A 72,089-nucleotide genomic window follows, 5' to 3' on the forward strand; every position below is an offset into this window, starting at 1 on the left:
CTTATAAAGTTTAGTACCTTCACTTTTGTTGATATCAATCAAGGCTAATTTGCTTCATTTTATTCTTATTTTACTTCACTTCATAACTGCAACATAATCTTACGAGCTATTTGGCTTCTCCTGAGAGTGACTATATTATCTAAGGGGCATGTGCACTCTCCCAACTTCATCTATTTTTTCCTTTTCTTCTTTTGTATGAAATCTGGGGGAACATTTAGCGATTTGTTGAGATACAGGATAACCAACGATGCATAAATTTGAGTTTCACTTTGAGTTCTGGGAAAAAGGAAGCAGAATATTTTGTTCAGAAGGGCCATTGGCCCTGGAATTCTTCCTCTTGATTAGTTGCCAGAGGCTGGGCTGCTGATCTCAGAGTCACAGAGGAAGACCCATCTGTTTTCTCAGGCTTCTCTTCTTAAGGAGAGATGTGAAGGAAGCTCTGTGAAATCTCCAGGGACTGGCTGAAATTCTTGAGACAAGTTTATAGTTTAGCTCTGTGAAGAATCATCCATGACTGTTAAGATGAAACATTTTATTCTGCTCAAATATTCTTAGAGAACATTTTATTACTTCAGGAGTTAATTAAAAACAAACAAATAATGCAATAGTCTCTTGCTTTTTAATGTCAGTTCTATAATTCAGCTACAAATTTTACAGCAACACTTATTGCCAATAATAAAGGCTAGAAATTATTAACAAACACACGTTTACATATATTATTTTTATCTCAGATAACTTAAAAGGGATTTTTATATTATGGCTATCATTATATTAGTAATATACTCACTTTGCTGTGTAATTTATAAATTTTTCTATATATTAATATTTCTTTATCATTCACTATTAATAAAATAATACATTCAGGCATTATTTTTTAAAAAAATATATTTTAAACAATGAAGTTTATCTAATTGTATTTCATCCTGTACCACATCATAATCATGTTTCTATAATTTGCTCTTACCAGTTTTTTTTTTTTTTTTTTTTTTTTTTAAGATGGAGTTTCGCTCTTGTTGCCCAGGCTGGAGTGCAATGGCACTATGTCAGCTCACTGCAACCTCCGCCTCCCGGGTTCAAGCGATTCTCCTGCCTCAACCTCCTGAGTAGTTGGGATTACAGGCACTTGCCACCATGCCTGGCTAATTTTTGTATTTTTAGTAGAGACGGGGTTTTGCCATGTTGGTCAGGCTGGTCACAAATTCCTGACCTTAGGTGACCCATCTGCCATAGTCTCCCATCTTATCAGTTTTTAGAATCCATTCCCTCACCAGTTGAAACTCAAATTAAGTTATCCTGCTATCTTGTGGTTGCAACTTTAAATAGCAAATGTTGTATTTAGGAGTTAGAATTCAAACTTAGCTGTTGAGATAGAACAACAACAAAAAAATCAGATCCCTGAGAGAGAGCTAAAGTACCCTGAGAGAACACTTGCTCTTAATCAAGATTTCAATAGTGAGTGATCAAATAGCTTTCCCTCAGTGCCCATGTAGACACTGGGAAGAAGGTAGTCACACTGAAAGGCCACTAGAGATAGATTTGGAGCCAGAGAGTAGCTCAGCAGTAATGATTAAAATTATCCCTTAGTGGTCCTAAAGACTTAAAGCTCCTACTAATTTTTTTTCAAGAAAGTCAGACTCTGACAAATTGGGCCAAATGATTTTCTAATAGAAAATTAATTCACTGCAGATTTACTACATTTCCTTTTCTTTTTCTGACTCAATCCAGGGTTAGAGTCAAACTCTCAAGGAACTAGCCTTACAAGGATGATGGAACTCCAGTCTTGTGTCTGTTTTCCAATGCAGCTTTTTAATTTTGGGTTGCAGCAGTGATTCCTGTTAGAAAGAGAGAAATGTACAAATTTCAGTGTTTCCAGAAGTCTGCACTTTTGCTGGTTCCCTTGTCTTCATTCCCAATCTCAGTGAGACCATTCTTGGGGTAGCTTCCATATTCAGTCTGAGAAGACAAAGAGGACTTATCTTCACACCTCTGCTCTTCTCCAGTGACAGTGCCTTGTAAGAGCCTATGGGCCCACATCCTGTTGCTAATATAAATTCTTAAAGCAGTGAAATTCCCATTTTGTGGAGGAAGGATTGGCTTCTATTTATAGTCTTCATTTTCACCCTAAACCCCTAAATCCAAAAACTATGTATAGGAAATCTCATTTTATAGAAACTCCGAAGAATGTCCCAGTAGTTAATAAATAACTTGTAATTACACAGTGTTAACTGCAGAGTGAGTACTAGAACAAAGTCTTTCTGAGTTAAACTGAACGTCTTTAATTTCTTAGATACCTTGTGTTTGATCTACGTTGTTTATGCCTCAGCTTTAATTATTAAACCTTTGTTCACTAAATCCCACTGTAATGTAATCAGCAAATAGATGCACATCTGCTCAGTTCTACCACCACCGTTTAAAAACATTTTTTCCTTTACAAAGCCCTGTATTTCCTCTGACTGATGCTGAAAGTATTAATGGTGGCCAAGAGGCTTCTGTCACTTAACGAGTAGCAGGTGTGGTCAGAATAACTTATTATTTATCACTTCCTCACCCAGAATATTGTTCTAGGCTTGTAAGACATTCATGCACTTCTCCATCCATGGCCTCTTTATTTCTAAACGAGCGTTTTTGTGTCTGAAGTGAACATTACACTTCACACTAAACCTTGACATTCGCTACCTCAGAGACTACCTTCACCTACTGGGGACAGTGATGGAGGTCAGCTAGAGCAACTCTACTAATGTTTCCCAGATTCAGTGATTATTTGAGGTCATGGGGTAAGGTAGTTGGTGGAAAGGAGGGGGTAAGGAGGAAGGAGATGACTATATTTTGATATAGCTTTTATTTCTGGTCTTGATTGTGTGATTGGAAATCCTTCCCACAGTTTGACCACTCCAGATGAATTGGAGCTGATCCATTTGAATTGCTTTGGTTGATGTTCTGTTGTGAAATTAATGAGAAAAATACCTTTTTTGATGCATGATAGTTTTTCTTCTTAAGGCTGAATCCAAATGACGGCCATCTTAAAGATTCATTACATTGGTGGAACATGAATTCTTTGAGAGTAAAGATATTTTAGATTTTGCTGCTTACCTTCCTGGAATTAATCTCACACATTCCTCAGAGCTTCTTGGATTCGTGTTTGATTGAGTTCCTTTCATTTCTTCAGACTTTCTCAGGTCTCTGTTCTTCTGTCAGGATTGGTAGAAATATTTGCAACTGCCACAGACATAAATTTCCTGATTTCATTGTTAAAAGCATCTTGATATCATTCTGAATGAATGTAATCTTACTGTATGAAGGAAAGCTAAGTCTTGTGGCAAGCGTTTTCCTTAGTCTTGGTGGGCTTATTGTTCCTTAACAGTGTCTAGATTCATTTGCTTTTCCTTTGCTATGCCACTTGTCCATGGATAAACAACCAGATCTGCATAGATGGGTGTTGGATCTTGGGTTTTCTCTTCAGAAACTGCATATAAGTTGCCAGATATTTTTAAAAATGAGTTAACTGAAGGATGGGAGATTAAAAGTTTAATATATTTTTAAAATAAAATTATCAATCTTTATCAGGAACTATTATAATACAATGCTATATGTATTTATAATTATAGTTTAAATATTTATATGAATCTGCACACATTTTTAACAGCTAAAATCATTTTAGACTTTAGCATTTGTATGCTCTCTGGGTTGAAGAACCCTTGAGAATGAAGTTCAAAGTTTACTCACTATGTATTCTTGGGATTAGTCCAGTAAACATCCTTTTCTGGAAGTAAGCTAAGTTTTTATAGCCAAGGTGGTGTTATGTGAAGGAAATGGGAATTCAGCTGCAGTTTTCATTTTGTGAACACCTCAGTAGAACTTTCGAATATGTAAGAGTTGATTGGACTAGTATCTCCTGTATTTTGTTCTGACCATTTTAGTTCAACTTTCTAATTATTACGTACATATCTAACTTATATTTAAGAAGGAAGATGTCTGTAGAAACCATTTGATATCTAGGTAGTTATAAGCCCACTTAAGCCTTCTTTTCCTGAAAGCAGGAAGACACCATTTGCCAAATATAAACAAAACTGAGCACCACAGACCGGTTGCTTCTGTAACTGGGAACCCACAACTTCAAACGTTGCAAATTTAGCATTACATAGCTAGGGTGAAAAGAATTTGGTAAACACTTTACATTATTTGAAGAAACATTTATCGATTAAATCTAATATTCCGTATTTGTTACCTTATCTTCTGGTTACCTTTCGGCAAGAATCTACAAAGCATTTTAAGCTTTGAGGTTTCTAGCATTTTTTCCTTAATTTGAACAGACAATAAATCTCCTATTTAAAAGTTTCAGAAATTTAACACATTGTACACTAAAATTTATGGTCTTCTTTCTTTACTTTAAGAATATAATCCAGGATTATCTGCAACCAAATGGGACAGCAATAAACTGATCCAGTCTGTTAGAAATAGAGTAGAAATCATTTAATCCAAGTAGAAGAGAAAGAAGTCCCACCCATATTTTGGGGGTTCTGACATTTTTTTTTTTACTTGGATCAAATGAAAAAAGTTGAAATGTCAAAATCTAATTAAGGAGTTTTATGAGGAGAGAAACTTGTTCAATGACTCCCTTCTTCTCAAAGGGAACAGTAAGATAGCAAATGTAATGTGGTGTAGAGATGCTAATTCCTTAAGGAAGTTTATACTCCAAACAGATGAGAACAATCTCTCTTCCTTTAAGTATTCAATTCACCAATGGTTGTTCTCAGGTTGGGGTCCTAAGAGAGAATGATGGACCCTAGATACGATGGCTAGATCACCTTCTTGAAATTGACTCAGTAAATATCATGTTTTTTCTAGGGGGTAAAATACCAAGAATAGTGGAACTGGTGTGCCCCTGGAAGTGGGGACACACCTACATGAGTTTGAGCTTTGTAGAAAGGAAGTCTGCAGCAATGTCAGCAATGTCTCAGTATGTCCTTTTATAAGAATCTTTCCCAGTTGGCTCTCTTTCTATTAATGATCTCTTCCCACCGTTAGAGAACACAGAGAAGTTAGTCAGAATCCAGCCAAGTAGGCCATGTCCTATTAACCCAGACAATGAAGGTTTACCAATGAATGAAACTACAAATATTAAGAAATATTTCAGAATAAAATGGAGGTGAAAACTTTATAGTAGTAATGAAAAGACTCAGGTTTATCACTAACTTCTTGCTTGCTTTTGATGTGCTTCCCTTTTATAATGAATTATCTCAATGATGTGATGCTCCTGAAAACCAGACTAGTAGAAATCTCCGTGGTAGATATCAGAATGCAGTTTATCCAAATGCAGAACATGTCCTGTTCCTGTCAATTAGGGAGAGAATAAATTATTTCCTAAAGTCTTTATATTTATTTTGAGAGGCACAAATCATAGTTTTGTAATCCCTGAGAAGCCACCGATAACAGATATTTTGAATAAAAGCAGAGTATCAGCCACAGCAAAAACTAGATGCCAGACAAATTGAATTTTTATAAAATTTATGCTTTCTCCATTTGTTTTCACTTTGCTGCTAGGTAATTCAGACACTATCTTCTCCTTCAAATTATCTTTAGCAAAGGTCCAACTAATCTTCACTTATGTATTAACTGTGGAGGAATTTTACCTTGCACAAAAATAATCTGCTTTTCAATAAGGACCTCCTGACAGTCAAAGCATTCCAGCTTTAAAGTGAAATGAATGAATGCTGGCAATTCAGGGCCTTCAAAGAGAAAAAGTGATAATTCTCAGGACACTTTTGTGTTCTTTGAATGAGGATCCTGTGAATGGCCCCATATTCCATTGAGGCCATTCTGGTCCTATGTGTGCGGTGAAATAACTTCCTGCCTTGCCTCCGATCTGCCCCAAGCACTGTCAGCATTACAGGGCTGGGCGTGTAGAGTTTATATTTCTACTTGGAAGGGCCCTGAAAGATCCCTTAAGAGAGCTATTACAGTCTTTTGTACCTCTCATTTTTCTTGCAGAGTCTAGAGGGAATTAGGAATTGGGGAGCATTCTGTCTCTCCCCTAAGGGTGATTAAGAATCAAGTTTCTTGAGGGTGTAAAGCTATAACCTTCTTAATGGATAGAAACTTCATAAATCTAATCCTGACGGCTGTCGTATATTACTTCCAAAGCTTTTTTGTTTTGTTTTGTTTTTGAGATAGAGTCTCATTCTGTTGCCCAGGCTGGAGTGCAGTGGTGCCATCTTGGCTCACTGCAGCCTCCGCCTCCTGGATTCAAGCAATTCTCCTGCCTCAGCCTCCCAGGTAGTTGGGATTACAGGCATGTGCCACAACGCGTGATTTGTGTGTTTTTTTTTTTTGTATTTTTAGTAGAGTCGGGGTTTCCCCATGTTGGCCAGGCTGGTCTTGAACTCCTGACCTCAAGTGATCCACCAGCCTTGGCCTCCCACACTGCTGGGATTACAAGCATAAACCTCTGTGCCAGGCCTATTTCCAAAGTTTTCTGTGGGTGTCCTGTTATTTTAGAGAACTTGAATCTAGATGGGACTTTTGGATTTAATTCTGTTTGCTTATGTATCTGTTTTATTCAATTGCTATTGTTAGTGGAAGGAGTTAATGACATAATTCGTGAGGAAGAAAGCCTGGTGGAATTTTAACAATAGCAAGAAACAGTGGTGTGCTAATTTGGTCATTGTACATATCCCAGCTTGGTATCTCAATTTTAACAGTAGCTTATGTGCTAAGTCATGCATACAGATGTTGAAGATACTACCTCAGGAGATCTTTCAGGCTGCGAAGACTATTATACCTAGTGTAGTTTGTTACTGAGATGCTCACACCCTCTAGGGAGCAGCTAATTTGTGCAGCACACATGATCTTTTGCTTGTTGTCCAAGACTAGTAGAAGACATATGATTTCTAAGGCAAGCTTTTAACTCGCAGTGCTAGTCTCTGTATATAACTTAAGATATTTAAGAAGTCATAAAATGACAATTTTTGCTATTACATGAAAAATTTTTATCTCATATATAGTATGAAGAATTGGACATTCAGTTATGCATTTGAAATATGCAAGAATGAAGGCCACTTTAAAAAATTGGGTCTATTTTTAAAATATGAAAACAAACTAATAATCTATCTTAGTATGGTATATAATATTGCATACATTTGAAAATGGAATCATATTTTGCTGAGCTGGAAATTGCCCTGATGTTCAAAGTGTTTTGTATAAAAAGATTAAACAATATTGAGATTCATCTTTAAAAATAATTTTAAAACTCTCATTAGGGTATACTTTTCTAACATTAGGTTGACTTAAAAACCAAATCTTAGCTTGTGAGAATTAGGGTGTGATCATATAATTCTTGCTCTTTTTCTTTCAGTAAGAACATAGAATTCTATTGATTCCTTTATTAACTTAAATATTTATTTTATGTTATTCAAACTAATAAAATGTGAGAAGTATGGATTCCTAATAATGATACAAAAATAGGTCAGAAAGCGCCATCCTTCCGGCTTGTATCAGCTGATAGAAGAATGTTCTCTTCAGTTTCTGCAGATCCGTTGTGTGTTAAGGCGCGGGCAAGGGCTAAGGTAGGAGTTGCTTCCTACTCCTTGTACAAAATAGGATCTGCACATTATCAACAGGATGGAAATAACCAAACAGCAGTGATTATGAATGACTTTATCTGACCAATCTTATATTTCCAAGCTTAAGCAAGCTTTAAAAAATGGAAATCCTTATTAAGGCTTTGCTCCTTGCCATGATCTAAGGCAGAGCCCTCCAAAACAGTAACCTATAATTGGGGTCTATGAAATGGAGGACTTCCCACAATAAAGTAATTCTGCTTCCTGCATCTGCTGGGAAGTCTTTAGAGTAAATCTAACAAATGTTCACAAGGAACAGTTCCAGAAAATGTTACTTTCTCTTTAAAGGAGATGTGACTGTAATGAGTCTTTCTCTCTCTCTCTCTCTCTTTCTCTCTGTCTCTCTCTCATCTCTTACTGGTTTGCTAGAATTAGATGATACAGTAAAATGAGCTCCATGGCATGGAGGTTGGATTACTTATTTTTGTAAAATTAATTTGTTAATAATGTATACTTCTAGTCATGGAATTTCCTACTATGTTCTTTTTGGAACTTTTGTCATTAGTCTGAAGACCTACTGTACCTGTTCTTTCTTCTGGATATTTTTCAGTGATCTTTGACTAATCAAAACTAGCATTTTGGCCTGATCTAGCATTATGTAATAAAAATGAAACCCTTCTCCCCCTAGTAAGAGAGCAGTTGTAACTCTATATCTAATTGCCAAAAATAAATAATACTATTTATTTCTATAGAGAGAACTTGAAAATAGTAACACTTACAATTTTAAATTAGAGGTCCACATAGAATAGTATAACACAAAATGACATGGAATATTTTAGCACACCGGTGGAAACCAAGAGATCTGAGCTCTATTAGAGTAAATGACTAGTCAATGACTATAAGCCTTTCAACAATGAGGACTTCAGTTATTCTTATCTGTGAAGTTAAAAAATGGGGTTATAGATGTACTGAATTATTTTTATATTATAAAATTACATAATTTACTGTGAAATTTAAGTGGCACATCCCTTTTTGTGCTGTTCTGACTACTAAATAAGATAGTATATGGAGAGTCCTAATGTGGTGCCTGGGACTCGGGAAAGAATGGATAAATAGCAGTGATGTTCCCGATGGTTTTGTGAATTACGTTTTCACTTAAAACATGTTACTTTAGCAATAACCACAAGATGGCAGTATACATCTTCATAGTTAAGTTTTTTTTCTATAATTATGCTGCGGAAGGAACTGGATGTATTATTGTTTCAGCGACTTCCAAGTGGAACAAATGAAATAGTTTTCTCACTTGAAAGGAGAGCAGTTTTAAGATTTTATGTATACATATATGCACACATCAGTTTCCAACCTGCTGAAGATTACATACCTTGATACATTTTTCACCTAACCACGTGTCTTCTGAAAAACTCTGAATACATTTTGGTCCCCTTCTATGTGGACTGATGCTTCTTGGATAGTGGATTCTCCTTCAGCCTTCATGTCTATCTATGAGGATAAAAGAGAGAAATAAATTATAGTTCAAATTTTGCACTTTGGCTGGTGAATCCTGGGCATAATTTGAGTACTATGTGATACAACCTCAAAAATGAGGTGATTTTTTAAAATAACAATTTTCTTTTTAATGAAATGAAGGCTAGCTAGCTAGAAAACATAATCTTATTTTAAAGAGTCATGAAAAAGGAAATCTGTTAAAGAGTCATGAAAAAGGAAATCTGTTTAAAAGATTAAAGCCATTTGAAATCTATAAATGAGCATTGAGTAGGGGAAAATGTGTTTTCCTGTGATGGTACATATTGCACATATTTTATTCCAGTACGATTAGCATGGAAGTGTCAGTTCTTACTAAGAAGAGTTGGAACTCACACGTTCATCATCACCGTGTTCTTTAAATTGATTTTTTTTCCCTATGGTGGATTTCTTTTTGTTTGAAGGGTCCAATTTGGTTCAGAAGGAAACATTTGACAATGAAATATGTAGGAGCCACATGTATATATTATAATTATTTGGCTAGCATATGACATCAGTTAAGTTATACAGAAAGTCAAAATTAAAATTCTGATTCTTTCAAATGAAAAATGATCTCAATTTTTGTTTCCTGTGAAAGGTTATTTGTATAAATTGACCTGTATGGCACCAAAATAGTAAGATGTCTTACAATTAAGTTTGCTCATAGAAAACATTAAAGAAAATGATTTTTATTAAAATAAAGATACACATTTATGCACATTTTTTAAAAGCACTGCAAAAAAATAAAGGTTTGTAAATGAAGGAACTCTGGACTGACGCTTGCCCATATTGAGAACATAGAAACACCATTGATATATTTCTTCACATTTATAAAATTACACAAAAGTTATATACAGCGAATGGAGAATAAAACCATACCTCTGTTGTAGTATTCCAAGAGTATATAGTATAGTGTATATTTTATCTATAGATCCTCATTGCCCTCTTTTAATGAAGGTAAATGATAGACATTATTCTAAGTTGGAAGATGAATTAACTTAGAAAAATAAAAATTGTTTCAAAACTCTGTTAAATTGTTTTGATGCAACCAACTTACTTCTTCCTCCATCCCTCCTTTCCCTCCCTCCTTTCCCTCCCTCTTTCCCTCTTTCCCTCTTTCTCTCCTTCCTTCCTTCCTTCCTTCCTTCCTTCCTTCCTTCCTTCCCTCCCTCCCTCCCTCTTTCCTTCTTTCCTTCCTTCCTTCCTTCCTTCCTTCTTTCCTTCCTTCCTTCCTTCCTTCCTTCCTTCCTTCCTTCTTTCCTTCCTCCTTCCTTCCCTCCCTCCCTCCCTTCTTCTCCTCCTTCTCCTCCTCCTCCTCCTCCTCCTCCTCCTCCTTCTTCTTCTTCTTCTTCTTCTTCTTCTTCTTCTTCTTCTTCTTCTTCTTCTTCTTCTTCTTCTTCTTCTTCTTCTTCTTCTTCTTCCTTTCTCTCTTTCTTTGTAACTCTTTTTCCCTCCCTCCCTCCCTCCCTGCCTCCCTCCCTCCCTCCCTCCCTTCCTTCCTTCCTTCCTTCCTTCCTTCCTTCCTTCCTTCCTTCCTTCCTTCCTTCCTTCCTTCCTTCCTTCCTAAATCAGCCAGCATCATAAGAATTCTGAGAGCTTTCAAAATCTTTAGCTTAGCTCTAATACTAGCTCAACTACAATTATTGTAATTTAAAAAAAAAAAGAAAAAAAGAAAAAGGCAAAGCCACAGATTGAACTGTTGATAAAAAGAGCAGCTTGGATGGGGACATTTAGATGGGAAGAAAGTGGTAGTGGTCACCATCGAAGTAGGTCAAGAAATCTTATCTGATTTTCTGGTAGTATAAAAATGTAATTGGTGATACACTTCAGTAATGCCTTATTTGATATGATAAAGTATTTTAATTTAATTTGATTAAAGTCACTTTAACTCAGCATCCACTATGTAGAGGGTTATTCCCTCCAAAAATATATTTTTTTCTTCTTGTACTTGGCTGAAGTATAGTGACTAGATTCCTGGATAAAGAGCCTGGCATTTTGAGTTACTGTTCTGGCATTTACAAAGCCACTCAAACTCTTTGCTAAAGTCTTCAGTTTTTCATCTGTACAACAAACATCTTTTGCTAGAAAATCTCTGATGTCATGGTCAGGGCTCATGTTCTAGATCACCTAGACCAGTTTATTATCAAGACTTTGTTCTATATAATTTTAAGGTTTTCTCAGAAACATATAGGGGCTGCCTTTGCAGAAATTGGTAAATATACTGCTGGCCAAGTTTCAGCCAGAGCAACCTCACCTTTACCTTCACTCATGTGGATAAGAAGTAAGCTTTTATTTGAAGAAGCTCTCTACCTTAAAATGGTTGAGAGCCACTGTTCTGGTCTGGATTTTCCTCTCCCCTTATTTTATAGAGGAAAGACAAAGATCCAAACGGGTTAAGTGGTGGGTTTAGGTCACATGGTGTAAATAGAACTCCACCCACAACCCAGGTCCTGACCTCCAGGCTACAGCCCTGCACCTCCACTACCCTTCCCTATGCTTTGTTTCTGGTGGAGTTAGGCTGCTACCTCTCTGCATTTCAAGCATGAATCTCCCACTTCTTCAAGGAGTAGTTCAGCCTATTGAAGAATAATATCTTCTTTTCTCTATTGGCACCAGTATGATGGAAAACAGAAACTTACTCATTCTTCTCCACTCTGTTTTAATGTACTTAGTAACAAATGGCTTCAACAAATTCTGCTAGCTAATTGTTGTTACAGAGAATGGTTCAAAATAATATGTTTCGAAACCAAATTGCTATTTTCAGCACATGTCACCCAATATTTAATAGCATAAGACCATCCAACCCCATTCAGCAGATCCAATATTATATAGAGAGTACATTTTTGCAAACTAGAATAGAGCACAGTGGGAAGTTACATGACTCAAAGTAAGACTTGAATGGATGCTTTATTATGGCCATGCTCTAAAGCATAGAACTCCTAGGTCTTGATTGCATATTTGTCAGTGTGTTGGAGCAGACCCAGAGATGAGGTCTGAGGAAATTCTTTGCTCTGCCAATATGGGTTTATTGACCCACCTCTGTGTGGAGGTGTGCTGACCATTTATTCAGCAACAAGCCTTGATTAGGCAATTTAATTACTACAAGAAACTTATTCAGCTGATTGTCAAAGAATATGGATTTGCCCTTAATCAGCAGTTCAGAATATTTGCACTGCAAGTTCTAGCCAGAGAACATAATTTTGAATTCTTTGCTGTTCAATTCCTATCAAAATCTTGCTTTTGAGAAATTATAATCAAGGAGGATTGACTCAGACTACAAAAGTCATTGAATGTATTTTAAAATCTTTGTATTACACCATCAGAATGTTGCACACTTACACCATGTAGCCTCTTCTAAAATTGATTTAAATCAATTGTATTGCACATGTGACATTAACTCGTATGGACTAAACAAAGGAACCCTACTTAAAGTTCTTAAAGGGGTACCACTAAGGAAGTGGGTTGTTACATCTCATAGTATGATTTTAATGAAAATTTATGGATGAAGTTCTTTTCAGATATCTAGTATCAAGAAAGATATCTGTACCTAAGTTTAAAAAGAATTCTTATGAATACCATGAATGTTTTTACTGGTTTTATTTCATTCTTTGTTTTGATTGCTAGGAAGCACTGAGTTGAATCTGCAGCCCACCTCTATCATATATATTAATAGGTGCATTTATAAAATGCATTTTTAAAAAATTTGCTAAATTTTTTGTTTCCCTTTCATATGTTTTACCTTATTATTTGTATTATGAGAAGAAGTCATAGATTTATTTCTTTTCCAGAATAATAAATACATATGAACATAAATAATCAAATCTTGAGGTTAAGGATAATAAGTATAGGCACCTGAGTATTAATCTGGGTGTCTGTGCTATCTCTTGTCCTAGTCATTACCAAGACATACTACCTCTCAATCCTAGTCATTACCAAGACATATTACCTCTCCATCTCTATCTGTTTCTCTTTTTCCGCACTTCTAGTTCTACTTCTACTGGCAGTAGAGCTGCAATCAAAGAGAGAATTGACTGTGTTCTCTTGTGGTCAGTGAGAATAAATGTAAGCAGATCCCAAGAATCATGTCAAAGGTATATATGACAAAGGGAAAAAATGTTAAATTGATGCCTGGAAAGAAGGTAAATGAAGAGGAGAGGACCCAGGAAACTGTAAGACTGGATACTTCATTGGGGAGGGGGTAGGAAGGAAACTTTGGAACTATTTCCCTTAAGAAGCAGATATGAAATTTAAAGGACAAATTAGTTATCTGGGTGATGAGCATTGCACACCTCTGCTCTGTTTCCACTTGTAGTCACTAATAAATAATCTCAATGTTAATTATAGGAATGCATTTTTTTTGTGTGGAATTTGAGGGGATGGGTTTCCTGTCTGGGGCCATAGGGGCAGCAGAGAGGGAGAATGCAAGGTCATGGGAGCTCAGATGACCAGGTTAGTTTCTGATACTGAGAAACTATCATTCTCAGGGAGTGGCTTAAGCTTCCCAAAGTCAAGAAATTGTGTAGGAAGGAAGAAGATTCTAGTCAAATTTACTTAAATCTCTGAATGACAAAAGACCATACTGATATTTGTTAGAACAGGGTAATCACACAATTTATTATCCATACCAGGATACTTTTGAGGGTGTAGAGGGTGTTATTAATAAATATGCTGTAACAACAAGTGTATATCTGCATTGTCTCAGACACAATGGGACAAATGTCTGCTCCACATATAACACTTAATCGTTTTTCATTATATTGCACAATGACTTGAAATGCACTTTTAGGAAATACCTAGTTGCAATGAGTATTTACAAATAATCTTGAATATACACACTTAAATATTCAACCTAAGCTGAAGCTCACCCATGACGTATTTTCCAGTTTCCCCCACTCTTTGCTCTCCTTCTTTATGACCATAGACCAAGCCATTCTAGATTGACTTATCTTTCTCTTTGATCCCATGGACCCATTCCATGTCTGAATTCTCAGTTACAGGCCTAGGCTATATCACATAGTAGTTTTGTCTGTATTCTTCACTAAACCTTATTACTCATGGTTTATACTCCTATAACATATCATAATCCCTGGCACATAAAATATATCTAGTAATTGTTTATTAATTGAATGAATGAGTTGAAATATCCTTTGTAGTCAATGCCACACATCTTTTTAATTCATCATCTCTTATGCCAACATGCTCTGAAGCAGCAGGTTGAGTTTTATACACTTGTACCATGAAAGCGTACCGGCGCTTGGGTTAGACTGCTAGGTTGAAGGTAGGAGAGGAGCTGAGAGGTGTAATGGATAAGAATTGCTGTCAGTCAATTCCTGGGAGCATCTGAGCCTAAGTGTTGATCTTCGTGATGCCAACTTTTCTCTCAATACCTGCAGGGAATGCATTTCAACTTTGAGAGAATTACTGACTTTTGTTGGATTTTCTGATCTTATTAAACATGTTTTCTTCTAATGCACTGCCAACAAACCACAGATTTCTAAACATTTTGAGATCTATGATTTTTCGTATTTTGAAAGGCTGTGCACTGACAAAGCTATGTTGTGGGAGGTGTGAGAGCTGACATAATAGACTGCAACAGCTCTCTGAAAGGAGCATTAAAATCTGTCTCCTACAATAAATTTGTATTCCATTTAGAATCGGTCTGATTTTTTTTCCCCTGTGATACTGAAGATTGAGAAGATGTACATAATTTATTATTATCTGCTTTTTAGGAGGTGTACTGCTAAATTAATGTATGTTTGAAGTGTGTTCTGTTTCTTCCAACTTTTGAAAGTTAATAATTGCTCTTTCAAAATTGATTAACTTCAGCAATAATGAGGAAAATGATATTAAATATTTATCAGGTACATGCAACTCAGAAAAGTGAAAAGATACTTTTCCCAAGGTTATGTTTGTTGACATGTAAGGTAGTCTGACTTAATTCTTTCTTGGTCCTGTTCCATTTTACAGACCTTAAATGACTTCTGGATTTGATGTGCTGCCATGTTATCATTACCTTTCATCTCTTCAACATCTTCCTTCTTCAAAAACATTATGTACAGCAACTGTAATAGGCATCTGTTGTTGCCCTTATTGCCTGGCATCTAATTCCCCTCTTATTCAAAATTGTTGTTCAATTTTGTTTTGGGACACCAAATCTCTCCTGATGGCAGCTATGTGTTCTGAATAGTCTCTACCCTACTTTTAGTTACACCCTTGAGTCATCATCAACTAAACCCAGCCAACAATCCCATTCTTCTAGCTATTACAAACTTTAATCAGAGTCAATGAGACACAAGATATTTACTGATGTTTCTAGAACATGGATGTTTTCTCTCTTCTCATGGTTGATACGGTGTGAGCATGCAATATTTGGAACTGTAGTAACCATTGGTTATTACCAGGTCTATTACCAACCCAGAACTGTTGGTAGGCCCCTTTGGAGAGCTTGAGGACACAGTAAATACCATTGATAGAAAAGCAAAGGGACAGAGAAGAATGGAGTTTTTGTGACCGCTTTCAAACCACTGGATGAAGCCTCTCCTGGATTCAGATCTGCCTCTGGATTTGCAGTAAAATCAGCCAAGTATGTATTTCCTTTAGAAGTTTCAAGCTAATTTGAGTGGAGATTTCTATTCCTTACAACTAAAAACATTAACAAAGAAACACTTGATATGCAGGGATTTCTGAATAAATCAGAAATGTTTTGATTTATCACAGTTTTCAGATTAGAAAAGTGAGAGGGAAGAGTGGAAATTGAGATAGGAAGTTAGAATTGACTTGTGGGGGGTGGGACTTTTGATAACAGAAGAAGAATTGATTGCATCACCATTTTGGGGAATGGATAGGAGTTACCACTTCTAAACGAACAGTCTTTCCTACCAAAGATCCTTGAACTGAGAAGAGGTATCTTTCATGACTATAGTGGGTAGTGGAAACATTGGTTATAGAATGTCTGTAAGATCTAATATTGATTATGACTTGTTGAAAAGATGTGATAGGCAGTTTATATTGAGTGTACCGCTTTATAATTTCTAACTCAAATGAAATTTTTTTTTGGAATATTTTCTGAAAAAGCATAGGTAACATATAATATTTGCTACGTTACATGTTAACTGTTGCAATTTTTTTGGCATTATCTCAATCATGTACAGTATCTACTTCTTTAATCTACCTCATTATTCATTCTCTTTTTTCCATTTATTTTATATTCTTATACTATATTTTTCATTTTATTTTATTTATTTTAATTTATTAAACAATAGTGTCCTTGGATTGCAACCACAGGAGTTACCTAGTATTACTACTAGTACCAATCATTAAGAAATTTCACTCTCTATATAGCCCATGATCTTTTCGCTTTCTGAGAAACATATTTTCATATCTAAGGTCTATAAGCTATAGAACCTAGTGAAAACATAAATCACCAAAAACATACACGGCCTTAGACTTATCTTTCATAAATGATCCAAAGAGATTTAGAAATTATAGAGATCACTCACATGGGTATAAATTAGTTCTACTTTAAAAATTAAACTGGTAATAAATAGATAGGAGCTCTAGAACACAGTTTTTCTAGGGAATCAACTCAAATGTAATAAGGAATTTCCAAGGAAGTATAAAATGAGAACGGCCAATTTTCTAACCCGATAATACAGGTTTTTTAAATTTTTTTATTTTTTTTATTTTTATGCAACAGACACAAAGTAGTCATTTTGTTATTTTTAGACAAATTCCTATGAAATAAAAATTAAGTGATAGTTCTGCTATATTTGACTGTTTTCCTAGCATAGAGTTTCACCTTAAATTTTGGTTTAATATCTGGACCACTTTTACTTATATGATAACATTTTCTTTTGAAAATAATTTCAACATTTTGACTTTATCTTCCTAATGCTTTTTGTAGGTAGTAAGGTAATTGAGGGGGAGAAGGTAATGTGGGAAACAAGTTACTGTTATTTCTTCTTTTTCTTTATTTCATATGCTTCCTCTATTTAACAAGATAATTTGCCTTCCTGTGGCTCAGGGTCCCTATATATAAACTGTTCTTTATAATATTATCCACCTTATTGGTTTGTTGTGAGGATGAAATGAGTATGTATATTGGCAGCACTTAAAAATCCTTAGAATTGTATGCATGGTTTATGGGTTTCTATACATTCTACAAGCGGAGTCACCGACTGCCTTTTCTTTAGACTCTCTTTTCACAAATATTTGGGTAGAGAATAGCCTTAAAATATAGAGATAGTATCTCCCTCTGGAAGAGATGGCAGGTTTACATACCATCCAGTATAATTAAAATAATATATTATTCAGAGTGAAGATCAAACTGGTTCGTTAACTTCTCATGATAAAAGATCATTATAAAAAATCATTCCCATGTAAAAGGCTTTTGTTCTCCTGTAATACAACCCACTCTGTGTGCAGGCTGACTTGTCCCTCTTTGTGTCACCCTGTGAGAACTGAGGTTCAGGAAACTGGTGAAAATGCTGATGTTCTGGGTACTCTCATTGCTGTGGGTAAGAAATACTTTTGTCTCTGATCCAGGAAACTTGTGTTTTCTTCAGTTTTCTTGATACTGTAACAGGGTAACTTCTTAGCTTGAAGTAGAGTAAAAGCTCAAACTCTTCACAGTTCCTAACAAAGTGTGTGGCACATAGAAAGTGCTAAATGTGTTATTTATTGTTGTCATTATTATCATCATCATTCTTTTCACAAAATTGAATTCTTTGACTAAGAGGGAACTATTAAAATATATTGCGAGTACTTCTGTTTATAATGGAGACTATGCACCAATTCCTGGTGCAAATCCAACTGCACACAGAAATACAAAGCTTACAGTAATGCACAATGCTAACCAATTAGAAAAATCTATTATTTACACATTCAAAATCAATGTAAAAAATAAAAGCAAAAATCAGATTCCTCAGAAACAAGAAACAGTAGCAAGACAGACTATATGCATTATAGTTACAGGCATAAATTTTAACTAACTTATTAAAAGACAACCCAGATAGAGTTCAAAACAAAAAAAAATTATAATGTGTATGGGAACATATCCAATAGAGAATAGCAAAACATAAATAATTAGTATAAATTATAAAACAAAAAGAAAAATACTGTAGGGCAATCAGACAAAATTTTAAGCAATGTAGAAATCAATGTATAAACATTATATATTAAAATAGGCATATGTTTTATGAACACTGCTATAAATTGAATGTTTGTGTCTCCCCTAAATGTATATGCTGGAGCTTTGATTCACAGTGGGATAGCATTTGGAGGTGAGACTTTTGGGAGGTGATTAGATAATGGGGGTAGAGCATTCATGAAGTAATCAGTGCCTATGTAAGAAAAGTGAGAGAAATGGCCTCTCCTTCTCTATCACTTAAAGGAATAGCAAGAAGGTGCCTATCAGTAAACCAGGAAGAAGGCCCTTACCAGACACCAAATATGCTGGCATCTTGATTTTGAATTTCACAGCATCCAGAACTGTGAGAAAAAAAAAAAAAAATTGTTGTTTAAACCACCCAGGCTATAGTATTTTGTTATAGTATCCTGAGCAGAGTAAGACAATCCCATTGTACAATAAAAAATATTTATTAATTTAGTCACTTATTCACTCAACAAATAAAGAATATGGGAAAATCAGTTGAGAGGCCATTGCTCTCAGTCAGTTGGCAGATGTTGCAAGTTAGTGATGCCAATGGAGAATGATGAATAGATTTGGCATATATTTATTTAACAAAGTGAAATCAATGTGTAAGTCGGTAGAAGGTTTGTGGACGAGGGCCAAAAATGATTTCAAGGTTTTATAATCAATTCATTGATACTGATGTTGTTCTTTGAGTTAGGAAACACTTGGAGAATATGCCAGGTTAGAAAAATAACAAATTTTCTAATAACAAAATATGTAGGAAAAATAGGAAAAATACAAAATCAGAGACTAATTGACTGAAATGTGTCACTGGAGACTTTATAGCAATCATTCATTTATCAAGATATTAACTGAAAGTTTAAATAATTATAAATAAAATAATTATTATTTGTGATAATACATAAACACGTATGTATGGCGTATACACATAAATACCACAAAGAGATGATGAATTATTTGTGTAAGTTCATAGGGACATTTTTAAAATCTCATATTATTATTTCCAGTTATTGCCAGATGCAGTAATAACTAAATAAGGAGTTAGAGTAACATAATTTATAATATTGTGTGTTTGTACATGTATAAACTGTGAAACAAGAACTGTATTATCTTTACATGCCATTAAAACCTTTCCAAAAATAGTTGTCATAATTGTCCACAATGAAATCTCAATAAATTTAAAAAGACAAAATTATACAAATCACACAATGTAACAAAACTAAAAACTAGTGACAAATTTGAACAACAAATCAAAACCAAATAAAAATTTTAAAATACAGTCTCACAGTTAACTATTGAGCTAAGAAAAAATTAAAAATACTATTTCAAAGTATTTATATAGCAAATTCTGAACATTTCATGTCAAAACTTAGAGGAACCATTAAAGATATACTCAAGACAAGTTTTAAAAAGGGGTAAAGAAATATATTGAAAAGAAGAATGGAAAAAAGAAAGAAAATGAATAAAGGAAAGAACAAGGAAGGAAGGTAAATGGGAGGGATGGAACAAAGGAAGGAGAGAGGAATAAGGAGAAAGGCAAAAAGAAGGGAGGGTAAGAGGAAAAAAGGAAGGGAGGAAGGCAAATGACTTAACTCAAAACCAAATAAATAATTGAAGACAGCTTAAGCAGACAAGTAGTAAACATAAAAGCAGAACATTAAGCATTAGTGACAGGAAACACACACACACACACACACACACACAGAATTGTAAGTACACCCAATGTCTATTTTGTTAAATAAAACCACAAAACCAAGTTTAATTTCTTGTTTTTCAGATCCAACTGGGAGGGGTATAAATCACAAAATTAAGAATGAGATAATGGAGATAATAGATGTGGAAGTCATAGAAACATTTTAAGAAAATAATATTTACAAACTTTTGCTAATAAATTTGAAAATGTCAATGAAGAAGTAATGTTTTTCTGACAAATATAAACTCTGAATCTTTATTCATAAAGAAAAGCCTGAAAATTAACTGTATCAGTCTGTTTTCACACAGCAATAAAGATATTGTGTGAGACTGGGTAATCTGTAAAGGAAGAGGTTTAATTGACTCACAGTTCCACACAGCTGAGGAGACCTCAGAAAACTTACAATCATGGGAGAAGGTGAAGGGGAAACAAGGCACTTTTTACATGACTGCAGGAGAAAGAAAGGGAGAAGAGGGATGTGTCAGACACTTATCAAACAGCCAGATTCTGTGCAAACTCACTCACTATCATGATAACAGCATGGGGGAAACTGCTTCTATGATCCAATCATCTCCCACCAGGTCCCTCCCTTGACATGTGGGGACCACAATTTGAGATGAGATTTGGTTGGGGACACAGAACCAAATTAATATCATTCTGCTCCAAGCCCTCTCAAATCTCATGTCCCTTTCACATTTCAAAATCAATCATGCCTTCCCAACAGTCCCCAAAATCTTAACTCTTTCCAGCATTAACTCCAAAGTCCAAGTCCAAAGGTCCATCTGAGACAAATCAAGTTCCTTCTGCCTATCAGCCTGTAAAATCAAAAGCAAGTTGTTACTTCCAAGATACAATGGGGGTACAGACATTGGAAAAATGTCCCCATTCCAAATGGAAGAAATTGGCCAAAATAAAGGGGTCACAGGCCCCATGCAAGTCTGAAACCCAGTCAGACAATCATTAACTTTTAAAGCTCCAAAATCTCATTTGAGTCCATGTCTCACATCCAGGGCACACTAATGCAAGGGGTGGGCTCCCAGGACCTTGGGCAGTTTCACCCTGTAGCTCTTCAGAGTATGGTCTCTGTGGCTTTCATGAGCTGGCATTGAGTGCCTAAGGTGCAAGCTGTTGGTGGATCTACCATTCTGGGGTCTGGAGAACAGGGCCCTCTTCTCACAGCTCCACTAGCCAGTGCCCCAGTGTGGACTCTGTATGGGGGCTCCAACCCCACATTTTCTTTCCATGCTGCCCTAGCAGAAGTTCGCCATGAGGGCTCTGCCCCTGTGCAGACTTCTGCTTGGACATCCAGGCGTTTTCATACATCCTCTAAAATCTAGGTGGAGGTTCCCAAAGTTTAGCTCTTATCTTTTGCATAACTGCAGGCCCAGCTAAACATGAAAACCACCAAGACTTGGGACTTTCACCCTCTGAAGCAGTGGCCCCAGCTGTACTTTGGCCCTTTTAGCCAAGGCTGGAGCTGGAGTGGCTGGGAAGCAGGGTGCCACGTCTCAGGGCTGCACAGAGCAGTGGAGACCTGGGCCTGGCCTACAAAACCACTTTTTTTCCTCTTAGGCCTCCAGGCCTCTGAGGGGAGGGGCTACTGTGAAGATCTTTGACATGCCCTGGAGACATTTTCCCCATTGCCTTTGCTATTAACATTTGGCTCCCCATTATTTATGCACATTTCTGCAGCTGATTTGAATTTCCTCTCAGAAAATGGGCTTTTCTTTTCTATCACATGGTGAGGGTGCAAATTTTCCATGCTTTATGCTCTGCTTCCCTTTTAAACATAAATTCTAATTTTAAATCATCTTTGTGAATGCATATAACTGAGCACTTTCAGAATAAGCCTGGTTTCCTCTTGAATGCTTTGCTGCTTAGAAATTTCTTCCACTAGATACCCTAAAATATCTGTCTCAAGTTCAAAGTTCCACAGATCTCTAGGGCAGGGCAAAATGCCACCAGTCTCTTTGCTAAAGCATAGCAAGAATGACCTTTGCTCCAGTTCCTAGTAAGTTCCTCATCTCCATCTGAGACCACCTCATCCTGGACTTCATTGTCCGTATCACTATCAGCATTTTAGTCAAAACCATTCAACAAGTCTCTAGGAAGTTCCAAACTTTCCCACATCTTCCTGTCTTCTTCTGAGTCTTCCAAACTGTTCCAACCTCTACCTGTTACCGAGTTCCAAAGTTGCTTCCACATTTTCAGATTATCTTTCCAGCAGTACTCCACACTTGCTACCAATTCCATTATCAGTCCTTTTTCACACTGCTATAACAATACTGAGACTGGTTAATTTATAAAGGAGAGAAGTTTAACTCACAGTTCTACATGGCTGGGAGGCCTCAGGAAACTTACAATCATGGCAGAAGGTGAAAGGGAAGCAAGGCACCTTCTTCACAAGGTGGCAGGAAGGAGAAGTGCTGAATGAAAGGGAAAGGGCTCCTTATAAAACCTGCAGATCTCGTGAGAACTCACTCACTATCATGAGAACAACATGGGGGAAACTGCCTCTATGATCCAGTCACCTCCCACCAGTTTCCTCCCATTGACATAAGATGATTACAATTTCAGATGAGATTTGCGTGGGACACAGAGCCAAACCATATCATTAATTATAATACTAATGTGAAAATCAAGTTAAACTTTATTTTATATCATAACTGAAAAGAAATTCAATATTAATTAAAAAGTTAAGTACAATAATTGAAATCATCAATGAAGCACAGGACAAACTTTTAAAAGTTGTATTGCAATGCATGACATAGAAATTAAAAAAAAAACTCTTTATATTAAAAATAAAAACGACTAAACAACCCTTTATAAACTCTTGGGCACTATATATGTGCTATTACATGTGAGACTTACAACAATTCATTGAACTTGTTTTATTATTACCATAATTTTACAGAAATAAACTGATGTTGAAATAAATAGCCCAAATAACATCATAGTGGATTTGATGCAAAGAAAAGAAAAATAGAAAAAATTATCATAGCGTTACTTCAAAACAACAGATGACAGAATCAGACTTTTACTAAGTTCTTGTAAACTCTCAAAAACTTAAAATCCATGTTCTGTGTAAGCCAAACGTGTATGTAAAAAGAAAGGAAGACTATACACTTCATTTTTTTTTTTTTTTTTTTTTTTGAGAGAGTCTCACTTTGTTGCCCAGGCTAGAGTGCAGTGATGTGATCTTGGCTCACTGCAACCTCCACCTCTTGGGTTTAAGGGATTCTTGTGACTCAGCCTCCTGAGTAGTAGTTGGAATTACAGGTGCATGCCACCATGCCCACCTAATTTTTGCACTTTTAGTTGAGGCAGGGTTTCCCCATGTTGGCCAGGCTGGTCTTGAACTCCTGGCCTTAAGAGATCCACCTGCCTCAGCCTTCCAAAGTGCTGGGATTACAGGCGTGAGCCACCATGCCTGGCCTACACTTCAATTTTTGAAGTTAGCAAATTCTGATAACAAAATCTAAAAATTAAAGCCCAGAAAACATAGCTTTATATCAAATTGATATTAATGTGAAAGTTCTACAAAAATAATATCAACCATTCAATTTAACAATTACAACAACAAAAAACACAGGCTTTCAAAATATGTGATAAAGTACACAAGCCATTTATGTGGATTATTAATACAGACCAGGAATAGAAAAATAGTCTTTAATACATGAGAGACAAAAATGTCAACCTTAAACAGCCAATGTTCAACTTAAAGTAATTAAATATAATCAGGAGAAAAAATAACAGTTTTTTACCACTTTACAAAGTGATTTAAGATAATGACTTAAGATTTGGTCAAAGATTTATTCACTATAATATTCATTTGTCCATTGTTTGTAAGTGAAAATTTCAAAATGATGTAAGTGACTAAGACAGAGGAATGGATAAATAAATTTTGTTATGTAAGTGTGATGCAGTATGTGACCTTTAAAAGTCACATTTTTAATAAATAATGGATTGGATAATGTTATGATATAATGTTAAGTGTGATACAAAGCAATATACACAATCAAAATATGGCATTTCAGCAGATATATAAATGTAATATTTTATGTCCTTAGAAAAAGGATTAAAAATAACAAAAACTATTCAAAATAAGCAAATATTTCAAGATAGTACAGAAATTATCTTTTTGAGATTTCTGTCTTAGCCAGTTTGAACTGCTATAATAACAATATTGTAGACTGGGTAGCTTAAACAACAGAAATTTGTCTTTCCCAGTTTGGAGCCTGGAAAATCAGGATCAAGGCGTTTGTAGATTGGATTCCTGCTGAAGGCTCTATTCTGGTATGCACATCTTCTTGCTGCAACCTCACATAGTGGGGACAGAAAAATAGCTTTAGCCTGTTTTTTTCTTATGAGGCCACTAATCACATCATGGTGGCTCCAACCTCATAACCTCACTGATACCGAATTATCTCCCAAAGACCTTACCTCTGAACATCATCCTATTGGAGAGTGGAGTTTCTACATATACATTTTTTCACGGAGGGCACAAACATACAGTCCATAACTGTTGCCTTTTTTTTCATATTTTTATACACATTTTGCACTTTTCTTTTTTTTTTTTCTGTAAGCTCCAGCTACCTTTTAAATATGGAAAATGTAGTAGTGTTTCTAATAGCAACAGAATTAGTAAGAGCCTAAATTTCCTTCATCCAATGGCAAATAGGTAACTAATAGTATGGAGCAGTCATACTAGAGAATATCACTCAGTTGTTAAGAAGCATAGAAAGATCCCAAGACATGCTTGTTTAAAAATCAACAGGTATCATGTTACCTCTGAAAGAGGCCCATCCAGAAGGCTTGCTCTTAATGCTGAAATTGTGGACTCGTTGACTTAAAATTACTCTTTTCAGTGTGTGAATCCACAATTACTATCCAAGCCACAACTAAGCAGCAGAGAGAATGCACCAGAGATTGAGCATATCAGTGAATGAGTCAGCTTCCAATTTCTTAGTAAAGAAAAAGGTGATATTGATGAAGGATAGGAGCTAGGGTCCCAGAGACCCACCCAGTGACTCCACAAGCAACCCTTGCTGATGGAAGTGTTATATACTTCCATCTTCTTTCTTATGTTGTTGTGGGATGTGACCTACTTTCAGTGCACCAAGTCCAGCAACAATTTATACAATCTTATTTATCTGGGGACAAAGTCATATATAAATATGAAGCAAAAACACATACTCAACTATTCACAGTCATTGTCTCTAGAAGGAAAATACACAATTGAGGGAATATATGGGGAATTTAATCTTTTTCTTTGCATACTTTTATACTGTAATTTTTTCAAAACTCATCCCTCAATTGGGTAATAAAGAAAAAAGTGATACTTATTGCTATCTCTAGACAATGATTATGTAGGTCTTCTTTGCTTTAGTATACAAGTGAATAAAATTATAGCTTGATTAACAACTCAAATATAAAACAGAATAATAGTTAGTCAAGGAAACTGCCAAACGAGTTTATCAGGTTGGCCTCCAAAAGCTTGAAAAGGGCAACAATTCAGTACTACAACCAATTTAGGACGTTTTATTGGCCACGTGGCCAAGGTACATTGGCCAGCTCCTTAACAGCTCTTTACTAGCTCCTTAATCTGTTTTTTTTTTCTTTTTTTTTTTTTTAATGAATGAATCTTTGTTCATGACCTTCAAGAAAGGATGTTTTAGCCAGAAGGATCAGTGGAATGTGTCAGGCATCAGGAATTCAGACATGTATAATAAGCAGCCTCTGCCCTCAGGGAGCTTGCTACCCAGCAGGGAAGGCAGGCCATTATATGCACTATCAGTACAGGGTCCAGCGCTAGTCTCTGGGGTCAGACCTGGGTTAGTGCTACTGTGTGATCTAGGGAAAAAGACCTAACCTCAGTTCTGCTCAGCTCCTCACCTATAATGGAGGGTAATCATGACATCTACTTCTTTAGGTTACTGTATGGAGAGAGAGAGCGAGCATACATAAGGTTACTATTTAAATACATTATTTTGATGCATAGTGACAAAAGCTATAATAGAGGTCAGCAAAAACGATATTTGCAGTAGCCCCATTAGGTAGCCCATTGAGAATTCTCATCTATAATAGATAACTTTTGTATCCTTGGTTCTTAGTATGGGCACATGAGTCCATTAGCAGGATTTCTGCCTCTCAGGAGAGGTCTGACAAACTGTCCTGGGTATTCAAAATTGTCCCTTTACTATAAGTGTCAATCTCCTGTGTTCATAGAAAAACATACTCACAAGCAATGAAGAGATCCCAGTCTGGGTTCTGATGTTGACTGGATGGGGTAGGATGGGGAGATACCGTATTCCTTTCTGCTGCAGGGTTTTTTTTTTTTTTTTTTTTTTTTAATCCACTGTAGACTTTTATGAAAGTGGCTTGGTGCCCAGCAAACAGAAAGCTAGATCTGGTTTGTAATGCGTCCAAAGTGCAGACCAGCCCACTGCACAAAGCTGTCCCCTCTGGTTTTGCTCTTGCTCTGTGTTCAATGTTGCTTGTTTCAGAATGGCTGCCAGGTGTCTTCTCTTCCACTGGACTGAGAGTTCCCAGCGAGTCAGGCTACTCCACACTGTAGCTGGAGACTGTCACAAAGGAGGCTGGAGGTGGCCCAGCAAACTCGATTTCCCCATCATATGAGCAGGGGGAAAATACACTGAGGTGTCTCAAAGGGATTGGAACTTACAATAAAGGTGGTCCTCTTGACCCCTGAAAGCCCTTTAAGTGGTGGTAAAATTGTTTTCCTGATGTTAATTGTTATGACTCTTGCAGTTTTTAAAAACATCATTTGCTTTTAATGATGCAAGAAAGCACTAAATGATTTAAGGGTAGAGCTTATGCAAAACCACTTGTTCTGCTCAACAAACTCATGGATTCTAAATGCCTCATGAGTGTCCTTTTAAATCCCTATTATGATAAATGAGACCAAATGGCATGTTTTGCTGTACTGTCTAAATTGGTCACATTTTTCTACATATTGCCTGACTCTTCTAATATTATAAAATCAGCTAGGAGATAAATTATATAAACCAGCACTCGTGCTCTAGAGTTTAGCCTCCTGTGGTGGATAACATGCCTCACAGGAAATTCAGGAAGCAAACAGTTAGATTTGGGACAAATCCTTCTGTCTTCACTGTGATGACTAATTTTCCTTCTCTGTATTGTTTGATTTTTATGCTCATCATAGACGAGGATCCTCTGGGTCCCAAAATACTTCAGAGCCACAAGTAAAGTGAGCATCTGAGAGGTCTAGAGCAGGGAGGAAAAGAGATGTGGAAATCAAGTAGCACAAGTCCCAAGACTCTTCCTAAAGAGAGTTCCAAGTTCCTCAAGTCATATTTTAGGAAAGAAGTCATGTTTTATGCCAAAGATCAAGAGGCAGATGTAAGGGAATGGACAGCAGACCGGAATTCAGGAAACCAGATCTGAGTTCCAGCTTTCGCGAGCTGGCTGTAGAAATTTACCTGAGTCCCTTGATCTGTAGCATATTCAAATGTTCTCAACTATAGAATATGAGACAGAGAGTTGCTTTTAAAGAATCCTTCCAGCTCCAATGTTCTCTATATTTTTTCTTAAGTTTTCATCACTATGATAACTCATTATGTATAAGTAAATATCCCTAAATTTTAAAAGAATCCCAAAATCTGAAATACTTCTGACTCCAAGTGTTTCATATGAGGGATATTCAACCTTTAGCTATTTATTTTCTTGCTTTGCATAACTTACCCCACCCTTTTATTCTTTTTTCTTAGGTAAGTTAATAGATTTATTTACCTAAGGTAAAATTAAGAATTTGCTACTTTCAAATTTTGTTGGCCTAAGACTCTGTCTGTCTCAATGAGAATGAGCAAAGGCACCTGTCATAGGCCCATATTGCTAAACTCACATGATCTTGTACCACAAGTTTTAAAAATTGATTATCCACAATATCATCAGAACTGAAAGGATAGCTCCACATACTAATAGAGAAAATGTGAAAAAAAAAAAATAGTCTGTATATTGTTTCAGTGATTCCTTGCTGTACACTCTGGGTTTTCACGGGATGGAAGCAAGGCATTTAAGTTCCGTAGCCTCATTTTCTTTTTCTGAACTGCAGATCAAACCTCCTGCACCTCCTTGGTAATGCACATGAATGTGCCTTGCAGGTTAGAAACCCCCACACAGATGAAAGACTTTGATCAATGAATTTCTTTCATAGCATTTCGCCTTGGAGTTTCTCTTTTTAACTCTTTTTCCTATTTTTTTTTTTTTTTTTTCAGACGGAGTGTCACTCTGTAGCCCAGGCTGAAGTGCAGTGGCACGATCTGGGCTCACTGAAAGCTCCGCCTCCAGGATTCACGCCATTCTCATGTCTCACCCTTCCTAGTTGCTGGGACTACAGGCGCCCGCCACTGAGCCCGGCTAATTTTTTTGTATTTTTAGTAGAAACGGGGTTTCACCGTGTTAGCCAGGGTGGTCTCAATCTCCTGACCTTGTGATCCGCCCACCTCGGCCTCTCAGAGTGCTGAGATTACAGGCGTGAGCCACCGTGCCTGACTTTTTCCTCATTTTTTTTTAATCTTCTGTGTTAAAGGAATGGCAATTACAGCTTGGAGCTTTTACCTTCCTTCAAGAAAACTTTAGAGATAAAAAATAGAAAAGTGCCACAATAAACATACATGTACATGTATCTTTATAGTAGAATGATTTATAATCCTTTGGGTATATACCCAGTAATGCGATTGCTAGGTCAAATGATATTTCTGGTTCTAGATCCTTGAGGAATCGCCACACTGTCTTCCACAATGGTTGATCTAATTTACACTCCCACCAACAGTGTAAGAGTGTTCCTGTTTCTCCACATCCTCTCCTGCATCTGTTGTTTCCTGACTTTTTAATGATCGCCATTCTAAGTGACGTGAGATTGTATCTCATTGTGGTTTTGATTTGCATTTCTCTAATGACCAGTGATGATGAGCTTTTTTTCATATGTTTGTTGGCTGCATAAATGTCTTCTTTTGAAAAGTGTCTGTTCATATCCTTCACCTACTTTTTGATGGGGTTGTTTTATTCTTGTAAATTTGTTTAAGTTATTTGTAGATTCAGGATATTAGCCTTTTGTCAGATGGATAGATTGCAAAAGTTTTCTCACCTCTGTAGGTTGCCTGTTCATTCTTGTAACCGACCCAAATGCCCATCAATGATAGACTGGATAAAGAAAATGTGGCACATATGCACCATGGAATACTATGCAGCCATAAAAAAGGATGAGTTCATGTCCTTTGTGGGGACATAGATGAAGCTGGAAACCATCATTCTCAGCAAAACAATACAAGAACAGAAGACCAAACACCACATGTTCTCATTCATAAGTGGGAGATGAACAATGAGGACACATGGATATCACACACTGGGTGGGGGTTGGGGGCTAGGAAAGGGATAGCATTAGGAGAAATACCTAATGTAGATGACGGGTTGACGGGTGCAGCAAACCACCATGACATTGTATACCTATGTAACAAACCTGTATGTTCTGCACACATATCCCAGAACTTAAAGTATAATTTTAAAAAGAAAGAAAATTATCCTTTATAGATATAAGCTACCTCAAAGTGCGTTTGCTCATTCTCATTGAGATAGACAGAGCCTTAGGCCAGCAAAATTTGGAAGTAGCAAATTTTTAATTTTACCTTAGGTAGGTAAATCTATTAACTTACCTAAGAAAGAAGAATAAAAGGGTGGGGTAAGTTATGCAAGGCAAGAAAATAAATAGCTAAAGGCTGAATATCCCTCATGTGAAATGCTTGGAGTCAGAAGTATTTCAGATTTTGAGATTCTTTTAAAATTTAGTGATATTAACTTATACATAATGAGTTATCATAGTGATAAAAACTTAAGAAAAAAAATAGAGAACATTGGAGCTGGAAGGATTCTTTAAAAGCAACTCTCTGTCTCATATTCTATAGTTGAGAACATTTGAATATGCTACAGATCAAGGGACTCAGGTAAATTTCTACAGCCAGCTCGGGAAAGCTGGAACTCAGATCTGGTTTCCTGAATTCCGGTCTGCTGTCCATTCCCTTACATCTGTCTCTTGATCTTTGGCATAAAACATGACTTCTTTCCTAAATTATAACTTGAGGAACTTGGAACTCTCTTTAGGAAGAGTCTTGGGACTTGTGCTACTTGATTTCCACATCTCTTTTCCTCCCTGCACTAGTGGATGCTTATACATACTTGTGGAATTGGTTAGGTCAGCAGCAGGAAAAACACTTGTGAGTAGAGTAGGCGGGGAAGTGTGTCTGAGGTTAGACTGGGCAGCAGAATCTCATAGACTCCAAGGTGCACTTGGGTTGCCAAAGCTATTCATCCCAAAAGCCCAGTCAGAATGCAATTAGTTGCCTTCCCTTTCTCCTCAATTTTTGCTCTAAAAGCTCCTTTGTTACTTATAATGTTGACATTGTTGCATGAAATCACCGCTACATTTACTGACCTCCTATTATGGGCCAGGTGCTGTTCTGGGTATTTCATGTGCACAATCTCATTTCTCTCTCACTGCTGCACTCCATGCACTCCAATAACCCACAATGCTAAAGGACAAACCTGATCTCTAATACTAATATCTTTAGTTACCTTTATTGCTATGACAAACCTCTTAGGACTTCTGCCTCACTCGTTCACACGAACCACCCAACTCTCCATAAACCTAGCCATAGCAATCCCTTTATGAGCAGGCACAGTAATCATAGGACTTCGCTTTAAAACCAAAAATTCCCTAGCTCACCTCCTACCACAAGGTACACCCACACCTCTCATTCCCTTACTGGTAGCAATCGAAACTATCAGTCTACTTATTCAACCGGTAGCCCTAGCTGTGCGACTAACTGCAAACATCACAGCTGGCCATCTACTAATACGCCTGATTGGAAACGCTGTACTAGCACTATCAACTATCAACTTCCCCATGACCCTGCTAACTTCCATGCTTCTAGCACTATTAACTGTTCTAGAAGTTGCGGTAGCCCTAATCCAAGCCTACGTATTCACACTCTTAATTAGCCTCTATCTACATAACAACACCTAATGACCCACCAAACCCACGCTTATCACATAGTTAAACCCAGTCCCTGGCCACTGACAGGAGCTCTATCAGCCTTCTTGATAACATCCGGCTTAGTCATGTGATTTCACTTCTACTCTACCACCCTACTGATACTAGGCCTACTAACCAACACACTAACCTTATACCAGTGATGACGTGACATTGTACGAGAAAGCACATATCAAGGCCACCACACAACACCTGTCCAAAAAGGCCTTCGATACGGAATAACACTATTTATCATCTCAGAAGTATTCTTCTTTATCGGCTTCTTCTGGGCGTTTTACCATTCAAGCCTCGCTCCAACACCCTGCTTGGGGGGCCATTGACCACCAACAGGCATTATCCCCTTAAACCCCCTAGAAGTACCCCTCCTAAACACCTCCGTTCTACTCGCGTCTGGAGTTACAATCACCTGAGCTCATCACAGCCTCATAAACAGTAACCGAAAACAAACAATCCAAGCCCTATTTATCACAATCCTACTAGGCACCTACTTCACCCTCCTGCAAATCTCAGAATACTTTGAAGCGCCTTTCACTATCTCTGATGGTATTTACGGCTCAACATTTTTCATTACCACAGGCTTCCACGGGCTCCACGTTATTATTGGATCCACATTCCTCTTTATTTGCCTCATTCGCCAACTACTATACCACTTCACATCAAACCACCATTTCGGCTTCGAAGCTGCTGCTTGATACTGGCATTTTGTAGATGTTGTCTGACTGCTCCTCTATATTTCTATCTATTGATGAAGATCTTACTCTTTTAGTATAACCAGTACAATTGACTTCCAATCAATCAGTTTTGACAGCATTCAAAAGAGAGTAATCAACCTAGTACTAGCCTTAATAATCAACACCCTATTAACCTCGCTACTGATAATTATCATATTCTGATTACCCCAGCTCAACTCCTATGCAGAAAAAACTAGCCCCTACGAATGCGGGTTTGACCCCCTAAGCCCTGCTCGCACTCCGTTCTCAATAAAATTCTTCCTAGTCGCCATTACCTTCCTACTATTTGACCTAGAAATCGCTCTATTACTATCCCTGCCGTGAGCCATTCAAACAACAAACCTCCCGGTAATAATCAAATCGACCATCGCCTTCATTATTATCCTAATTCTCAGCCTAACCTACGAATGAACTCAAAAGGGGCTAGATTGAGTCGAATTGGTAAGTAGTTTAAATAAAACAAATGATTTCGACTCATTAGATTATGATAACCATACTAACCAAATGATTCCCACCTATATAAATATTATACTAGCATTTACCATCTCCTTTCTGGGCATATTAACCTACCGCTCACACCTAATAGCTTCTCTCCTCTGCCTAGAAGGAATGATGATATCGCTCTTTATTATAACTGCCCTTATTGCATCGAACACACACTCCCCTCTAATCAATATTATACCCATCATTCTGCTAGTATTTGCCGCTTGCGAAGCAGCAGTAGGTCTTGCCTTACTAATCTCAATCTCCAATACATACGGACTAGATTATATTCACAACCTAAACCTGCTTCAATGCTAAAAATAATTATCCCTACAACCATGCTACTACCTATAACATGACTTTCCAAAAACAATACAATCTGAATCAACTTAACTATACACAGCCTAGCTATTAGCCTCATTCCCTTACTATTCTTCAACCAAACCAACACCAACCTCCTCAATCACTCAACCTACATATCCTCCGACCCACTAACAACACCCCTCCTAACACTAACCATCTGACTCCTACCTCTCATAATTATAGCAAGCCAATACCACCTATGCAATGAACCCCCCTCACAAAAGAAATTCTTCCTCTTCATAATAGTTCTCCTACAAATCACCCTAATTCTAACATTCATAGCCACAGAACTAATTATATTCTACATCCTATTTGAAACTACTCTTATTCCCACCCTACGTATTATTACCAAATGAGGCAGCCAAGCAGAACGTCTTAACGCAAGTACATATTTTCTATTCTACACACTAACCGGCTCTCTACCCCTACTCATCATACTAAGCCACACCTACAACAACACAGGCTCATTAAATATTACATTACTAACACTCACAGACCAAAAACTAACAACCACTTGATCTCATAACTTTGCCTGACTAGCATGCATAATAGCTTTTATGACAAAAATACCCCTGTATGGCTTACACTTGTGGCTCCCCAAAGCCCATGTTGAAGCCCCCATTGCAGGGTCAATAGTTCTTGCCGCAGTACTCCTAAAACTAGGTGGCTATGGCATAATACCACTCACCCCTATTCTTAATCCCTTAACAGAATACATAGCCTACCCATTCCTCATATTATCCTTACGAGGCATAATCATAACAAGCCTAACATGCCTCCGACAAACAGGCTTGAAGTCACTTATCGCGTACTCTTCCGTAAGCCACATAGCTCTTGTAATTGTAGCCTCTCTTATCCAAACCCCCTGAAGCTTCTCTGGCGCAACCATCCTTATAATCGCCCAGGGACTCACCTCTTCCATGTATTTCTGCTTAGCTAATTCAAACTATGAACGCACTCACAGCCGTATCATACTACTATCCCGAGGACTCCAAATCCTACTCCCACTAACAGCCCTTTGATGATTTACAGCAAGCCTCGCTAATCTTGCCCTACCTCCCACCATTAATCTACTAGGCGAACTCTTTGTAATCACAACCTCATTTTCCTGGTCCCATATCACCATTATACTAACAGGACTTAACATGCTAATCACAGCCCTCTACTCTCTCCACATATTCATTACAATACAACGAGGAACACTTACACATCACATAATTAACATAAAACCTCCCTTCACACGAGAAAACATATTAATATTCATACACCTCGCTCCAATTGTCCTTCTATCCCTTAACCCCAACATCATCCTAGGATTCACCTCCTGTAAATATAGTTTAACTAAAACATTAGATTGTGAATCTAACTATAGGGGCTTACCACCTCTTATTTACCGAGAAAACTCGCAAGGACTGCTAATCCACGTCTCCGTACTTGAAACTACGGTTTTCTTAACTTTTAAAGGATAACAGCTATCCATTGACCTTAGGAGTCAAAAATATTGGTGCAACTCCAAATAAAAGTAATAATTATGTACTCCCCTATTATAATAACAACCCTTATCTCCCTGACTCTTCCAATTTTTGCTACCCTCGTCAATCCTAACAAAAAACGTCCATACCCAGACTACGTAAAAATAACCGTAATATATGCTTTCATCACCAGCCTTCCTTCAACAACCCTATTCATCTTCTTAAATCAAGAAATAACCATTTGGAGTTGACATTGAATAGTAACCCAGACATTAAACCTAACACTAAGCTTTAAACTAGACTACTTCTCCATAATATTTATTCCAATCGCACTATTCGTTACCTGGTCCATCATAGAATTCTCGCTATGATACATAGGCTCAGACCCAAATATCAACCAATTCTTCAAATACCTCCTTATCTTCCTTACTGCCGTACTAATTCTAGTTACTGCTAACAACCTTTTCCAATTCTTTATCGGCTGAGAAGGTGTAGGGATTATATCCTTCCTTCTAATTAGCTGATGGCACGCCTGAACAGATGCCAACACAGTAGCGATCCAAGCAATCCTGTACAACCGCATTGGCGACATTGGCCTTATCCTAGCTATAACATGGTTTCTCCTGCATTATAACTCATGAGACCTTCAACAAATACTAGCCCTAAATTCCAACTCAAGCCCCCTCCCACTAGTAGGCCTCCTCCTAGCAGCAGCAGGAAAATCAGCTCAATTTGGTCTTCACACCTGACTACCCTCTGCTATAGAGGGCCCAACTCCAGTCTCAGCCCTACTCCACTCCAGCACCATAGTCGTTGCTGGGGTATTCTTGCTTATTCGCTTCCATCCTTTAATAGAAACTAATACATTAATTCAAAATCTTACATTATGCCTAGGGGCCACTACTACCCTATTTATAGCCATCTGTGCCCTCACACAAAACGACATTAAAAAAATTGTAGCCTTCTCCACCTCAAGCCAACTAGGTCTAATAATAGTCACCATTGGCATCAACCAACCATACTTAGCATTCCTACACATCTGCACCCATGCCTTCTTTAAAGCCATACTTTTTATATGCTCCGGATCTATTACTCACAACCTAAACAACGAACAAGACATTCGAAAAATAGGAGGCCTATTTAAAACAATACCTCTCACCTCAACTTCCCTAACCATTGGTAACTTAGCACTCACAGGAATACCCTTCCTCACAGGCTTCTATTCCAAAGACCTCATTATCGAAGCCACAAACACGTCGTACACCAACGCCTGAGCCCTATTTATTACTCTCATCGCTACCTCCCTAACAAGCGCCTATAGTACTCGAACTATCCTTCTCACCCTAACAGGACAACCTCGCTTCCCAGCTCTAACAAACATTAACGAAAACAACCCTGCTCTACTTAACCCAATTAAACGCCTCACAATAGGCAGCATGATCGCGGGGTTTCTTATTATCAATAGCATCCCCCCCACCTCACCCCCCCAACCAATAATACCCCTCTATTTAAAACTCTCAGCCCTATGTGCAACCGCTCTAGGCTTCCTAGCAGCCCTGGACCTCACCCTTATAACAAACAAACTAAAAATAAAAACCCCATCACAAACATTCAAATTTTCCAACATACTAGGATATTTTCCCACCACAATTCAGCGTACAATCCCCTATCAAAATCTACTTATAAGCCAAAACTTAGCCCTCCTTCTATTAGACTCTACATGACTAGAGAAACAATCTCACAAGCACATATCACTGCTTCCATAACTGTAACCACCCAAAAAGGCATAATCAAACTCTATTCCCTCTCTTTCCTCATCCCCCTTACCCTAGCCCTGCTCCTAATAATATAGTCTATTACCCCGAACAATCTCAATCACAACGTACACACCAACAAATAATTTCCAACCAGCAACTACCACCAATCAACGCCCGTAATCATACAAGGCACCCGCACCAATAGAATCACCCCAAACTAGTCCTGACCCCTCCCCCTCAAAAATCACCCAATCACCAGTATCACTAAAACTAACTACCACTACTACTGCCTCATCCAAACTTAAAACCCATAAAACTAACACCACCTCCATTATCAACCCCACTAAAAAACCCCCTAGAACCTCAAACCCCGAACCCCATGTCTCAGGATACTCTTCAATAGCCATTGCCGTAGTATAACCAAAAACAACTATCATACCCCCTAGATAGACCAAAAACATTATTAAACCCGTATAAGCCCCCCCACAATTTAAAACGATCACACAACCAACCACACCACTAACAATTAACGCTAAACCCCCATAAATAGGAGAAGGCTTGGAAGAAAAACCCACAAACCCCATAACTAATAATACACTCAATGTAAACAATATATATACCATTGCTTCCATATGGACTCCAACCATAACTAACGGTATGAAAAACCATCGTTGTACTTCAACTATAAAAGCACTGATGATTCCAATACGCAAATCCAACCCAATCATAAAAATAATTAACCGTTCCCTCATTGATTTACCCACCCCACCCAAACTTTCCATATGATGAAACTTCGGCTCACTTCTCACAGCCTGCCTAATTCTACAAATCATCACGGGCCTACTCTTAGCAATACACTACTCACCAGATACCTCCTCTGCCTTCTCCTCAATTGCACATATCGCCCTAGATGTAAACTACGGCTGGACCACCCGCTACCTCCACGCCAATGGTGCTTTTATACTCTTCATCTGCCTTTTCCTACACATGGGCCGAGGCCTCTACTACGGCTCATACCTCCTCCTAGAAACCTGAAACATTGGCATTATACTCCTCCTTATAACCATGACAACAGCTTTCATGGGTTATGTTCTTCCATGAGGCCAAATATCATTCTGGGGGGCGACGGTAATCACAAACTTACTATCAGCAATCCCATATATTGGAACTAACCTCGTTCAATGAATCTGAGGTGGGTACGCCATTGATAACCCCACTCTCACACGATTCTTCACCCTGCACTTTATTCTACCTTTCACCATCGTCGCCCTCACAGCCGTACACTTACTATTTCTACACGAAACAGGATCAAACAACCCCTGCGGAATCTCTTCCGACTCGGACAAAATCACCTTTCACCCCTACTACACAGTCAAAGACATCCTAGGCCTAGTCCTCCTTCTCTTTATCCTAGCAGTGCTAACACTATTCTCACCTAACCTCCTAAACGACCCAAATAACTATATTCCAGCCGATCCACTAAACACCCCCCCACATATTAAGCCAGAATGATACTTCCTATTTGCATACACAATCCTACGATCCGTCCCCAATAAACTAGGAGGTGTACTGGCACTCTTCCTATCTGTCTTCATCCTAGCACTCATCCCCATACTTCACAAATCCAAACAACAAAGCATAATATTCCGCCCACTCAGCCAGTTTCTATTCTGATTCCTAGTCACGATCCTATTAACTCTCACCTGAATTGGAAGCGAACCAATAATCCAACCCCTCATCACTATCGGCCAAGTAGCATCCATAATATACTTTATCACAATTTTAATCCTAATACCACTGGCTTCCCTAATCGAAAACAACCTACTCAAGTGAACTTGCCCTCGTAGTATAAATTAATACACTGGCCTTGTAAACCAGAAATGAAACACTCTTCCTAGGGCAATCAGAAAGAAAGTACCTAACTCTACCACCAGCACCCAAAGCTGGCGTTCTAGCTTAAACTACTTTCTGTACTCTTATGTTGTATGGACTTCATAATATAACTCTAGCACTAACTCACTTATAATACTACTATGTAATTCGTGCATTACTGCTAGTCAGCATGTCTATTATATAGCACTATATATGCTTGACTGTACATAACACATATTATTACATATCAACTCAACATCCTTGGAAAGCACGCTTACAAGCAAGAACTCTAGTAAGAACTTCAACAGTAATACATGACATGACCCTTCCAAATCCGACCTGTCCCCCCTACGGGTATTAACTAGACCAATCAATGTTAATCGTTCATAGTACATTAAGTTGTTCATCGGACATAGCACATATCTATTAAATAATCCTCCTCACCACGGATGCCCCCCCTCACTTAGGAATCCCTTGTTCACCATCCTCCGTGAAACCAACATCCCGCACAAGAGTGCTGCTCTCCTCGCTCCGGGCCCATAACTCGTGGGGGTAGCTATACTTGAGCTGTATCCGGCATCTGGTTCTTACCTCAGGGCCATAACAACCAAGATCACCCACACGTTCCCCTTAAATAAGACATCTCGATGGATCACGGGTCTATCACCCTATTAACCAGTCACGGGAGCTCTCCATGCATTTGGTATCTTTTATCTCTGGTCCGCACGCAACCCCATCGCAGAATGCTGACTCCCACCACATCCCGTCCTGTATGCGCCTGTCTTTGATTCCTAGTACAATGCAGTTGTTGATCGCACCTACGTTCAATATTCTAGTTCCATGCAAACCTTAGCAGGGTGTTATTTAATCCATGCTTGTAGGACATACCAATAATCATCTTAGCAACACAACCCCCACCGCGCCATAAGCCACAGCAATATCTCATCAAACCCCCCCACCCCCATCTCCGACCTTCATCCAAAACCCACTTTTGCCAAACCCCAAAAACAAAAGTTTTAATACATCCGATCAGAGCTTACATTTTCATCTTTTAGGTGTGCACGACTCCAACTGCCATCTCCTCAATTGATGAGTATTTACTTCACTAAACACTCTTAACACCAACCCACAACAAACTCTCTCCACACAACCCGAAAGAAATTACCCCACAATTGTACCGACACCTCTGTTTATGTAGCTTAAACCCACCCAAAGCAAGACACTGAAAATGCCTAGATGGGTTTGCACACCCCATAAACAAATAGGCTTGGTCCTAGCCTTTCTATTGGCTCTTAGCAAGATTACACATGCAAGCATCCTCGCTCCGGTGAAGACGCCCTACAAATCATCATGACCAAGAGGAGCAAGCATCAAGCACGCACACGCAGCTCAAAACGCTTTGCCTGGCCACACCCCCACGGGAGACAGCAGTGACAAATATTTAGCAATAAACGAAAGTTTAACTAAGCTATGCTATATTTAGGGTTGGTTAATTTCGTGCCAGCCACCGCGGTCACACGATTGACCCTAGCTAATAGAGATCGGCGTAGAGGGTGTTTAAGATCTGACACAATAAGGCTAAACTCCATCTAAACTGTAAAACTCTAGCTGATGTAAAATAAACTACGAAAGTGGCCTTAAAACTTCTGAACACACAATAGCCAGGACCCAAACTGGGATTAGACACCCTACTATGCTTGGCCCTAAACCTCAATAGTTAAATAACAAAACTACTCGCCAGAATACTACAAGCAACAGCTTAAAACTCAAAGGACTTGACGGTGCTTTACATCCCCCTAGAGGAGCCTGTTCCATAATCGATAAACCCCGATCCACCCCACCCTCTCTTGCTCAGCCTATATACCGCCATCTTCAGCAAACCCTGATGAAGGTCACAAAGTGAGCGCAAACGCCCCCCCACCGCAAAAACGTTAGGTCAAGGTGTAGCCCATGAGACGGTAAAAAATGGGCTACATTTTCTATCTCAGAAAATTCCACGAAAACTCTCATGAAATCTGAGAGTCCAAGGAGGATTTAGCAGTAAATTAAGAATAGAGTGCTTAATTGAACCAGGCCATAAAGCGCGCACACACCGCCCGTCACTCCCCTCAAATATATTTAAGGAATATCTTAACTAAACGCCCTAATACTTATATAGAGGGGATAAGTCGTAACATGGTAAGTGTACTGGAAGGTGCACTAAACAAATTAATTGGCGTTTAGTTTTTCCGAGAGTTGTGCAACCATCACCAAACTAAGACAAGTTTTCGTGAAGAGAGATTTTATACATTTTTTTTTTTTTACTTCCATGTACTACATCAATAGTAGGCTTAATGTATTAGATCAGAGTATTTTACCTAAGTGATGTCCATACACGATGAGGAAAGTCATTAATACCTCTGTAGTAGGCAGAATGTCTCCTCCTTTCAAATGAAAATATGTTATAGACCTTAAAATAGAGAGGTTATCCTGGATTACGGAGGTGGGCCCCATTGCATCACAGGAGTCCTTATAAGTAGAGAACTACTTCCAGCTAGAGGCAGAAGAGGAAGGCAGAGAAATATGACAGAAGGGGAAGGGATTCAAAGGGTGAGAGGGACTCACATTCTGTTCTTGCTGGAGGGAGGCCATATGGAAGGCATGAGAAGGATTGCATGCAGTTTACAGAAGCAAATACTCATCCCTGAATGACAGCCAGCAAGGAAATGGGGACCTTGGCTCTACCATGTCAAGAAACTGCATTTGTCCAATGACCTGAAAGAGCTTACAGGTACTTTTTCCCTACAGCCTCTGGAAAGAATGCAGCACAGTGATACCTTGATTCAGGCCTTGTAAGACTAAGCAGATGGTCCAGTTGCTTCAGACTTCTGACCTAGGGAATGGTGAGATGGGTGTTTTCTAAGCTGCTCTATTTGCGGTAATTGTTATAGGAGCAATAGAAAACTCATATGCCCTGATTTCTGGAAGAAAAAAAAAATTGACAGAGGCTCCAATATTTGCTCCTCTCACCTTTCCAAATCCTCAGAGGTTGAAGATTGTAGAAAGGGCCATGTATTGGAAAAGTGAGGGAGCCACTGGGCAAAGGGAAGGTTTGTGGAAGGAGGTATTGCACAGATTATTCTTAAACTACCTGGGTGCCGGTGCATCACCTTTTGGTAAAGGCAACATGACAGAGCTGCTTGTTTAGGCAAGAAGAGTCCTTGAAGTTGAGATTTCCTGGCCAAATTTGGTTTCCGTGTGGCATAGGTGAGATCAGTAGTCACAGTAGGCCCTGCAGCTAGGTTGAAGGAACTGCTGAAAACTAAGGTAGGGCACACAGGCATAGGGAAACCTTTGGAACTCTGATCAAGCACAGCAGAGATTATGAACTATCACATTTGTGGATGATATGATTTGGATCTGTGTCCCTACCCAAATCTCATGTCAAATTGGAATCCTTGCTGTTGGAGGTGCGCCCTGGTGGGAGGTGATTGGATCATGGGGGTTGATATGATTTAGCTGTGTCCTCACCCAAATCTTACCTTGAATTGTAATAATCCCCATGAGTCATGGGCAGAGCCAGGTGGAGATAATTGAATCATGGGTGCAGTTTCCCCCATACTGTTCTCATGGTAGTGAATAAGTCTCATGAGAATTGATGGTTTTATAAATGAGAGTTCCGTTGCACAAACTCTCTTGCCTGCCTCTATGTAAGATGTGACTTTGCTCTTCCTTTCTTTTCTGCCGTGATGAGGCCTCCCCAACCAGGTAGAACTGTGGGTCAATTAAGCCTCTTTCCTTTATAAATTACCCAGTCTCCGGAAAGTGTTTATTAGCAATGTGAGAACAGACTAATACAGGGGTGGTACTTCATGAATTGTTTAGTAGCATCCCCTCAGTGCTTTTCTCATGATAGTGAGTGAGTTATTGTGAAATCTGGTTGTTTAAAAGTGTGTAGCACCTCCCCTCTTGCATTCTTCCTCTTAAGCTGGCCATGTGAAGTGCCTCACTTCCCCTTTGCTTTCTGCCATGATTGTAAGTTTTCTGAGGTCTTCCCAGAAGCAGAAGCCGCTATGCTTCCTATACAGCCTGCAGAACCATGAGCGATTAAACCTCTTTTCCTTATAAATTACCCAGTCTCAAGTATTCTTGCATTCATGGAAGAATTCCTGAATACTGTGGAATTCAGATATAAATATAAATAAGGTGGAGGAAGGGCATCATCTTGGCTATAAGAGGGTCAAAGGACAGCACCCTTAAAGACTAGCTCATTCTCTGCACTGTGAGATTGTGGAAAACACACACCTCTTGCCCTGTGGCACAAATATTCAGATGACATTTTGGAGAGGAGCTAGGGAGATGGAGAGAAGTCTGAGAAGAAACATTATTTTTCTAAGAAAAACCATGATCATCCTAAAGGAACCATTGAAATGATTAAAGCACAATGAAGTTTAAAACATGATGAAGGATGAGGAGCCACTGACTAGATGCATCCAGGAAGAGCTTCTCCCACTGAAAGAACAGACCATCAAGAAGACCAGCACACTATGAGCAGATCTTCAGAGGGAAGGTATTGAGAATGGACAGAGAGAGGACACAGACCTTGGCTGATGGAGGAGGAAGCTGGGAACCCTGCATGGGGTTATCAAGCACAAGGACTCCTTTCTGGCTCCAAACAGCTCCTAGCAAAGGGGCAAGTTAAATAGGCATGAACTGGCTCACTCTTATAACAAATCTCTGGAATCCCAGCTGCAGGAGACCCTACAACCTCATGGACATTTGACCTGGTAGAGAGTGCTGCTTGGAGAGTTGCCAGAGACAGGAATCCAGCTTGTGTGGAGCTCAGAGGGTTTCACATTGCTTGGCTGCAAAGGAGCACAAGCAGGGATGCCCAAGGCTCGCCATACTCCTGTAGGTGACTTTGGCTTTCGTTCATTCTCTAACCTGGACAGAACAGGGCTATCTTGCCCATGGAATGGTGACAGTCTGATCTGAGTGTCCCCTGTCTGCCAACTTCTCCCAGGGTCTTTATCTGGCTGCATCTGCTTACCGTACAGCCTTGCATGTGAAAACAGGGAGTATCCCAGTGGCCATGGCTATAGCTCTTTCACTGATAGACCCCAGCTAACTGTCAGAGAGTTTTCGCAGATGTGTTCCAGCCAGCACCCACTCATCTACAGCCTCCCCCAACCACTGTTCCAGTGCGCACTTGCCCATCGCCTCACCCCACCACTTTGCCAGTGTGTGTACATGCAAGCACCTCACCATGGCTCCACCCCGACCTGTGCACATTTGCCCAGAGCCTTACCCCATCACTTTGCCAGTGTGTGTACATGCATGGACCTCACCATTGCCCCCTCCTCAACCATTGCATACATACACATGTACCCTGCTTCCAGTCATTGCTGACATGCAGGTATGGACTTAGCTGTACTATTGCTTCTCTTTCCCTGGTGTGCACACATGAGCATGAAACTCACTACCATTGCCCCCACACAAAACTTTTGCTTGCACCCTGCATCAGAGTGTTGTTGTCAGTGGACTGGGAATACCTTGGTCCCTACAGTGCAGCAGATGCTTGACATCGAGGGACCAGAGAACAAAGCCATGGACCTGTTCCCAGTCCCCAGGGTAAGAGCACACAGCCTAGGAGTGATGAGCTGAGTCTTAGCCACCTGAGATCATCCATAAATGAAGCCAGTCAACCAAACCCAACTTATATCATGGTCAAACCATCAAGGGCATCAGAGAATTTAAAAGCAAACAGCTCCTTCCAAAGAACAGCAACTTAAAGGTTAAAGAAACATCAGCCCACACAGATGAGAAAGAATCTGTGCAAGAACTGCAACTCTAAAAGTCAGAGTGTCTTTTTTTACCTCCAAAAGACCATACTCAGTCTCCAAAAATGATCCTTTACTGACAAAATGGCTGAAATGAGGGATATAGAATTAAGAATCAAGATGGCAGTGAAGATCACCAAGATTTAGGAGAACAGTGAAATCCAATCCGAGGAAACTTTGCAATCCAGTAAAATGATTCATGACCTGAAAGATGAAATAGCAATTTTTAGAAACAACTAAACTGATCTGGTAGAGCCAAAAAGCTCACTACAAAATTTCATATCTGGTGCTGTGTAATCCTAGCACTTTGGGAAGCTGAGGTGGGAGATGGAAAGATTATTTGAGCCCAGGAGTTCAAAACCAGCTTGGAAAATATGGTGAAAATGCATCTCTATAAAATGTACAAAAATTAGCCAAGCATGGTGGCTACACCTGTAGTCCCAGCTACTCAGGAGGCTGAAGTGGGAAGATCACTTGAGCCTGGAAGGACAAGGTTGCGGTGAGCACCATGGCACTCCAGCCTGGGTGACAGGGCAAGACCCTGTCTCAAGGAAAAAAAAAAAGAACCTTATAATATAATCTGAAGTATTGACAATAGAATAGATCGAGCTGAGGAAAGAATCTCAGAGCTCTAAGAGACAAGTTCTTTGAATTAACTCAATCAGAAAAAAAAGAAAAAATATTTTTAAAAAATGAATAAAATCTCTGAACAATATGAGATTATGTAAAGAGACCAAACCTATAACTCATTGGATTCATTGACATCCCTGAAGGAAAGGGGGAGAGAGAGAGCAAGCAACTTGGAAAACATATTTGAGGGTATTCTTCACAAAAATGTCCCCAACCTTGCTAGATAGGTCAACATGCAAATTCAGGAAACTCAGAGAATCCCTGTGAGATATAACACAAGGCAATCATCCAGAAAGCACATACTTATCAGATTCTCCATGGTCAACACAAAAGAAAAAACTATTAAAGGCAGCTAGAGAGAAGGAGCAAGTAACCTACAAAGAGAACCCCATCATGCTAATAGCAGACATTTCAGCACAAACACTACAAGCCAGGAGAGACTGAGGACCTATATACTGCACCATGAAAAGAAAAAAAAAAAAAAGAAATTCCAATCAAGAATTTCATATCTAGCCAAACTAAGCTTCATGAGCAAAGGAGAAATATTTTTTTTTTCAGATAAGCAAATGCTAAGGGAATTTTTTTTAACCACCAGATCTACCTTATACGTGGTCCTTAAGGTTGTACTAAACATGGGAACAAAAGACCAGTACCAGCCACCACAAAAACGCACTTAAGAACATAGACCATTGACACAATAAAGCAACTATACAATCAAATCTACATAACAACCAGCTAACAACACAATGACAGGATCAGAGTCACACATATAAATATTAATCTTGAATGTACATGGGCTAAATGCCCCACTTTAAAAGGCATAGTGTTGCAAATTGGATAAAGAAGCAAGACCAAAATGTATGGTGTCTTTACGAGACCTAGCTCATGTGCAATGACACCAAAAGGCTCAAAATAAAGTGATGTAGAAGACCTATTTAAAAAGAAAAAAAAGAAAACAAAACAAAAAAATAAAGCAGGTGGTGCTATTCTTATTTCAGACAAAATAGACTTTAACCCTTTTCCTATTTGCACTGAGAACACATGCTGGTGGCACTTGTGGCTTCAGTGTTTACCCTGAGTAATTTTGCCATGAAATAACTTATTTGTATTATTATTTCACATCACTCTAGTATATCAACTTTGGAAACAAAAAGACATCATTCTATTTATAGCATTCTGTTTTTAGCAGCGGTATTTCCCATTTATAAAATATAGAAATTCTTGATCACTGAAAATGTCAAATCTTAGAAAATATAGCATTTCTACGTGTGATGTAAATATTGTTCTTGAACAGTGGTTGGCCCAAGATTCATTGGATGAATCTTATTTTTTTTGAAAAAGACAATTCTGATGTAAGTTCTGTTTAGAAATAACTCCAAGAACAGTTTTATATTTTATTTTCACATTGAAAATCAGTCAGATTTGCTTCAGCCTCAAAGAGCATGTTTGTGTAAAATTAAATAAGTACTGACAGTCAGCTGCACCTTTTTTTTTCCTCTAAACAACAATCAAAAAGGACATGGGCATTACATCATGATGTTCAATTCAACAAGAAGACTTAACTATTCTAAACATATTTGCATCCAACACTGGAGCACCCAGATTCATAAAACAAGCTCTTAGAGACTTATAAAGAGATTTAGATAACCACACAATGATAGTGACAGACTTCAACATCCCACTGATAGTATTAGATAGATTATCCAAGCAGAAAAGTAACGAAGATATTTGGGATCTTAACTTGACACTTGACCAAATGGACCCAACAGACATGTGTGAGACACTCCACCCAACAATAGAATATACATTCTTCTCATGTGCATATGACACATACTCTAAAATCAACCACAAGCTTGGCCATAAGGCAATTCTCAATAAATTGAAAAATAAAAATAAAAATAAAAATTATATCAACCACAGTCTCAGGTAACAGCACAATAAAAATAGAAATCAATACCAAGAAGATCTCTCAAATCCAACCATACAATTACATGGATATTAGACTATCTAGTCTTGAATGGCTTTGGATAAACAATGAAATGAAGGAAGAAATCAAGAAACTATTTGAGGCTAATGAAAGATACAAAATACCAATGTCTGGCACACAGCTAAAGCAATGTAATTAATACAAGGAAAGATTATAATGCTAAATGTACACATCAAAAAGTTAGAAAGATCTCAAAGTAACATCACACCTAGAGGAGCTAGAAAAACAAGAGCAAAGCAGCCCAAAGCTAGCAGAAGACAACAAATAACCAAAATCAAAACAGAATGAAATAGAGATGTCAAAAACCATACAAAACAGCGGCCAGGCGGTGGCTCATCCCTGTCATCTCAGCACTTTGGGAGGCCGAGGCGGGCGAATCAACTGAGATCAGGAGTTCAAGACCAGCCTGACTAACACAGAGAAACCTTGTCTGTACTAAAAATACAAAAATTAGCCGGGCATGGTGGCACATGCCTGTAATCCCAGCTACTTGGGAAGCTGAGGTAGGAGAATTGTTTGAACTCGGGAGGCGGAGGTTATGTTGAGCTGAGATCGCGCCATTGCACTCTAACCCAGGCAACAAGAGTGAAACTCCGTTTCAAACACACACACACACACAAACAAAAAAACCATACAAAAGAGCAATGAAACAAAAGGTTAATTCTTTGAAAGGATAAATAAGATTCATAGACCACTACTAGACTAATAAAAAAGAGAGAAGATCCAAATAAACACAATGAGAAATGACACAGAGAACATTACCACTGACCCCAAAGAAATTAAAATAAAAGCAATCTTGTGAGACTATTACAGACACCTCTGTGCACGCAAACTAGAAAACCTAGGAGAAATGGACAAATCCCTGGAAATGTACACCCTCTCAAGATTGAATCAAGAAGAAATAGAAACCTTGGTTCTAAAATTAATGAGTTCTGAAATTTAATCAGTAATAAAAAGCTTAGCAACCAGAAAAAGTCCTGGACCCCAGACCAGACAGATTCACAGCTGAATTCTACCAAATATATAAAGAACTGGTACCAATCCTTCTGAAACTATTCCAAAATATTGAAGAAGGAGCACTCCTTCCTAATTTATTCTATGAAGCCAGCATCATTCTAATACCATAACTTGGCAGAGACACAACAAACAAAAAATCTCTAGGCCAATATACCTGATTAACATAGATGCAAAAATCCTCAAGAAAATCCTAGCAAACCAAATCCAGCAGCACATCAAAACGCTAATCCATCATGATCACGTAGGCTTTATTTCTGGGATGCAAGGTTCGTTCAACATAGGCAAATCAATAAATGTGATTCATTACATAAACAGAGCTAAGAACAGAAATTACATGATCATATAAACAGATGCAAAAAAGGCTTTCAATAAACTTCAACATTCCTCATGTTGAAAATTCTTAGCAAACTGGGTATCAAAGGAACATATCTCCAAATAATAAGAGCTAGCTATGACAAACCCACAGCCAACATTATACTGAATGGACAAAAGCTGAAAGAACTCCCCTTGAGAACAAGAAAAAGATAAGGATGCCCACTCTCAACACTCCTATCCAACATAGTTCTGGAAGTCCTAGCCAGAGAAATCATGCAGGAAAGAGAAATAAAATACCAGGCACTCAAATGGGAAGACAGCAAGAGAGGAAGTCAAATTATCTCTGTTTGCAGATAATATGATCCTATACCTAGGAAGCCGAATAGTCCCTGCCCCAATGCTCTTAGATCTGATAACTATCTTAAACAAAGTTTCAGGATACAAAATCACTGTACAAAAATCAGTAACGTTTTTATACACCAACAACATCTAAACTGAGAGGCAAATCAAGAATACAATCCTATTCTCAATGGCCACAAAAAATAAAACAAAACAAAACAAAACAAAATAAAATAAAATAAAATACAATACAATACCTAGGAATACAGCTAACCAGGGAGGTGAAAGATATCTACAATGGAAATCACAAAACACTGTTGAAAGACATCAGAGACTACACAAACAAATGGAAAAACATTCCATGTTCATGGATAGGAAGAAGGAATGTTTTTAAAATGGCCATACTGCCCAAAGTGATTTACAGATTCAATGCTATTTCTATCAAACTACCCATGACATTCTTCACAGAATTAGAAAAAACTATTCCACAATTCTTACAGAACCAATAAAGAGCCCGAATAACTAAAGAAATCCTAAGCAAGAAGAACAAAGCTGGAGGCATTACACTACTCGACTTCAAAGTATACTACAAGGCTACAGGAACCAAAACAGTGTGGTACTGGTACAAAACCAGACACATAGACCAATGGAACAGTTCTGGAACCCAGACATGAAGCTGCACTCCTACAAGCATCTGATCTGTGACAAAGTTGAAAATAACAAGCAATGGGGAAATGTGTCTTTAGTCAATAAATTGTGCTGTGATAACTGATTAGCAATATGCAGAAGGTTAAAACTGGAGTCCTTCCTTTTACCATTTACAAAAATCAACTCAAGAGGGATTAAAGACTTAAATGTAAGGCCTGAAACTATAAAAAACTCTAGAAGAATACCTAAGAGATACCATTCTGGAAATAGGCCCTGGCAAAGATTTCCTGATGAACACTCCAAAAGCAACTGTAACAAAAACAAAAATTTATAAGTGAGACCTAATTAAACCAAAGAGCCTCTGCACATCAAAAGAAACTATCAACAGTATAAACAGACAACCTACAGAATGGGGGAAAATATTCACAAGGTATGCATCAAAGGTCTAATATCCAGAATCTGTAAGGAATTTAAACAAATGAACAAACAAAAAGCAAGCCACCCCATTAAAAACTGAGCAAAGGATGTGAACAAATACTTCTTAAAGACATACATTCAGCCAATAAGCAAATGAAAAAGTGCTCAACTTCACTAATCTTTAGAGAAATGCAAATCAAAATCACAATGAGATACCATCTCATACCAGTGAGAATGACTAAAAAAAATAACAGATGCTGGCAGGGTTTCTAAGTAAAGAGAACACTTGTAAATTGGTTAGAATGTAAACTAGTTCATTAGTTCATTGTGGAAAGCCATCTGGAGATTTCTCAAAGAGCTAAAAACAGAACTCCATCTGCCCCAGAAATCTCATTATTGCGTATATACACAAAGGAACATAAATCATTCTACCAGAAAGACACATGCATGCATACATTCCTCATGGCACTTCTCTCAATAGCAAAGACGCGGAATCAACCTAGATGCCCACCAATAGTGCATTTGATAAAGATTTTATGGCACATACGCACCATGGAATACTATGCAGTCATTAAAAAGAACAAAACCATGTCCTTTGCCGCAGCATGGATGGAGGTGGACACCATTATCCTAAGCAAATTAACACAAGATCAGAAAACCAAATGTCACAGGTTCTTATTTACAAGTGGGAGCTAAATATTGAGTACACATGGACACAAAGAAGGGAACAATAGACACTAGAGTCTACTTGAAGGTGGAGGGTGGAAGAGGGTGAGGACTATAAAAAAACCCATATATTTAGTACTATGTTTAATACCTGGTTGATGAAATAATTTGTGAGCCAAAATCAGTGACGTGCAATTTACCCATGCAGCAAACCTGCACATGTACCCCCTGAACCTAAAATAGAAGTTGGAAGAAAAAAAATTAAAAAGAAACAACATGATGAAAAGTTAATTGTTTTACTTCTACTGTGCATTTAATAAAGAAGTAATTAAAGTTAAGATAATTTTATTTTCTCAAGTTTAATGAATTACATTTTTATTGTGTTTCAGTATAAATCTTCATATTTCATAACAGAGGCAGCTTTTAGAGGTCAGCGCTCTAACCTCATAACTGTATTTCTTATGTCCTGAAAAGTTCCTAGATTTCAGAGTAAATAGCAAAGATATTTCAGTAGAGATAACTAGTCTATCTCTGTTGTTTACTGAAAAGCTGAAAGAATTGTACAATGAAAATCCATTTACCCACATCCTATATTCTGCAATTAAGCTTTTGCTATATTTGCATATATATATATGCAAATATATATACACACATCATCCCTCTGGTCATACAACAATCCATCTTATTTTTTGATGTTTTTAAAAATTGCAGATTTCATCTCCAAGGAGTTCCACACATTAGAGTTTGATCTTTGTTTACTTAAAAAGAATACTAAGGCTGAATATATATTTTGTATTTGGAGTTTGACACACGAAGTAATTAGAATTAGCATAGTAATTACTTGATCAATGGATGGCTATTGGAAACAGCTGATGTTTGATTCAGGAATTTGCAGACCAAGATGCAATTTTTGATTCCCATGACAAATAGTGGTCATCTTTGTAATCCCTCTTATCAGCAAAGTTTGTTTAGAATTAATAGGAGAGAAAGTCAGATACTTTCCAGGAGAAGTCTCAAGGTGAAGGCTGACTCTAATGGATACTCTATAGATTGTGATGAATCATATAGCTTTCCCAGCAAAGGTTAAAGGGATATTGATAAAGTCAGAGACCATTTCAGTGGTTTAAAAACTCTCAATTTTTTGACCTAAGTTGCTATCAGGTTATAAAACTAATATTCTCTCCATCAGTTGAAGAACAGGCTACTCAATCAGTAAAGTAGTATATTTAGACATCATACAAGTTGTCTTACTTCATCATACAAGTTGCCCGTGCAAGCAAACTTTGTGATTCGAACTGTTGCTGCTGTCTGGAAAGCTATATAACGTATACAATGTTTATACCATATTACATATCTATTAATGTTCACATAAAAGGAGAGGAAATGCATTGCTTTGATGATATCTTGATAAGTTCTTAAAACACTGATTATAATAGCATCCAGTTATCCCAGCATGTTGCATATTTATTGTTTCTCCCTCCTTCCCCCGTTTTATTTTTCTCATGCGGGAGAGGGGAATGAGCTTCATTTTGAGTTATGATTTTAGGTTCGGTTTCATTTTTCTTCTGTCCTGAAATGGAAAAATCTCAAAAGCAGCTGAGGGAGTTGAAGAAGTATGAAAAGCCTGCTATTAGCAGTATTTAGCTAAGGAACAGATGAAAATTGATTTAATTTGCTTTTCTTCTATGAGATTTTATCCTTGGTCAGCTTGAGGTATTGCATTGCAAACAGATCAGTCGATCCTACCTGATCTTTCAAGTCTGCAAAAACCTAAATGGGCTCTTATATAAAAGATGCCCAAAAGACATGATCTTCATCTTCTACAAAATGGAAGAAGATAGCTAATCTCAAATTCATACAAAGGTAAGTATATATCGCAAAATGTATTTCCAAAGCAGTTTAGAGATCTTTCTACAATTGTGACAGTCTTGCACAAAAAAAATGGGAAAAGCTCAGGGTAGAGAGGAAGCACTGTAAGAAAGGAGTGAGATTGAGGGGAAAAAAAGGGCTTCTATGTTTATTTTGTGATTGTTTTATAAGTTTCTGTGTTGTTAAAATGTGTTACAACTTGCAGGTATTATTTTTTAAGTATCTAAATCCGATAAAGGTTTATAAATGTAAAAAAAAAAAAAAGAAAAAGAAAGCAAGAAAAACTGAGTGCTTACTATTCCCCACAGCTGCATTGTCCTTTCCGGAGCACTATTGAGGTCTTCGTTCTAGAATTCTAGAGTTACGCAGTTCCTGACACCTAGTAAATCCACAATTCAATCGCTAGTGAATAGAGCAGAGGCTCACAATCAAGGTATTTTCTGCCTTTAGAAGCCTACTTTTCAAAAGACCCCCCCTTTTTTTTTTCCACAGAAAATGCCTGCCAACCAATACAAACATACTTTTGTTTAGAGGAAGTCTAAGGATATGCTGCACCATAAGTTGCAAATTCCAATTCTTCTAGAGGAAAGGTTTGTGTTGTAAGTGCCTGAAACAGGCCTGGTATAGGAAAAACAGCACAGGCATAATCACTGATTTGTAACCTCAGCTCAGGGAAATAAGGGGGAATGTTGAGGCCTGTGGCAAAATGGAAACCCCATGCCCTATCTCAAGTGGGCCAGCAATTTAACACCAGTTGTTTAATGCCTTGTGGGCACACATGATTAGTGCTGCAGAGTTTCTAATTTTTCAAGAGAAGCTGGAAATTAAGATTTGGTATGAAATTATTAATTTTAGAGGTGTGACAGACTATCAGCATTTGTGATCTCTGTTTCACAGAGGCCCTTGTTTCAATTTGGTGACATAGTGTGTGTTACAGCATTAGGTGTCAACATGCAATCACTAATGTCTACTACTTTCTAGAGGTAGCAGATTTCTATTGCAATTCTATTTTCTTTTTGTAATATTAGGCTCTCTCTAATGATTATAACTGTACCTTTTTAGCAGATGAATTTAAGACCTGTGCTGGCTTATTTGGATGGAGGAAACTAAATTCCCAATAGTTTGAGCTCACACAGCAGGTTAGTGTTTTTCTTGGGATGGAAAGCCAGGTCTTTCTCTGGTTCAGTGTAATACCCGGAAAAACATGGTGCATATAAAAAGAAAAACTATTTCTCACAAAACTCCAAGAACTGTATGTTAGAACAACTTTTATTGTCCTAAAAGTTCTACAGGGTCAGCAATATTATATATTTTAAACTTGAAATAAAATGATGCTAACTGCATTTTGGGGAAAATGTGATATTATCCCACTGCAATGTTCATGGGGAAAAAGCAGTAAAATTACTAGTGAGAATTACTGGACAGAAGGCAGGATAGTTCTAGGAAAACATTAGAAAAATTCAGATCCAGCCAGGTGTAGTGACTCACGCCTGTAATTCCAGCACTTTGGGAGGCTGAAACGGGTGGATCATAAGGTCAGGAGTTCGAGACCAACCTGGCCAACATGGTGAAACCCTGTTTCTACTAAAAATACAAACATTAGCTGGGTGTATGGTGGGTGCCTGTAATCCCAGCTACTCAGGAGGCTGAGGCAGGAGAATCACTTGAACCTAGCAGGTGGAGGCTGCAGTGAGCCGAGATTGCACCATTGCACTCCAGCCTGGGTGACAAAGTGAAATTCCATCTCAAAAAACAAACAAAAAGCAAAGCAAAGGAAAGAAAAGAAAAGAAAAAGGAAAGAAAGAAAAGAAAAGGTCAGATCCTTTTTTGGAGCCTCCTGGTTGACTCCCAGGTTTATGGGGTCCCCAATTCCTCATGGCACTCCATAAGGGCTTCCTGGGTAGGATGTTGCTTTCTGGACAGTTGAATATACAAGACAGGGTGGTTTCCCCTGACAACACAGGGCAAACAGGGTGTATATACTTGCTATGAAATGTGTGGTCCATGGTGAGCCACGGGCTGAGGTGGTAGACTAAATAGAAAGTCATAGGCGAGTGAAGCTCAGTGTCCAGTCCTCTGCCATGATTTAGACAGGACAGTAAAGGAGGTAGTAGAACACCCAGAGTGAATAGGACCTGTTTAGCTGCAGGCAGAAAGTGACATTTGGGGGCTGGGAAGGCAGGTGGTCATTTTTCCAGATGACCATGTAAGAGGAGTTCATAGGCAGGAATTCAATAGAAAAGGAAGAGCCAAACCAGATCATTCTGGGATTGAAGTGCCTCTGAACCTATATGTAGAGGGGTCAGAGCACTCCATTCAGAGACCAATATGGGGAAATAAGGTGAACTTAAACTGAATGTGTAGTTCTGGAAAGTATTGGTGTTGGCTTCCATTGGCCAATACCTGAAAGTTACTGTCATAGGTTGAACTGTGTTTCTCAAAGAGATATGTCCTATTCCTAAGCCTGGTTTCTGTGAATATGACCTTATTTGGAAATAGTCTTTGTAGGTGTAATTAAGTTAAGGACTTTGAGATAAGATCATTCTGGATTTAGGGTGGACACTAAATCTAACGACTGGTGTCTCTATAAGAGAAAGGGAAGAAGATTTGAGACACAGAGACGCAGAGGCACAGAGGCCATGTGAAGAAAGAGGCAGAGATTGAAATCACACACGAGGCTCCAAGCCAGGTAACACCAAGAGCTGTAGACAGCCACGAGAAGCTAGGAGAGAAGCATGGAACAGATTCTCCCTCAAATTTCCAGGGGAACTACCCTGCTGACACCTTGATTTTGAATTTCTAGCCTCCAGAACTATGACAGAATCCATTTCTGTTGTTGTAGGCCATGTAGTTTGTGGTACTTTGTTATGGTGGCCTGAGGAAATAGATATGGTTACCCATGCCACCTGATCTCTGACATGAACATTCTCTAGCTTTTACTTTTCAGCTAATGTGAAATGAGTATTTGTTTTAATTGCTTTTAATTGTTTTTACTCTTTTATTCATAGTAAAATCTCTCTTTTTTTGCTCTAGAAATGAATTACAAATGAACACGTGTTATGATTATAATACTTTAAAAAATCAGTGTGTGGAGTTGGTCATTAATTAAGAAGCATAAAAAGTTAAAAGAACCTTGTGGGCATTACACTAAGCGATGTAAGCCAGGCACAGAAAGACAAACGGCCCATGAGCTCACTCATCTGTGGATTCTAGAAGAGTTGATTTCACAGGTTACCAGAGGCTGGGGAGATAGAGAGTAGGAGGGATGGAGAAAGTTTGGCAATGAGTACAAAGTTACTGTTAAACGGGAAGAATAAGTTCTAATATTCTATTTCACGGTGGGGTAACTATAGCTAATACCAATGCTGTGTATATTTCAAAATAACTATAAGAGAAGATTTTGACTGTTATCACCTGTATTAGTTCATTCTCACACTGCTATAAAAACTACCCGAGACTGGGTAATTTGTGAAGAAAAGAGGTTTAATTGACTCACAGTTCCACAGGCTGCACAACAAGCGTGGCTGGGAGGCCTCAGGAAACTTATGGTCATGGCTGAAGGGGAAGTAAGAACACCTTTACCTGTCGGAGCAGGACAAAGAGAGAGAAGGGGCAAACGCTATACACTTTCAAATCTCACAAGTGAGATCTTGTGAGAACTCACTCACTGTCACAACAGCAAAGGGGAAATCCACCATTATGATCCAGTCACCTCCCAGGAGTTCCCTCCCCCAACACTGGGGGTTACAATTCAACATGAGACCTGGGTGGGGACACAGATGCAACTCACATCATACCCTGATATGATCATTATACAATGTATAGATGCGCTGAAACAGCACAATGCCCCATAAATATGTACAATTATGTGTCAATTGTAAGTAAATTGAATTATTTATTAAGTATAAATAAAAATTAATAAAAAGCATATCTCAATTATGCTTTAAAAATTAAATCTCCATTCTAGAATTGATTCCAGTATTCATTCAAACATTTGTTTCTATTAATTTATTAATTAATCCTTCAATCTATTTTAATCCATCATACATTTACCAAATGCTTACCTTGTGCTAGACATTCTTCTTCTAACTGCTTATAAATACATGATGAACAAGAAAGACAAGATGTGTGCCCTCTTTGCATATATATTTTGGTGATGCAGACAGGGAATAAAAATTAATCAAACAAATGCATAATTATGGAGTATAATAAATGTTATTGCTGACATCTCAATTTATTTTCCTGTAGTTTCTGGTGTTAATACATTTAATTCTTAATTATAAAAGTCACTACTTGCTATATAGAATGAAAGGAGAGTTCATGTTGAAAACTCAGCTACTTAAATCCTGTTATTGACAGGACCTCTGTTGGATTCCATCTTTATCATGGCTGTTTATATCCGTATTCGAGCTTTGAATTCACACTTAACAGAGAATCAAAGCTACTTAATTCACAGCACAGCATTGTTGTTGTCACTTGATACATAATTGAAAATAACCTCAGTGGCAGCCCAAAGTTTAGATGTCAGTATGCTCAATATCTTTTAACCTCTAATGCTAGGGAAATAGCTGAAAAATTCTTGTTAAAGCTAGAGTATCAAAAAAGTTTGGGAGTGAAAATGTGTGTTTGTATCTACACACACACACACACACACACAAAATCAGAGTTTATTATTTTCCTTGTTTGTTTATCTATTTATTTATTTTTGCTTGCCATGTATGGAGTAGCTAAATGATTACTGTAACTCACAATGGAGACAAACTTCACTTTCATTAGAGGTTGCAGTGTGACAGATACCATGACACCAAAGTGTTCTGAGACAAGACAGCCTTCCCACCCAATGTTCAAATATGCAGTTCATAAAAGAGGATGGGGAGGAATTCTCTTCCATAACTCATGTACTCTTAGTGAAATCAAGGACTGTTTAAAAGGGGACTAGACGGAGGATTTTGTGAGAAAGGAAACTGGTAAATTATTTTCTAGAGATGAATTTTATTTGCAACACCCCATCATTCTTATTTAATATACTTGCTATACTTCATTACTAAAATAATTCTTGTAGATAAAGTTCTTAGACTTAAATCATTGTTAATTAATTTCCATGAGTTTTTTTTTTTGTTGTTATCTTCAGTTAGAGCAAAGTTCTTTGAGAAATATCATCATCTCAAATGTGGTAAACCCATCCCAAACATAACTTTCAATAAAGCATTTTAATATTCTGGCAATACAAATTTCTTAATGAGTCACAAAATATATGCCAATGTGTAGAACATTTATAATAAATCTGTTTCTTTTTTCCCAAAATTTATTTATTTATTTTTAAAAATTTTACTTTAAGTTCTGGGATACATGTGCAGAACATACAGTGTTGTTACATAGGTATATGTGTGCCATGGCAGTTTGCTGTACCCATCAACCCATCATCTAGGTTTTAAGTTCTGCATGCATTAGTTATTTGTCCTAATGCTCTCCCTCTCCTCGACCTCGACCTCCCACAGGCCCCGGTGTGTGTTGTTCCCCTCCCTGTGTCCATGTGTTATCACTGTTCAACTCCCATGTATGAGAGAGAACATGTGGTGTTTGGTTTTCTGTTCCTTTTAGTTTTCTGAGGATGATGGCATCCAGCTTCATCTATGTCCCTGCAAAACATATCGTCTCATTCCTTTTTATGGCGGCATAGTATTCCATGGCGTATATGTACCACATTTTCTTTATCCAATCTGTTTCTTTTGTATTGCTATTTACAAGGTCAGAAAAACCCCTGTGAAAGAGAAATTGCCAGTTAATGAAGTAGTATCTGTTATTTTCCCTACTTGGGGGGCTCTATTCCTTTTGCACATATCAGACATGTCAGTTTAAGAGGTGGTTCTCTTATTTAGGGCATGCCAGTCATTTTCATTTGCTGACACATTTGTAAATCTTTAATTTTTACTCACGTGAGTTTTGTTCCTTGTGTGAGTCTACAGGAGTTGTCTTAACTTGTTCTGTAAAAAATTAGTTATCCTTGAAAACATTTTTCCTCTTTGTTTTAGTAAAGTAAATTCTTGGCAAAATTCAGATCATGAAATGAGAATGGTATATTTGACTTCAAGTATTTTAACTGGTGGACTCCTCCATGTACATGAAACTGGAAATGTCCTCTCCCCATCTAAGCAGTGTTGGAGAACCCCCAACCACAGCCTCTCTCACTAGGATTATGATCATCATGATAAAGGAATTATATGATTGCACTTTAAAGTTGGTGTAAAACATGGGCCTGATAACACTCCCTAGAATAATTTGTTTCTGTTTCTAGATTTTCTAATGTATTGTTGGTAGAATTGGTTACAGGAGTATGATATTAAATAAATTTAAGAGTCATCTAGAAATGAAACAAATATGTAGAAACAAAAGCATGCAATCCTCATTTATTTTAAAGAATATTTTATATTAATGACTTTAATTCATCATTAAACTTGAATGATGGGGAGTGGAGTGCTGCAATTTAGCTGCTTTCCTGTAGAAAAATGCCAATTCCTATAGGAAATGCCAATTAAAGAAGCTTTTCAATTTAGGTCCAGAGAACACATTTATAAGTTATGTCATATTTACCTAATTAATATAACTTAATATGATAATTCAAAGATAATCAGTTTAAAATGAACTATCGTAATAAACTGAGAGGCACATTTAATAAAAGCAGTTAAAAAGTTCATTAATCCTGATTTTATAAGGAATTATTCCCATTTTTTAGAGAAAATGATTCATCTGTAAAGGCTTCTTGAAGCTTTTGCACAATTGGTAAAGAGAGACTGATAAGAATAACACAAAACTATTTGCTTTTATTGTAGTTGAAGGGAAAATTTGGGGCATGCTTATGGAATAATTTTGCAGATTTAGCTTGCTTCAAATTCAGGAGTTCAGCATATGCATTTTGAAAGCTAGAATTCATTATTGTGCTATCACTGATCTGGCAAGCTTTCAAAAATAAAATATACTAAAAACTCTTTAAAATTCTTCTCTCTGGCTCTAAGTAGGTTATGATATCTGCCTGAAGATTCTTGGTGCCCTAAAATAAATACTGGTTCTTTTCTTATATTTGTGTGTCTTACATTGTATCTTTATATTTTTTAATTTAAAATATTTTCTTTTTGAATCTGTTTGTGATTTGAAAATTTGCTATTGAACAATTTTTTAGACAATTTCGGTGAACATGTTACATACTCCTCATGTTGAAAATAGTGTAGTGAAAATGGCATGATTTTATTTTTCTTGCTACATGATAATAACTGAATCAAATAGTATTAAAACTGTAGATTTGTCTTAATTAAACCATGATTAATGGTTTACTTAATTAAACTTACTTAAATGTGAGCTATGAGCTGTAAATCATTTTTCTTTATTTACATTAGAGATCAATATTTGCTGGCTTCATTTTCCTTTCAGTATTCTCCAAGTTGTTCAAATTTACAATTACACTTTGTCTAACTGTACTCTCATTTTCATAGCAGGCATGTTGTTCTTAGCACTATCTTGAATTTAGTAGGGCTGCATCTATAGCTATTTATCTTTGCTGCTTCTGCTGCATTTGGTGCCAAGTTTTATATGTAGTTGGCAATACAATTCAATGAGAGAAGTTTAATGCTTGCTTAATTTCATGCCTTTGGGAATTGAACTATGAGTATTATTCAGATTTTCACCATTGGCTTGATTAGTAACTATTTTAACTGTGGCCTAGCATATAAAATTCTTTCTTTAATCTATTCAAAGGAAAAGATTTAGTGAACACTTCTTATGAGTCAGGAACTATATGAGGTGCTAAGGATAGAGTAGTAAGCAAAAATGTATGATAATTGCTCTGAAGAAGCTGGAAATCTTACAGTAAAACATAGATACAGTGAGTTCCAATAGTAGGAGAAGATAATTTTTTAAAAAACTTATGTGCCCGGCAGTCTACTAAGCACTCTTCATAACATTATTTTATTTTACTCTTAAACTTCTTAGTTACATTCATGTATTAAAAAATAATTTGTAGTCCATTTTGGGCTAGAAACTATTTTCTATAGTGTTATGAAAAATGAAACATAAAAAAGTCTAGGGAGTGATTGTAAGGTAAGTTTGTCTTTATTCCTAATAGAGGGATTGAGGAAGGTGTTCCTGAGGAGGTCGTCTACCAGCAGAAGTGAGGGAGTGACCCTTGGGTAGATTTGGAGGTAGAGCATTGCCAAAAAAAAAAAAAAAAAAAAAAGGAACAGCAAGTGCTACAAAACTAAAATGGAAGTGAGTTTAGCTTGCTCAAGAAATAGAGAGGACATCTGAAGCTCCAGATGATCACTGGGACAGGATTTGGGTTAAGGGAAGAAAGGGTATGAGATTGTCGATCATAAACAAGAAGCTAGGATTATTTTATTAGTCTGTTTTCATGTTGCTAATAAAGACATACCAGAGACTGCGTAATTTATAAAGAAAAGAAGTTTAATTGACTCACAGTTCCATGTGACTGGGGAGGCCCCACAATCATGGCAGAAGGCAAATGAAGAGCAAAGTTACGTCTTACATGGTGGCAGGCAACAGAGCGTGTGCAGGGGAACTCCCCTTTATAAAACCATCAGCTCTGGTAAGACTTATTCACTATGAGGAGAACGGTATAGGGGAAACTGATTCCATGATTCAATTATCTCCACCTGGCCCCGCCGTTGACATGTGAGAATTATTACAATTTAAGGTGAGATTTGAGTGGAGACACAGCCAGTTATGTCCTAAATAGGACATAGGATAGAAAGTCCTTGAAGAAGTTTGAGCTGGCTCGCGTTGAGATCTCATTTATGTTTTCAAATGCCTCCTGTGGCTCCTCTGAGGTGACGCCCCTTTTGATGACACCACACATACCTTAGCTTGTTCAGATCTATGTTTTTTCACCTCATTATTTATTTTTTTCTTACCCTTATTTCCCTTAAAATGCAGAGATGTATGAATATAACCATAAACCGAAAATGATTCTTTGATTTTATGTGGTATCCATTTAACTATCTTAGAAGAAGGAATTCTGTTTTGTTTTGAAAGGTCTCTAGATAAGAAATAAAACAATTATCTGCCAGTCTCATGCCAAAGACAGATTTTTGTTTTTATATATCAAGACACTTTTATATATCAAAGATCTCTGATTGCAAATGGTACTTGTGTCATTATTCATGACAATCAATTGGAAACTGACTCTTTGCTTGTCTAGGGAAACCAGACTCTTCTCCTTTAAGTCACCATGACTTTTCAGATTTACTCCTGCCTCGTGGCAGAAATAATCAGCCAGAGCAGAATCTGAAAGCCCAACATTTGTCCAGAAATTTTCAGAGAAGAAGCTAGTGTATTTTCATTGAGAATAATTGAAGAGAATGTAGAAAAACAACAGGAACAACAAGAAACAATAACGATTTAAGAGGAAGTGAAATAAGGGGTCTCTATGAGTGCAGCCAGAAGGTGGAAGACAGCAGAGCCCAAGAGGAGAGCAAAATGTGAGAGGAAGCCAGATAAATGTGACCGCAAGAACTTGAAAGAAATGTATAGTTTAAGGAGGACTTTTCTTCTAAAAAGATGAAAGTCAGAATCATGGAACATTTCATGCTTGATAATGGGTCACACTAAGGTCATGAACAGAAAGAAAAGATTTCTGACACAAGATATCCTTATAAATTGCAAGGAACTAGGTACTCAATAAACAAATGTGCAAGGAAATCATGATAAAACTGGTCAGAATATTTGCAAATGTAAAACTGAGATTTCAAGCAGGTTTTATTCATAAATGGAGATAGTTATCACTAATTACACTTCAATTTTTATACTTTACCTATTTTGAGCATTCATGTTTTACCCTGTATCCTTGAAAGGTGGATTTTATATCCTATTTTGCAATATAAAATATCTTCATTTGTTTAATGTGTTCTTATCTCTTTGAATCATATAAGCTCTGATTCAATTAGGTAGATGGTGACTCCTGGGTTTCCTTCAGATTTATGGAGACCTATTTATCATTTTTAAAACAAATCAGATAAGGAAAAGTCTGCTCAATGAAACATAGTAATTTATCATTTTCTGGAGAGGGAAATTTGTTTGCTATTTTATTACTGCTGTGAATCCAAATTATCTTACAGGTGTTTTAAAGATCTGTCTAGATCTGATAAGTCCTTTCTATTTGGAGTAAGTTGGTTCTATCCTCCCAGAGAGAATAACTGCACCATATGCTGTGACTCCTCAGAGAGATCAGTCAACCCTGGGCATATGAACATGAAATACAATGGGCTGTTGAATTGAGAGGAAGTAGGAGTGTCTTCAGAAGCAGACAGCTTTCGAATAAGCAGCTGATTATTGGTTATTATTTTCGACCTTTGGGCTAATCATAAAGGAGGCTATTAGCAGGTAATGGATTAAATAAGGTGACTCATATTCATATAATTTCTTTAATATGAAGGAGGAAAAATAGCCTGTGGTAGATCAACCGTTGTCAAATCTTTATATTACACATGAAATGCTCTTGAAAGGGTCTCAGGGCCGTAAACTTTCTTTTGATTAATGGTGAGAGACTCACGATTGCTTTTCTCTTAATTGGAAGCATACTCTTAGATTTGAAAATGAAAATTCAGAGATGAAAAGAGGTGGCTGCTAAAGAAACTAACACTTTTGAAGGATAAATGATTTGTCTGAAGTCGTACAACTAGTTAGTATGACTTTGGCATGAAAACCTGGGTCTTCTGAAACGTATTCTGTGATTCTAATGATGGATGGTTGATCTTTTTTTTTTCCTTTCATTCTTGCCTTAGCATACGTATCATCATTTGTATCCTTGCTATGCCACTAAGAAAGTTAGCTCTCAGCATTATATGAAAAGAATAATAGCAAGTGCCAGAGGAAAGATGGATAAGGATATCAAAGAGGTCTTCAGATGCTATTACATACCTTAACAGAATGAAAAAGTGTAGTAGATATATATGAGTAAAAAAACACACAACAATTATGTTTATCCTTTTGCCTTTCAGACAGATGAGTATCTCCTCTTCCAATATTTAAAATGAACAGTATATAGAAACAATTGATAGGTAGTTGTTGGCAAGTGCTCAGGACACTTAAAAATCTTCTGTGTTCATTTTTTCAGGGTTCTTAATGGTCATGCATAGGAATTGATTCTTCTAAATCAATTCTGTCCCTTATTTATTTTAACATTTATTTACAGATATTGGTATTACAGTTGCCTGCCTGTTTTCTGACTATAACTATGTTATTGGAGACCCCCTTTGGAAAGCTAAGCTAAGCCGTCATGGCACATCTGGGGAAGGTATGAATGAGGACAATACTACAACACCCCAAAGTTACTTAAAGAAGCCAGGATAGTAGAAGCTTGAGGGATTTTGCCCAGAACATAGCATGTGCTCTGTGTTTAGCCCCAGAGCTAATTATTGGATGGACACCCCCGACTGTGAGCAATTTTGTTCCTTGAGGCCTGCTGATACTGGCTTTGGTTCTGTCATTGATTTGAACATAATCTGTGTGTTGCATCTTTATTGGATTGCCATGATTCATTTAAAAGGAAATGTTTTTGATCCTTGCTGACTGGCTTTCACGATGGGATGGGGTAGGTAGGGGGTTGGTGAGCAGCCTGAAAAAGAAAACACTTTCAATATTGCTCTTGGGTTTACGACTGGAAGGGAGAACAGCTAAAACACATTAGTCCTTTTGCTATTCAGAGGTTTGACTGCTTTAGCTAGGGGGCCTGGATACATGATCCATTTTCTGTTTCCTGTCCAGCATCTATTTGATGCAATATGCTCCATGTCTCTTTTCATTAACTGAGACCTATATGATGTCAATTGAGAAAAACAGTAGCTGATGTTATGAAATACTTGCAGTGGCATAACAAAGATCTGTTATAAAGGCCTTTTACTTTGTTCCATTGTATATTTTACTATTGTGTTTTATGCCTGCAGCTTGGCTGTATTGAAAGAAAATATTTCAGCGGGGCCCTGCTGGGTTTTTTTTAAAACTTGGTTTTGAAATGCTAGATAACAGTGAACTCTATCTATGGCAAACTCGTGACATTAACAAATGTGGGACAAATAACTTCACTGAGGCACATGACAGCGATGCAAACATTTTACTTGAAACCAAACCTATGAACAGAGACATAATCTGCTCTAAGAGTAAGTGAGGTTAGGTTTAACTTTAGTGTCACAGATAAAGCAACTTTAATGACTGGAAATTATATCCTGCAACATAATGCGAGCTGCCATCATATCAGAGGACCCCCCAGCAGGTTTGATTCCAAAATGGGAGAGGTGACACCACGTGCTTAAGCAAACAGAAGAAATATGATGATTTACTGTTACTCATGTTAAAATGTATATGGAGTTCAGAGTCAAAAAACTCATCCTCTTCCACCTTTCTAGTGTATCTCAAGACCAGATAATATGTCATTCCACAATCCCTCGAACAATTTGAGATGAAGTTTAGTGCTCTACTGCTAGCTCATATTATTGTGAGAGAGAATATGAAAATCTAATAATGTAGCAAGAACCTCCACAATGCGAAACGATGCCAACAAAACAAAATTGGAAGCTGGAAAATGGTTTAAAGAAAGTTATAGTGCTGAAAAAAAAAAAAAAAGATCCCAGCTCTAATGAAAAACATTAATTGAAAGAGCTCTGATTTGTGTTTTCTTTGTAATTATATTTTAATTTTTAAATTAATTAGTAAGTATTATAAATGGAATGTGAATGCCTAATCCATGTACAACCATGGCATACATGAAGAAAATAAGTATTAAAGGAGTTCCACATGCTAAATTTATGTTAGAAATACAGGGAGTTTTAAAACAACATAATAAGCAATTACTCATACAGTTGGTATCACCACTTGATAATATGAATGTAATTTAAATTAGCAATATTAATTTAGCCTTACTAGTATTTCTATTTTCTCACTTTTTGGAGCAGTGCTGAAAGTCTTTCTAAAAGACAATTTTTTTTTTCAAGAAAAATATGAACTTTCTTTAACATTGGGAAGAAGAATAAGCGCCTCATGAACTGTAGTCAGGATACTAAGACCTCCGGTTTTGTGACTGCTCAACAGCTGCTTCCAAATGATACAATTCATTTGATATCCCTTCAGGGGAGGGTGGATTAATCCCCTCTTAGTGTCTGAACTATAGATCATAGTGTTTAAATATGTAGATCTATTATTAGCAAAAACTATGCATGAAACTTTAAACATCATTTGAAGGGGTTAAATTTATTGGCACCTGCTTCAAGGATTAGGTCATTGGTATAGTCACTCCAAAGTCTACATTACTTGTAAAACTGGCCCATGAATGAAGATTTTAGTTATCTTGTGTCTATGGAAACCAGCAGTAATTGACACTGATTACTGAACTCAGGGAAAGTAGAATCTGAAAGTACATTATAAAGAAGGCACCTCTATAAACTATAAAGGTAAATTAGCTGCCAGAAATAACCATTTTATGTTTGGTTTATTATCCGTGTAAAGTAACTTTCTATACATAAAACCCAGTTTATGTGCAACAAGGTACTAAAAGGCTACTTTCACTTTTCCCAGATAATGTATCTATTAAGGTGTGAGTCTGGGTGTCTGTTTTTATGAGTAAAAATGGTGCCAAACTGATACTTTTAAAAAATGTCAGATACCAATAATGGTCTACAATTTCAGAGTCCAGGCATACAGCATCAATCTGACTACTCTTCTGTGTACACATTTGAAACTTATTACTTGAGGCTAAATATTAAACAGGATACTCTCCTGAGTGCATCTACTGGCAGCAGTATGATCGAATGTAGACTGTCTTCACTAATGCATCTTGTCTGTGAGTATGGTGGGGCGAAAAAACTGAAATCACCAGAAAATGAGCTTTCAACCAGTGCATTTAAGGTTAAGCACATTTAAATTTAAACAATCTTAATAAATAATTTATTTTAGTTTTCTAAATAGGGAAGAAATGAAAGGGACAGGACTAGAGGTTTTTAACAATCATGTTTCTAAACCTTTTCTAAAAAATGATTTATCTATATTATTTACATGTTTTTCTTAATTATTTATGTCACTATGTATAGCATACATGATTTCTGAATACCAAATCTTATACTTGAAAATAGGCCCTTAAACTTTAAGGCTTCTCAGAGTTTTGTGGTAGGAAATTCTACATGGTTGCCTGTTAAAACTCATGGCTTTAAAGCAGGGTTCATTAACTATGTTCTAGATGGACACAACTGGCCTCCTGGTTGTCCATGAACCCCTAAAACTGTGTGCACATTTTGTGTGTGTGTAGTAAATTTGTCTAGAATTAGGGTTTAAACATTTCAGCAATTCCTCGAGACTTGTGTGACCAATATGTAAAACATATTGTTACAGCAATTTTTAAAGAATGGCCCATGAAACTCTGGGAGTCTTTAAGACCCTTCTTGGGAGTCCACATGTGAAAACTATTCATATAACAACACTAAGACATTGTTTGCCTTTCAATTAATGGTGGGTTAAACTAATGGGCCATTAGCACACATCAAAACAGTGGCATGAAATTATACTACAGTCAGTGTATTTTTCCATTGCCATGCACTAACAGCTTTAAAAACTTCAATTTCAACATACACATGATACAGTATAGCATTATGAATTGTATTGTATCTTGACCATTTAGTAGGTATGTTTTTAGTATTCTGCATGGTAAAGTGTGAAGTATGCATAAAATACTTGTGCTACATATTACGAAGTGGAAGAAGCCAAACTGAAAAGACTACTACTTATTGTTATGATTTTGATTACATGACATTCTAGAAGAGGCAAACTATAGAAACAATAAAAAGATCACTTGTTGTCAGAGGTTAGGAAGGAGGGAGAGCTTGCATGCACAGCTCAGAGGATTTTTAGGATACTGAAACTATTCTGTATGATGTTATAATTTTAGATACATGTCATTATACAATTGTCCAAATCCATGGAATACACAGCACCAAGATTATGCCAGAATGCAAACTGTGGACTTGATGATAATGATACGTGAAAATAGATTCATCAGTCATAGCAAATGTACCACTCTGATGTGAAATTTTGATAGCTGGGGAAACTGTGTGTGTGGGGACAGGGAGCACATGGGAACTATGTCTTATACTTTCATCTCAATTTTGTTGTGAACCTAAAACTGCTCTGAAAAATAAAGTCCATTTAAAAAATCACCTATACGTAAAATTATCACACAAAATTCAAGATGGAACAAATAATCTTAATGTAACAGAGTAGAAAAAGTTCACTGATACAGCCGTAGATTTTGCATTGTGACTACTCCTTAGGAAACTACCACTTAGTTTTCTAAAACTAGGTAGTTTTGCTGAACTATTTAGTAGTTTTGCTGAACTTCTAAAATGTATATCCACATTTTCTGAAAAATACATTAAAATACTCCTCTCTTTTCCAATTACAAATCTGTGTGAGGTCTGATTTTCTTCATTTATTTCCATCAAAACAAAATATTGCAATGGACTAGATGTAGACGCAGGTATGAGAATATTAAGACATGTTAAGGGAATTTGGAAAATAAAAAATGAAAAAATGAACAACAGTGCCATTCTTCTCATTGTTTTAAAAAAGTGTTTATTTTTCTTAAAACTGTTATTTGGGTTACCTGTAAAGTGTTATTGTCATTTCAAAATGAAATAATGTGTAAATATTTTTAAATGTCACAGTTTTAATTTTGAATGTCTCAGTCTTAATTTTAAATAAAAATATATAAACCAAAGATCTTCAGAGTTCTCAACAATTTTATTAAGAGTGTAAAAGTTTCTCCAGACTAAACACATTTGGGAACTCTGAAACTCCAGTAAAGTAATGCTTCATATTGTTTAGTCAAAGTTTGTACCTTATTAATTCAACTTAAAACATTTATCTTCCTAATTGCTCATTCTCTTCAATGATTTGGCATTCTACAAATTTAATAATTTAAGATAAGTTAGCTCAGTTTAGTGAAACTAACCAATCTTTTACATACTTATTTCCCAAGCTGCCTGGAACAAGATCTGCCCACTTGCACAGCTGTTTATTTGGCTAACTTGTTTTACCAAGAGGATATGTGTTACTCTTCAAAGTATGAGATTCAAGGTTAGCGCTTTTGGAAAAGTAAATATCATTTTCACTTTTCCAGGTGAATACTGTACCTTCTCACTAGCATACAGAGACTCTGAGCATATTATGAAAATAAAGAAGTATTCATACAAATTCAATTGACTAGTTTATATTGTGGAACAAAATACATAAGGAGACAAAATTATTCAGTTTATACAAAACGAAAACAAAATCCAAACACGTGACTAAAATGCCAGTCAATAGCCAGTATTAATATGTATGCCTCAGTCAAACCTGAGAACCATTTTTAGACAAAAGACATCATACATGCTACAAAATCATAACGAAACATCTTATATATTTTTCTAGACACCTTGATTTAACTTAATCACTTCATATTTAAGGGGAAATTAACACTAATGTGAAAATAATTTATTTAAGATATTTATTGTCTGAAGTCTTCCATTGTTAATGGAACACAAAAGGAACAAAAGGCCAAGCTGAAAGTCTGTGTTCACCTTCCTTCCTCAAAGATCCTAAGTGGTTTGTAGCTTTCTCATTCTCCTTCCACTCTTCCTCCCTCTTTTCCCTTTCCCCCTTTCCTCCCTCTGTCCCTTCCTTCTTTTCTTCTTTTTTTTCTTGCTTTGCTTTTTCTCCATAATTTTGACATTACATGAATTGTGCATATCAAATTCCTAATAAAACCAAATTTCAGTTCAAAAGGGATTAAACACTATTTAGTAATCAATCGAATCATTTTACATGGTCATTTAAAGTTGCTGTAGAGTATCTTTCCATTTTCATGCCCTTTTTGATTTCATTTTAGCTTAGAAGACAAGCTACTCTGCATATTATTTTTATTTTTATGAGGTTCTCTATTCACATATTCTGAAATAAATTATTTATAAATATGAAATCAAGCTTGATAAATTGTAAGTAATAAGATGGAACTAAAATGTATCCCAGGCCAACACCGTTATTTTACAGATAAGGAAACTGAAGGCATGTGACTTACCCAGGACCACAGAGCTAATAAATATGAGCAGAATGTTTAGAACACTCAGGCTGAAATCTGTTTATCATTTTTATTATAGGTAGTAATTATCAGAGTGGTTGTAGAAAGTATTCAGCATATATTGAAAAATATTGTTAGTAAATGAAAATTTTAATTTAATTATTAAACTAGTGATATACATAAACCAAGCCTGTCAAACTATGGGAGAGCTACAGTGCATGACTTTTCTTCAAACGTGGAGGGATAAGACATTCTGGGCACTGCAAATGGTTGATCAAAGTGGTGCTGGGCAATTGTGAGAAGCATTTTTAAGTAAGACTCCAAGCAGAAATAGCTGCTTCCCGTTGAAAGAGCTTTAACTTCCTTAGGCTCTCCACTTACCACTATGGCAAGTGCTAGGAGGTAGATTCTCCAGCCCTAAAACATCTTCTAGGAGCAGAGATGTAGAGAGAGTGCACTGAATTGTGGTACAATGCTGCATGGGCAGAACCACCATCTTAACATATTGGAAGGCAGCAGCATCTTCCTAAAAGGCAGTTTAAAACGCCTTAGTACTTAGTTACTGTGCCTTTAGTCAATGCATAAGCAATAATTAAAACTTAAAAATAAGAGTCTGAAGAAAGAAGTGGGCATCCTTATTATGTGGCAAGAATTTGTGGGACAATAACAGTATTGGAATCACAGAAGAAGATTCCAGAAGCATCACTGCAGACACCATTTCTGGGGCCAATCTTTTTTTTTTTTTTTTTTTTTTGAGACAGAGTCTTGCTCTGTCGCCCAGGCTGGAGTTCAGTGGCCGGATCTCAGCTCACTGCAAGCTCCACCTCCCGGGTTTATGCCATTCTCCTGCCTCAGCTTCCCGAGTAGCTGGGACTACAGGCGCCCACCTCTTCGCCCGGCTAGTTTTTTTGTATTTTTTAGTAGAGACGGGGTTTCACCGGGTTAGCCAGGATGGTCTCGATCTCCTGACCTCGTGATCCATCCAAAGTGCTGGGATTACAGGCTTGAGCCACCGCGCCCGGACTCTGGGGCCAATCTTTAAAGATTTCATCACCAATCCCTTAATGAAGAAGAAATGAAAAATCATGTAAGAATCGACTGTGTATTTTTCATATTTGCTATACAAAATATATTAAAATGTAAAATATCTTTGTAAAAATGAGTTTAGAAATTATCAATAGATCTTTATACTGTTTTCAGAACAAATTCCTCCAGTCGTTGAGGTACATATTCAGGTATTGGGATCAGTGGATTTTGCCTGAACATTTGAATCAGGATTCTGGTACTTAGAATGGGTAAGGATTGATAGCATCTGCTCCTTTCCCATTCTCAATCATTGGCCCAAGTTCTGTTTACATCTACCCCTCTGTAAAGAATGCCACTTGTTCCGTGTTGCTTCTGTGAAGCTCTGCTCTTTCAGTGTTAATTATCCCAGGACTCATTGTTTTGATAATTTCACTCTTCATCAAAATATCATATATCACAAGCATGCAGAAAACAGCTTTTCAGATGGCAAAATAATGCCTCGATGAGATCTTAGCAGAAGCTATTTGCAACGGTTCCAGAACTTCCTTGTACATAACAAGGCATTATTTTCAAGATTTAATTTTGTCATTGCTTTTTGTTTTCTGTAAAGACTGCTTGATACAAAAGGTCAAGGTATCAGCAAAACATAGACAGATTTTTGCTGAATGACATAAACCTGTCAAAATGCTGAGCTTTGATGTTCCATTAAGTGATCGATGTAGATTACTAACTTTTGGCTAAATGCTACTCAACCAGATAAGGTCAATACCTGTTAGTTCATTGATGGAATAATTAATCAATCAATACAGGATGCTTGAAGTCAGGGAGAATTATTGCCAGGCTTGTATCTCCGGCTTTGGTCACAGAAATTATTTAAAAACATCCTTGCAACATTAACCCGCTCTGTGCGAGGTTTATTGTAGCATTATGAACACAGAAGAAGGAAAGAAAAAAATTCCAGTGAGCAGCACTTCTTGTAACCTTGAGCTCCCCAGAAGGAAAAGCTTCTAACAAGCTGAGTGCATCATCATTAGTTCTTCCTTTCACATCATCGCACTCTGCTTGTAAAATAATTACATACAATTTTTCTATTTTACAGTTGGACCACATGACTCCCTGTTCTTTTGCACAGCAATTCACCCCTCCCCCAGACTGCCTAGTTGAAGGCTGGAACTGCTCACCTTTAAACATCTCAGCCGGAGGCTTTTATGGTAGCTGGTTACAGTATTTCCTAAGAGTTGCAAAATGATCCATCTGGTTCACAGAAAAATTCTCTCTCCTCACTATTTCCTATTTCCAATGCAACCAAAATTTTTCTTCTTAGAAATGCAGAGGGCAAGGATTCTTTGTATTTTCAAAGCTGCATATGTTGTCATTTATTTGAACTCGTGAGTTTAGGACAATTCATAACACTTTGCTAGAGGTTACCACTGGTTCTCATTACTTACTGGTTCTAATTCTGTGAGATAAAAGCATCTTTTCTATATAATTTTATAAATCACTATTACTTTTTTGCAGAACTAACGACAATACTTTTATTCATTTTAACAAATAATTATCACATGTGTAGTATGACCCAGGCATAGTAATGATATTTACTCTCAAGGAGTTTAGACATACAAGCAACACTTTGGTGCATTCCTGGTTTCACACCACTTGTATATCTCTCACTCCATTTAATCTTTCCACATCCTTGTGAAGTAGGGAGCAGAAAGATTATTATTGCAAGGTATCCATTAGGAGAAACTATATCTAATAAGATTTACTTCTTGCTAACGTCAATTATTTAGCAAATAGCCTGGGTCCTTAGGAAACTAGTGTGGAAGTATTGGCAATTACTACTTAGATGATATAAACAATACCCCCAATATGACATAGCATGAGGATTTCTACCAGTGATAAAATCCCTTTGTGTGAATGGGATTTCTTCATGTAAAAACACAAAAAATAGAGATAAAAGTAGAGAAAAATTAAGTTAAAATATGACTGCACATCCTAAACAACCACACTCAGCTGAGCTTTGCCTAGACAAGCCTCGCACACATGCGCCTGAACTCGCATCCACTTCCACACATCCCAGATTGTCCTCATAAATATGTGAGTGAAAACAAATGCCCTCCCTGCAAATGAGATGACAATGTCAACTTCAAAGTTGAGACAGGGGTGGGAATTGTGTTTCTTAGAGCCACTAGTAGCCTAGTAGAAAAGTGACCTCAGGACATGCCTTGAACCTGGTTGGGATATGTAAGGACACAAGTGTGCATGTTTTTCTCAGGACAGTTGGTGTGATATATGGAAGTGGATCTTCTGCCCTCAGCATCATTTTTCTAGGAGGTCTGGAATTCCATCTCCATGCCTGCCCACATGCGTTCAAATGAGTTAGTGTGTCACTGTTTTGTGAATGGTGAACTCTGAGATGTGATGCTTCATTGCAATGCATAATCTGAACACTCATATTTTGGGTTGGGTTGCCTTCAAAGTCGATCTTGACTCTTTGTTACTTCTCTCTCTCTTAGGTAGGGTCTATCTTCCCTCCTCATGAATCAGGGTATTTTCTGTGT

General features: G+C 37.4%; 1 long non-coding RNA gene across 1 annotated transcript; it reads right to left on the reverse strand.

Annotated features, from left to right (window-relative positions):
- Nucleotides 1-5,194: 5,194 nt before the first annotated feature.
- On the reverse strand, nt 5,195-55,016 carry LOC139363615 (uncharacterized). Its single transcript, XR_011624294.1, has 3 exons — nt 54,895-55,016; nt 8,938-9,056; nt 5,195-5,331 (listed from the first exon to the last, which is right to left on the reverse strand). It is a non-coding gene; the product is annotated as an uncharacterized lncRNA (long non-coding RNA).
- Nucleotides 55,017-72,089: the final 17,073 nt, after the last annotated feature.

This window comes from Macaca nemestrina, chromosome 6 (assembly GCF_043159975.1).
Source record: "Macaca nemestrina isolate mMacNem1 chromosome 6, mMacNem.hap1, whole genome shotgun sequence".
In the NCBI taxonomy this organism is placed as follows: Eukaryota; Metazoa; Chordata; class Mammalia; order Primates; family Cercopithecidae; genus Macaca; species Macaca nemestrina.